Source organism: Cucumis melo, chromosome 8, assembly GCF_025177605.1.
Source record: "Cucumis melo cultivar AY chromosome 8, USDA_Cmelo_AY_1.0, whole genome shotgun sequence".
NCBI lineage: Eukaryota > Viridiplantae > Streptophyta > Magnoliopsida > Cucurbitales > Cucurbitaceae > Cucumis > Cucumis melo.
Genome location: NC_066864.1, coordinates 32,262,187 through 32,333,247, shown reverse-complemented (window position 1 = coordinate 32,333,247; position 71,061 = coordinate 32,262,187). Strand labels below are relative to the sequence as shown.

Below are 71,061 nucleotides of genomic sequence, written 5' to 3'. Positions count from 1 at the left end.
ATTGCTACCCAACAAGACCTAGAAAATAAGTTTTCACACAAGGATATTTTAGTAACAATTACGAAAAATGAGGGATTAAACATTTTACTTCCAAAAACAAAATACGTGGTACAATATCATTGAGCCAAGTTCAGATTGACAAACAAAAAAAAGTAAAAAAGAAATTCAGTTTTAACAACTTGAATAAAAAGTCAAGTCATTTCAACAAAGGTGTTCATCGAAAATAGAAATTTGGTAAGGAAGGGATGTAAATTTCAAAAACAGAAAACTAAAATGAGATTACATATTTTAAGTTTCCAACATCTTTTTGCTTCATTATTAGTTTTAGAAAGCAAAGATTATAAACACTGTTTAGCTTCCATTCAAATGTTGAATAGGTAAAGAAGCAAACCATAGCAAAAAGAGAAAAGAAAAGAAAAAAAAAAGGGACAAACACAATTTTAAGAAACGAAAAAGTAAGGGTTATCATGGTAACTAAACAAGTTTTGAAATATTAGTTTCCAAATATCTTTATTCCTTTTTTTTTTTTTTTTTTTTTTTTTTTGCAATTGTAAAGAAAATTAAGTAAAGGTGAAGTTGGGCCCTAGTTTTCAACTTTCAAGCATTCAGTTCAACACCATGCAGAACCATTAGAATCGAGTCTTAAAGTTACGTTGCACTAAGATTAAAAGTGAGGGTGGGGAGAAACTAATATCTATTTGGTCTGCCCAGTTGACTAAAAAAATCAAACCTATTCTCAGCCCAAATACTACTTTTTTCTTTTTTTAGTTATTAAAACTGACTTGGTTTTTACAACATTAGTAAAAAATAAATAAATAAGAAAATAATAAATTTAAGATAAAAATAAGGTTTACCAAGTATGAATATTTTTTATCCAAATGCCAAAAAGAGCAAGTTTTTTAATATTTTTTTAGTTTTCAAAATCTTAAAATATTAAAAAAAAAAAAAGTAAACAGAAAAGAAAAAAAAAACGATTTTCAAGTGAAGGGAGTGTTGGCCAAAAACCAAATTGTTAACGGATGGGCGTAAAAGTAACCCCAAATACAAATGAAAGAAGACAAATTTGAGAGTGTTTACCTCGGGGAACTCTGCCGCTTCGGAACATGCTGCGGCTGCTGATGATTTGTCGAATCAGAATTAGTACTCTCGGGTTCATCACAACCCTGAAACCAATTGTCAGTAATCACAAAAAGATATTAAAAGATGCATTTTGCGGAACAAAATATAATATAATTTTTGATATAACCAATTAAGTTTTAAGCTTCTATTCTCTTCAATTTTTATTCAACACAAGTCCTCCACAAGATTGACTTGAAAGCTAACAATGAATAGAAGTAAAAAGTTCAGTGCAGCTATATTTCATTAAATAGCGAAAAATACAAAGTAAAATCTTTAAATACTTCTCTTAAAACTTGTGGACAGAAGAAAAAAGAGACCAAAAATCAAATCAACTACATGGGAGGTACTTGGATAAGGGGTAGAAACTGGGGATTGACCACCGAGCTCTTACCTTTTTAAAATGTTTTCAGAGAGGCCTGCACATAAGAGGCAGCATTGGGAAAACACGAAGCAGCTAACTTTGCCTTGAGTGTTTCGGTTTTTGTCGGTGCAATGAGATGAAGTAGAAGGGGGGAAGGTTGTGAGCAGTAATCCCCATCTGGAAATTACTTTCCTTCATACCCTTTATCCAAGCATCACCTATGTTTTTGAACCACAAAAATCAAATCATCTATCTGATGGATTACTAGTAATTCGCACCTCGGGGCTGTTTTCTTTATGCCAAACATCTTCTTCCTTCGGCAACTCGTTAACCGCTGGAGTAGCTGTGTCCCATAGGAATCCATTTTCAACTCCAATAGAAAGCTTGTCGAGATCTGCATCCATGGGTCCCATAAGAGGCTTGATATGTGCAGCATACTTATCTGCACTCGATAAGGATAGAGAATTTATATACATATACACAGGCAAGAGTTTCCATTCAATAGCCATGGAGCAATATTGTTCATAAACTCTAAACCGCCATCTGAAGAGTTTCCGTGGAAAATGAATTTAGAGAATAGAAGATATTAAACAACATGCTTAAGAAATAACGTCAAGGTCTAGTGTAAAATCAAAAGGAAAAAGATAGAATGAAATAGAAAAGAGGATGCAGTTTTACCTGCCAAATTGTGAAGCGCATTCTCAGCAGCTTGTTGTTGAGCGTCTTTTCTTGTCTTACCCAATCCAACACCAATCTTCTCACCAGTAAACAAAACCTGAACCGAACATGCAAAAAATAAATGAAATCTGCCACATTCTAACACAGTTAGAATGTTCCATGATGCTTCTTAATTCCAACGAACAAAAAGACAAGGATTATTTTCAGTTTTTTTATCAGCTTTCTACATCAAGGCCAATGAAACATTGAAAAGGAAGAATATGGAACAACGTGAGGAATCAATCTTAGACTAAAAGCTCTTTAAAATATTTACTCTTCTGTTTGCTCAACAGAAAAGGCAGCAAAAACCAACTTAAATATGAAAAATCTATTCCATTTTAGTTCATGTACAGTTGAAAATTTTCGATAAAGAGCATATTTTTCACTGACCTCAACTGAAAATTGCAAATCCTTGCTAGTACTGACAACAGTTTTAAACTCAACCTGCACAATGAGGCAAAGTGAGAAACACGTGGTGAGAATTAAAATCATAGTAAAAAACTAGCACCGTACCTTTGAACTACATCTACGACCAATTTCTTGTAGAACTCCAATGTATAAAGAGGGCGGAGGTATAGAAACGATCCCTGCTTCAGTTTGATGTTCTTTGCTATTGTTAGATGCATGATTTTGAGATATAGCAGCAACTCCTGTCAAAGCTTCAGACAGGTAAAAAAGTAGATTTAAGTTCGGGGGAAACAATCCTCACTCTTCATCACAAGCCCATAAAAAGAGAACTTGTAAAAGAAAAACCTTGTGAATTGTTGCTAAAAAGGTTCTGATTAGAACGATGTTTATCAGATTTTGAAGCATCGGATTCTGGAATAAGTCCTGAAGATCGACGATTTTGATGTCCTTGACTGGAGTCCTCATCCACTAATGAAGTTCCTAGCACCTGTAGTCCAGATGCTGATATTTGTGGGGGCATTCTGGAGAGAATAGGGGGATCACCAAAGGTCTGAGTCCTGAGATCTATACTGGGTTTCATGGCAAGGAGTCCTCTCTTCATGTCATGATCAGAAGAGATGTCTCGTCTGACAGGAGCCCCAAGCAAACCAGGCTCTAATACAATACAATACGAAGAAACAAATGAGTACTATTCTCTTGTAAGAAGCAAATAATGTTAAACCGTCACAAAATGAATTATACAACTAAAAGTAAAAAGTAAACTAATGGGAAAAGTAACAGAATGACAAAATGGAAGTTGGTTTCTCATTTTAAAAGAAAGGGTAGGAGAAATAACAACATAAGAGGCCATACTTTGAGAAGGCAGTAAAGTTCTTGAAGATTTTGGTCCAGTGATATTCAAATTTAGAGGAGTCGGTAATTGAGAAGTATCTGCTCTTGCATCCGTTTGGCTTGTAGTAGGATTATTGGCCATATCTATTACGTGCTTATCATCCTGAATGTTAAGAATTTTCCGTAAAGCCCTTTATTACTCGTTACTCCGATAACATATAACATTAACAGCAGGTATGAAAAACTCACCGGTTGATTCAGTCTCCTTTCCACTTCAACACCATTCATTCCTTCACCAATTGGAGCATTCACAGTCTCATTGGGTACAAAACCAGCTTCCTATCAATAATTAATCAGTGAAGCAATTAATAAAAAGTCCACCGACAATCATTTAACGGTAAGGCGAATATTTTTCATCTCAAATACCTACCTCTGACATCATATAGCTGCTCACATCAGGAGCAGGAGGTAGATCAACCACATCGTCTTCATAAGAAATTTCCAGAATCCGTCGCAACAAACTCTCATCAAATTCTCTGTAAGGAAAAATACATATGATTAGCTTTTGAAAACAATAAAGGCAGGTGTTTGTGTACAGGTAAGTCGTCTAAACTTACTTGAAATAACAACCCCTGACATTGCATGCAACATTCCTTGCCACACAGAGGACAGGGACTGCATTTGCTGTCTATTTGAAAGAAACATCACATTATTAAGCACTCAATTAGTCTTGATCTTCATTTCTTTATTTAAAAATAATATTAGAAATGGGGCAACATTTCCATACCTCTGCTTGAGGAGCATAGTAAGGAGTAAATGCTGGAACTACATGAACACGCGGTTGGTCTTTGTCTTCCCAAACCTTCGAACGGTCATCAATAACCATGGCCATCTTTGGATGACATGAACCAGATTGAAAGACATTCAGCAAAGATTTCTTAGAACCTGCCAAATCCCCCAACCTAAGTATCGGTTTCAAGTTCTCAAGAAAGAAATGTAAGAAAAACAACAAGATTACTCTCTTTTTCTACAAATAAAAATGAAAATACATATTTTTCGATTAACATACTATTAAAAGAAAGATCCTACAGGCCCTAAAAAATATTTAAATTTCAAAGCACCTAACAATTTGCAAATTTCAGATCCACAAGGTGGGTTTTTCAGTGTCAGTATCAGCCATCAGGAAACACAAGTGAATCTATGACTCCTATCCTGTAGGTACATGCCAAGGCACAAATCTATAGAATCGATAGCTTCCACTTCAGAATAGGATTATTGGGTTTCTTACCTGATTTGACACAAACAACACGATCAAGAAGCTGCTTTGTTGCAATCAGGTGTGATTCTGGATCAAGAAGCCTCCACATTTCTAATGCATAATCTCTTTCAGCCATGGTACATACATAAACTTCAAATCGCTTGCGACCCCTAGCAGTTAAATAGCTCCTTAAGTCTTCCCATGCAGGACGTAACCTAACAAGAACACTGGTATCGCGAATCTGCATTGAAAATAATGTCTTTAGAATGATAAACGGTTCCCCGGGTCATTCCAATAGGCTAGTAGTTGGTTCATCCTAGTAATTACCTCTATGAATCATATCAAACCAGGTATGTTAGTAGGCACAGCATCATACAATTCAATGCAAAAAAAATATATATATATATGTATTCATGTTATTCCTATTATTTCAGTTTGTTAAGTTTGGTTCTTGGGTTAAGGTTAAAGTATATAAACATTTTGCTAATTCAAAAGAGAACAAAAAGTGAAGACAAACCACAGGCTACAGATGGAGACCCTTATATCTCCTCTAACCGTTTGGAGATTTGAGTTAGATGTGTACTTTATTCAGATTTCTTCAAGATTTATTCATTATAACAAACTTAAAATTTATCAGTTCTAACCTTATCTTATTAAATTGGTAAATCTAAATGAAATGCCCAAAATGAATCCAAGAATAATTATTAGGTCTATTAATAATAAATAAACTTATTGGCACAACAGCAGTAATTAAATAGCATCAGAATTAGAGGCAACCTCTGGATTGATGCGAGTAAGAACAATATTCTTGTCCAGCAATCTAATTATAGGACGAACTACTTTCTCGCAGTTGCCATTTAGTGGAGGAACCTCCTCCAGTTGGACCTTCAAAATCCTTCCATTGTCATTTACTGTATCGTGTTCAATATACTGTTTCAACAGCGACCGATCATCCATATATCGTTTGAGTTCTGCAGACATTCCAGATATACGCAATGGATCTGCCTCTCGCGCAATCCAAATTCGAAGAGCTTCAATTCTATCTTCAAAAGATTTCATAGTGTTCGCCACAATAAGTGTCTCGTCTAGATCAAAAACAATAGCAAGACACCTGAGATTTAGCATTCCTAAACAGGATAGATATAAGCCACAAGGCACCGCAAAACACCAAAAACACGGAAAGTTCTTCTGCTTGCTCGGCATTGCAACAAGGTGAATTTCTTCATCTCCAACCAAGACAATTGCGGTCTGTAATTTCGTATAACATCAGAATCCAAATTACAAACTAAATTCACAATACAGTTTCACTTCCAAACGTCAACTCAACTTAACTCCACTCCAAATTCACAGCGAAACTTTAATTAAATGAATTAACAGTGCTGAAAATCAGTATCCATATGAAACACGCACAAACACGCATACATTTACTCAAAGAAAACATTTGAAAAGAAAAGAAAAGAATCAAGAAAATGAGTGAAACCTTCAATTCGTGGAAACAAGAGTAGTGAAGCTGGATCAAGTGCGGTTGTTCAACAGGCAGGGAAGATTGTAGCTTACACCTGAGAGAAAATGAAGAAATTGTTTGAAGAACTGAAAGAGGAGGACATCTCTCACTAGGCGGCGATATACGGTGGATTCTAATTTCGTTGTTCGGAAACTGAAAATTCTGGTCGGTGGCCGGAATAGCGTCAAGTTCCCCAAGACGGACGTCGCCGTGAAACACGACGGATTTGAACCCTAAACGGCTCATAAGGAACAAAAATTATGGAAAAAACGTGGAAAGAAATCACAAGAAGAAGAGAAAAATGGGGGAAAATGTGAGAAATTAATAGAATAGAGTAGAGTTGAATATGAAGTTTTCTCTCTCTTTCTCTCGTATGTTTTCTCTCTTCTTCCTAATACTCTTCTCGTCAGTTTCTCTCTCTCTCTCTCTCTCTCTGAGAGCCCCACCACCAGTCTCTCTTCCGAACTCTTTCTCTCTCTCTCTATCCCTCTCCCAAATTTCTCTCTTCGTGGCCTCAGGCCTTTGGTTTCAAACAAATGAAATAAACGTAAGGGGTTCGTATTTATAGGCGCCATGGATCCAACTCGTATTTATAGGCTGTTACTAAATTGTTGAAATTACGAAAATGACTACCCTTCCCCCTTCCTCCTCCAACCCGGTCGGTCCCCTATTCTCTTCTTTTCTATTTAGTATTTTATTTCATATTTTATGTCATTTCTTCTTCTTCTTCTTCTTCTTCTTCTTCTTCTTCTTCTTCTTCTTCTTCTTCTTTTTAAAATTAATAAATTTATAAATCCTATAATTTGTTTACTATGTTGTCTAAAAAAACATTCCAATATTACCTTTTTTGAACTTCGGTTAGTATACTGGATAAGAATTATATTATTTTACAACTTAATATTTCAACCTATTTCTGCTTTGAAATAGTTGTTGAAAGGTGTAAGATGGTATTCCAATTTTCTAAATATATATGACTATTTTTTTATCAAACCACAATGTTTAGAGGTACTTTTTGGACTCTTGCTTTTTTAATAATTTATAACTATTACAATGAAGGAGACCAAAATCCCTCACGAAATGCCTTCATTATCATACTTGTGTTAATTTTTCAATTAGATTAGACCCTTTCTGTTGTTAGTCTATGAACTTCTCTATTGGCATCAAAGAGGTATTGAAACATTTTGTTTAATATTGATTTCATTTTTAGTATATTATTTTTAAAATTTATGCACTCGTTACTTATTAAGTTCTCAATTGTATTTTCTATTTCTAAAATAAACATAAGAAATTTTTTATATAAAATTTTAACAAAACTTGACTTAACTGATTTAAAACATTAGCAAGGAGTGAATGACAAAATATAAAAACTTACGGATGAAAGAAAATATTTATAAACTTAATCATTAAAAAACCAACATATAAGAAGTGTTTGAAATGATGAGTTGGTAATAAGTGATTATTATAGCTTGCAAGTTATAATCGGTTATAACATTATATGATTTAGGATGGAGGGTGGATATGAAATAGTAAATAAACATTGTATTTAAATAAGGATATGGATAAGCCTCCCAATTCCCAAAATGAAAAAATATGTCAATTACGATTGAGCTAAGTTTACTTTAACGAACACTATATCATAGTTGAATTATGAAACAAACATTAATTTAAAAACCTAAAAATAAAATTGGTATGACCTAAACTTTAAAAAAGGTCTTTGCCAAAGAAAAACCTCTTAAATATATTCAATTTTCTGCTACATAATTCATATATTTTGAAGTAAAGCAACTTATTGGACACAGTATTTCATGCAAAAGCTATTTGAGAAGAACACAAAATTCATGACCAACCAAAATGTAAATATGAAGTTTAAATTACCCATTTGGCCTCATTCCTTTTACATTTTGATCTTTAGGATTTTAACATTTGAGAGAGTGTTATTGCATTTGGAATCGGGAGGATAAATCATTCTACGTAAATGTAACCATCTTTTCACACGGTAGATTTTTCTAGTACATGGTTATTTGTGTGATTTAGAGTTTTTTAATTTTGATTTTATCATGTCCATACAATATTATTGCTTTTTTTTAGTTTCTCTATTATTTTTCCATTTACTCTGTGGTAAAAATGAGATGATTTTTTTAACACAATTGACATCATATTTATACTATCAATGTCAAAATAATTCAAATCTCCACTTTCATAGAAGTAATATTTTGGTTCCTAAAATTAGTTTGTAACAATTTAATTTCATATATTTTCAAATTCCTAACAATTTTTTTCTAAAATTTAGTTTGTGACAATTTAATCTTTGTATCTTTGTGGTAATTTTAAAATTAGATGTCATTTTTTATTATTTTATGATACAAACGGTAATATATTGAGTCTCTAATTAGTTTTATCTTGTTTATTTTTGCAAAAAGGAAAAAATTATTAACTTTTAACACTAATTTCGACCGAACTAAATTGTTATAATATATATATATATATATATATATATACCAAATCATTTAATTAAAGTTAACTAACTAAATTATGTTGTAAAAGTGAAGAAAGGTAGAGTTATTATAGTTATAAATTATTATAGTTTGATTAGAAAATAGTTTGCGTTTAAGGTATATATTATTTCAATTTGAGTTATTATATTATATGTCTTACATATAGAAAAATTATTTTAATTTAATAAGAAGATAGTAAACATTATAGTAAAAACTATAACAACTGGGGAATATTGTAGCAAATTAAGAGTTTTGAAAGAGCGTTTACTTTAATTAATTGGAGACATTGTAGTCTTAAATAATCTTTGACCCAAACGGCCCTTACGGATATATGATTACTTGACACATAGATGAATAAGTGAACTTCTTTAGACACTAAACACGTGATATTAGGTAGGAATATCTATACCACAATTAATATTTATTTATAATTAAGATCTAAAAGTTATTTTTAACCCAAAAAAAAAAAAAGAATTTTCCCAAACTGCAAATTTTGGATGCCTCGGTTTTGATTTTTCGGTTTTCAATAATTTTAAGATAAAAAAGAACAGTCAATTGAAAGAAACATTATTGACGGTTATATAAATTTATTCCAACTGCGTGACAATCAGTTTTCTTTTTGCTTTTTAATGAAAGTGTGACAATTAGTTTATAATGTATTTGGATGTCATTGTTCAACTAAGAAAATTTTATTTATTGTCTTAGAAATCAAAAACAAAAACATTTTTCTTCTCCCCACTCATTTGTGGTTTAAATATTTATATATATATATATATATTAGAGAGAGAAAAAAAATTTAACCAAAAGATTTGTAAATAATAATGTAAATCTCTCTCCCTCTGTATCGAATTTGTAAATAATTTAACCAAAAGATTGGAAGGATATATGTTGGAAGACGTGTGCCTATGCTATAATACTCTTCCACCTCATCAAAACCCTTAATCAGTTTCCTAAGGATTCGTAGAATAAAAAATCGTATCAATTACGATTAAATTAATCTTATTTTATCATTACAAATGTTATATCTACTACTATTATTTAACAAAAAAAAAATTGATATTATTTTAATAAACATGATCCATAAATGAACATAAATTTTTTAAAATTATAACAATAGAACTAAAAAGAAAATGGTAATGTAAAGCTCATTTCAATTATTTAATTCAATGCTTGTTATAAAAACATTTAGTTGGATTTAGTTACTTTTTTAGGTGGATTGAACTGCTTTTTCAATATTAAATCTATAGATATGTGAAAATGAAAATTTATAATATATCTAAACTTGCAATTTATAGTATTTTTTTTCTATTTCATGAGAATATAATCCAACTTTGACTTGGATATATGTGGCAATGTTATGCTTATTTCATCTTTTTTTTTTCTGATTCACTAATTAATTTTAACCTGATCAAACATAAAACCTTTTAATACGTATGAATTTAAGTTTAATTATTACACAAATTTAAGTTTAACTCATCAATTAATTTGAATGGTTAAAATAAGTTCCTAGTATAAAAAAATGACAACTTTAGAAACAATAATCAAACGCTTAACAATATTTTAAAAAACTATATAAATATAGTGTTTAGATAGACTCTAATCTATTAGTGATGGACTAGTATTTGCATTATAGTCTATCAATAATAGATTTTTATCATTAATAGACTTTAACATATTTCACTATAAATTATAGTATTTTAAAAATGTTGCTTATATGTTAATACTTCAAATTTAATTGTTATATTTGCTATCATCCAATTTTAGTGAGGAACGAGACTAAATGCAATCAATTTTTATAATATGATAGGAAAAATATATTGGTTGATTACAATTGGTCGTTCCTCCACACATGATTGACCCACCCGAAGTTCACACACAAGAGTCTAGTTTCTTTTCTTTTTCATTGTTTATAAATATTTTACATTTCTCTTAATTTTTGAATTTAATTTTTATGTGGTTATAAGTTTCAAATTCGTTTGAATTTAGTTTTTATTTGGTCCTTACATTTCATTATTTGAAATATTTACCTTTGAATGTTTGGTAACCTTGTCTTGGACAATAATTTTGAATCGATTAATTTTAAATAACTATGATGTAAAGTTTGTTGTTTAAGTCTAGAAGTGATATAAGTGTTATGGTCCATTAGTGAAAACTCATATAATAATTATTATTTTAAGTTAATTACTAAACATCGATACAAGATTTTGAAAGTAAATATTTTTTTTTGAAAACTCAAAGTTAAAAGTGTGTATCTTGAAACGTTAAGTGAAAACTAGGTCACTATGGTTAAAACTAGGTTGCCTAATTATTAGGTCACTCTGGTTAAAACTAGGTTGTCTAATTATTAGGTTGAGTCCATCACTGCATAAGTGAGGGTCAAAATCTAAGAGCTTAAGATATTGTTTGGGCTTAAATCGAGTCAACTCAACTTTCAAACATCAAACTTACTTGCTCAATCGACTCATTTGATCAAAATTTGACTAAACCTTCGGTTGAGCTTGAATTGGCCTTCGATCAGTCAATTAAATATATTATTTAAAAACATACATGTAAACGTTTATCAATAAAATTATTGATATATATCATAAAAAGCTTTGTTTATTTATTTTTTTAACAATTTTAATTTACTAGATTTTACTTCAAAAAAATTATATCAACTAAAATCTATTATATGGCAGATTGACGGATTCCTCGCAAGACAGCACCCAAACTTCACCCCCTAATTCTCTGTCCTCAATTCCCAAAATTTCCGGCCAAACTTCATCTTCTTCATTTCAATTAAATACATTTGTAGACAACGGATTCCTCGCAAGACCAATGGCCCATAACGTCGTTCACAAAACATCCACCAACATACCGCAATTAACTGCACTTCATCATGGACATATGCTCAATTGTAAATTGGGAGTACCTAGAAAGCGAATCTCGAACTGATTTTTATGGGGCTCTTCTACAGGATAAAAGATGAACTCGTCTATATGTCATAAACTTGTAGTGATACCATCTAAACAATTAGTACCATCAATCGAATTTCTCCGCCCTTAAAAAATGGCAACATATGTCTAAAAAAGATTTAAAATGTCAATAAAATAATTTTAATAAAAATTCAAATTATTAGAAAACAAAAATACCGCAACAATAAATAACTAAAATTACGATTTAATTAAGAAAAATACCAAATTTTAAAAAACAACAAAAACCCAACATTATTAATAAAATATTATATTTTACTGATATAAATTATTAATAAATAAATAATAAATTACAATTGGATTTTAAAAGAAATCTCACATTTAAGAAAATGCAACAAATTTCAAATCTCAACTATTTATCTTTAAATTTATAAGATAATTTTATTTTTTATCTTCTAAAATTAGAAACTCAATACCATACTTTTCTTTTATAAAAAGAATATATGATTTTACTTACATTTCTAAAACACACAAATACTAGAAATTAAACTTAGTGAGTTGGTTTACCATTCTAATATAATTCAATAAATATTTTGTATTGGTTGAAGTTGAAAAGCAACAAAAAAAAATTAATATGCAAGATAGAAGAAACAATTAGTATATTAACAAAAGTGAAATAAATTAAACCATCTCCTAAATTGATTTGCAATTCTAATAAATAATTAAATAAATACATAAATACTCTGTATTGTTGAAATTGAAAGAAAAATCAATATACAAAATAGAAGGAAAAAATCAGTGTATTAACAAAAGGTCAATATACAAGCTGACAGAAGGAAAAAGTTAGTTATATTTTAAAGAATTTAAGAAAACTTTACCATTCAAAAATGAAAGATGTGAATACAAAATATCTTGTGTTTGCTATCTAATTCACTGCGTTATGTATAATCATTAAATATAGATTGCTAGAATCATTAGATATGCTAGGTAGTTCACTATTAAAAAACGTTTACTTCCAGCAACAACAACCACGAAAACAAGACACAAATAGATTGGAGGATAGAAAAAGTTAACCTTTGAATACATTTTCAAAACTTATTAGAAATACATATTTTGAAATTTTCAATTTTTTCCTATATTTTCAAAATTTAATTAAAAATAGATATTATGTATTAATTGATTATATAATTTTGAAATCTTATTAAAAATAAATGTTATTCATTAGTTAACTACTATTTATTGTTAAATACATAAGATATAGTCTACAAAATAGTTTAAAACAACATTAAAATAATAAAAACAAATAACATAAACAACAATATTTCAAAATCTCATACAAAATACAATATTTCTAAAAAAAATTTAAAGAGAGACCGAAAGCTAATTATAAAAATCTATTAACAATTTCTTAAATATACATTATCAACGTGTAGAAAATAAACCTACAAAAAGATATAGTTTAAAATAATAAAAAGGAAAAGATAAAGATACACATTTTCAAAACTTATTTCACATACTTCTTTCGAAATTCAAAATTGCCCTATATTTTCGGAATCTAAACAAATAACAATATTTCAAATTTGCTCTATATTAATGGAATATCTTAGATATAGACTATGGACATGTAGAAAATATACATATAAAAGATATAGTTCAAAATAACAAAAAGGAAAAGGATAAAAGAAACATATTTACCAAACTTATTAGAAATACATTATTTCCGAAAATCAAATTTGCCATGTATTTTTGAAATCTAATTAAAAAATATATATTATAGACTAACTAATTATGTAATTACGAAATCTGGTTAATTTGTTGAGTTTCATCTATGGTATAATGAGATAACTAACTCATAATCTGAATTTGAGATTTAGTTAGGATTTAACAAAATAATCGGGTTTTTAAAATACACTATTTCCCAAATACGACTACCTTTCCTCTGATCGATCAATTAAAATACATTGAACCTACGAAATATCCTAGAATCAAGGGCAAAGTTAGGATTAACAGATAATCCGTACATTTCCAATTCGCTAAAAATCTTATTTTTGTCGGTTTTTACTATATTGCCAACCGCCACCTCCAAATTTGCCGTTCATATGTATATCTTAAGTTAAAAGTGTGTATTTTGAAGCATTAAGTGAAAATAGGTCACTCTAGTTAAAACTAGGTTGGCCAATTATTGGATTGAGTCCAATGTTACCAATCGTAAAAGTGAAGGTTAAAATCCAAGAGCTTAAGATATTGTTTGGGCTTAAATTGAGTCGACCCAACTTTCAATAATCAAACTCATTTGTTCAACCTTTTTTGAACTTGACTCGTTTGATCAAAATTTGACTAAACCTTTAGTTGAGCTGAAATTAACTTTAAATTAGTCAAATAAATATATTATTTAAAAACATGCATGTATAGTTTTATCAATAAAATTATTGATACATATCGTAAAGGAAGCTTTCCTAAATATAAGAAACTCCTGGAATATTTATAATAAACCCATAAAGTTAGTCATTTTTTAAATATTTCTCTTCCATCTTTTTCTCTTCTGTGCTATTTTTTTATCATCTTACTCATGTACTCTTTCTTTTTCTTCCATTTTTTTTTAAGATTTGGGAAACCAAATTATTTCTCTCTTTTGTTAGGTGCACGTCTTTCTTCTTCTTTCTTTTATTTTTTTCAGCATGCATCCTATTGTCCTTCTTCCTTACTTTTTTTTATGTTGTTTAGATTATGTTGTAGCCAAATCTAAACATATACCAAATTTTGAAAAAAAAATGTTTAGATTCAAAATCTAAATGATCGTGTAGTCAAATCTAAACGATCTAAACGATTTTATAAAAATCTAAACGATCTAAACGTTCTTATAAAAATCTAAACGATCGTGTACCAAATCACGTTACCAAATATATTACTCGCATTGTTGACATGTATTTTACACGGTAGGTCTCTAGATACTTTGTCGCTTTTTTATAATTTTGAAAAGACCCTGTTATAAAGCTTTATGAGTGTTTAATTCTTTTTAAAAATTTTAATTTACTAGGTTTTACTTCAAAAAATTTATGTTAACTAAAATCTATTATATGTCCAAATACATTTTTCAAAAGAATATTATTAAAAAGTTTTCATCATTTTTATGATATAAAATAAAATATACATATTTGTAGTGACCTATAGATAAAAAGAAGTAATCATAAAATTCTATTTCGCATGGTGAACAATAAATGGAAAAACAATCGTGACAACGTCTGCTTGGGCATTAAATATGTTTGCGTGTTATAAATAGGTACACTTTGTATTATTGGATATTGCATTGCAATTTAATTGAATTAGCAAACAAATCTTTCTCATTACCTTAATTAGGTCAAGAAATATGAAGGGCTCCCTCTTTCTTTGTCTAGTTGTTGTGTTTATAAGTTGTTTGAAGAAGGATGTTGTTAGCCAACACCTTACTTTTGATAAGAATTATGTTGTTACGTCTAGCCAAGATCATGTTCTTCGATTAAATGGTGGTACAGAGGTTCAACTCACTCTCGATCAAACTGGAGGTCTCTTTAACTTTTGTTTTAACATGTTTAAATATTTTTTTATAATTTCGTTAAATGTCTTAAAATATCTCTATTATTGTTATCAATATAATTAGCATTGGTATAAATTTGGTCCCAAAACTTTAAGGTTAGAATATAGTTAGTATGGTTAGATAAAATCATATATAAGAAGTTCCAACCGTTTGAAGATTATTTATGAGAATCTTATTAAACCATATTTTCAATATCTAGAATTTTAGCTTCCTACAAATCGTAGAGACTAAATTTAATAATTTCTAAAGCTATGTTTGGTATTTTTTTTCTTTGAGCATTTGAAATTTAAACTTATAAACACTCTTTCCACCTCTAAATTTATTGTTTTTGTATTTATTTTTTACTAATATTTTAAAAAACTAAGTCAAATTATGAAAATTATAAAAATAATTAGTTTTAAAAACTTGTTTTGTTTTTAGATTTGACTAAGAATTCACCATTTATATTTAAAATGCAAACTATCGTACGAAAACAAGAGTAAGATAGACTTAATTTTTAAGGAATTTTTCAAAATTAGAAAAAGAAAAACCATGTACACTCTATTTTATGAATGATTGAATGGTAAATATTTTATCAAATTTTCTATTTCCACGATGTCAAATGATATGTTTTAATTTATATTATAATTGATTGAATATTTCATCAACTCACATGATTCAACAATTATTAAAAATATTAGTTTTAACATTTATTTTGTGAGATCAAAAAAATCTTTTTCTCTACTTCACTTGATATTCTCCCCCTATAAAAATGATTCTATTTATTTATTTTGCATTATGCATTGTAATGATTTAGTTTGGGTGTTTGATTTATTAAAGTAATCTCATTTTTTAAAATAATAAATAAAAAAAATAATTGAATATGAGTAGATAGCAACAATTAATTTAATTAGGGAATGTATAATTAATTAAGTGTGTGTTATATGTTGGTGTGGCATGGCATTAACAAAACAAAGGTGGTGCTTTCCAGTCAATAGTTGAGTATGGTTCGGGATATTTTGAGATGAAAATAAAGCTACCATCCAACCATTCTCCCGGAGTTGTTACAACTTTTTATGTAAGATCAACTTTCATTTTTAATATATGTATATATATATATATAAAGTGATTTATAGAGTTGATAATGTTAATTAATTAAACAGTAATTAACTTGATGGTATGATTGGGGGTGCAGTTGCATTCAAATTCAGGAAGCAATAATGTTCATGATGAGATAGACTTTGAGTTTTTGGGGACAAATGGTCCATCATATGTATTACAAACCAACATTTTTGCTAATGACGTTGGAGGAAGAGAGGAAAGACTTCACTTGTGGTTTGATCCCACCTTAGCTTTTCATGACTATGCAATTCTTTGGAACTCTCATCAAATTGTGTAAGTTTACTAACGACCCTCCCTCTTCCTCACATTTATCCCCATACTTTGAGTTTTGAGTTTTATTTAACACTAACCTCTCATTCTAATAATTACTCTTTTAGTTAGGGGTGTAAGAATAACCCGAACAACCCGATAACCCGGACTACTCAAACCGTATTATATGGGTTGGGTTGGGTTGAGTTGAAAATTTTGATTTTTTTCTGGTTGGTTAAATCTCATGTTGGGGGTTAAAAAATTTGGGTCAACTCAACCCAACCCAAATTAATAATTTATATATATATTTATTTATATTTATATTATAGATATTTTATTATTTATTTAATATTTATGGATAATGTTTGGAATGTTGAACTTTTATGGATGTTTGAAACTTTAAACTTATAGATGTTTGAAATTTTGGATATGAGTGTTTATCCATGTCGTACAACAATTTTAAACCTTACAAACATTAAGAATGAAAAAAAAATAATACAACCCAACAACCTAACCTAACCCAACTCATATTTTAAGGGTTGGGTTGGGAATATAATATGAGTTATTCGGGTTGTCAACCCAACCAACCTGAAAATATGGGTCAGGTTGAAAATGTCTCTCAACTCAACCCGTTTACATCCCTACTTTTAGTAGATCTTAAATTTAGTCCATAATAATGATAATAACTTTTCGGCAAGGAAAATGTTTTCAAAATTTATTGTACAAAGTCCTAATAGTTTTCTTTTTACAAAAAAATCAATAATAATCTAGTCGGGAACACTAAATTTAATATTTATTGAATGTACCTAGAATAAAATTGAACATATTTCAAAGTATAAAAATCAAAAATACTGTTTCACACAAATTTAAGTTTTAACCTTTGTTCTCTAAATTTGAATGAATGATCTTTTGAAAAAATATTATTAATTGATATTTAGTTGTTTCAAACTTAGGAATGCTTACATAGATGTGGTAGTACCATTAGTTATATTATTATTATCTAGGAAACTTGATTATTGGTAGATCATACACATATATCATCAATATCGATTAAGAACATTTTATTACTTTTACTTTATATTTAGTTGTTTCTTATCATTTTCGTCGATACAATAAATCTCAATTCACTTATTGTACTAAAATCAAACTTATATATACAAATTACATATAAAAATATAACAAAAACACTGATACATATTGTCCCCTGAATTATTTCAGGTTCTTTGTAGACCAAATTCCAATAAGGATATTTAAAAATCTAACATCTATTGGGGCAAGATACCCATCACAAGGAATGTTAGTTCAAGGAAGCATATGGAACGGAGAAGGATGGGCATCAAATGGAAAGAAAGTAGATTGGTCACAAGCTCCATTTCAAGCAAATTACAAAAGCTTTGGCATTCTTGGTTGCAAAATTGGGAACCAATGCGACTTACAAACACTTCCATGGAATAAAAAAGATAAGTGGGAATTGAATCCCAAACAACAAAATGCTTTTGAGAATGTGAAGAGAAAATATGTATATGATACTTATTGTTCATCTCCTAGAGGAAGAAAATATAGAGAGTGTCGTGCTTGAACGAGGATTTAATACAATAATTAAAACATTATCTTCCCTTGACTAAATCAGAAATAACTACGATATCAATTTTTTTTTATTTATTTTATGATTTTATCTTTGCGAATTAAGTTTTTTGCTTTTTGGAAAAAAATTATAATTCTAATTTTTCTGAGGGATTATCTTTAATTTATTGAAAAAGAGAGAAAAAAAAGCTACCAACATACATGAACTAATAAAATAATAAACGAGAAAAGGTCAAAAGGTCTTATAGGACAAATTTTGTTTTATAGTTCTATGTTTGATTTATTCGCCTACTTCTTTCAAAATATTGTCCATCCTTGTCGTAATAAAATAAAAATTAAATTACAAAATAGGCCTTCTAAATTTATTATAAGTGATAAAATATTAAAAACATATTTAAAATATTGTAAAATTTTATATTCTATCGATGATAGACATTAACAAATCTTTATAATATTAATATTTTGATTCATTTTAAACGGCATATACAATATAACAAAAAAATAAACATAACTCAAAGTAATTAGTATTTGTTATGGACTTTGTTTAATTCTTCCACCCACTATTTAATTGAATGCCTATGTACCCATTTGACAATATTTTTGGGGACTAATTTAGGAAAAATACAAACCATTTGGAATGACTCAACAACTTGTTTTATGATAAACTAAAAAAATGAAAAAATAATTTTGGAGGTTTCTGTAGCGGAAGACTAACGCCGTCTAACTCTTTTTTCCATTTCTTATAATAACGACCGGAAACGGTCGCCAAGCAGCAGAGAAACATTCGCGCGGAAAGATTGATCGGCTGTTGACCGTCGCCGGAGGAAGAAGCAGAATACTCCGACGCCATGTCAACCTTCGCCGGAACGTCTCCTCCTCCGTTCGAAGATGCCACCATCGGATTCGATCCTCGCCTCGCTTCTCAAAGATTTGAAACCTTTTCAACTTTCCAAGCCGAGTCCGCCGACGACTCCTCACCGATCTTCGGAAATCTGCCCTACGACCTGGGAGACGACCTTCCGCCGACTCCGCCTACTAATTTCTCGGCGGTTGGAGGATTCTCGAGTTTCTCGTCGCAGCAGAACGGGAAGGGTTTTGATGGAGGTTTTGGCGAATCGGACGGCCCGATCCTCTCGTCGCCGACGGCGATGGAACCGGAGGAAGGATTTCCTTTGAGAGAGTGGCGGAGGTGAGAAAACTGTTGAAATTCTTTGGGATTGTCCGATTGTTGGTACAAGTTTTTTTTTAATCTAAATCTGGTAGTTGTTAGCTCTTACTGAGATCATTAAATCCTTGTGTTTATGAACTGAATTAAATTTTTGCTATCATCCGATGGATGAACTATGCGTAATTTTTGTGCATTCAAGAAATTCTATTCCTCTTTTACTTACTGCTTTTGTGTCAAAAGCTTACCTCTCTGGTTGATAATCATTCGGGTCGTTTTTGGTTTTGAAAATTGTTTGGTCTACTTGAAAGAGTTGAATCCACAGTCTGATTCTAAAAATGAAAACAGATATCGAGAAACTATTTTTCTTCGAAACTTAGCTGGATTTTTTAAAATACGTTCATAAATTGAGCGCCTTTGTAGATTTAATTTTTTAAAATCTAAGAATGATATATTTAACTTTTAGTTTTTGGATTCCGAAAATTGTACTTACTTTCCTAGAACTTTTTTTTACGGTAGTTTTCATCTTTTTGAACTAAACACTAGAATTCTTAGTAAAATTTCAAAACTGCAATCGAGTTTTAAAAACAACTTTTTCCAATTTTCAAAATTTTGGTTTGGTTTTTTGAAACATTGCCAAATGTGGATAAAAAACTAAAGAAATCAACAAATTTTGAAGTAGCATTTTTATATTTAATTTTCAAAGACCAAAAATCAAATGATTATCAAACAAATCTTAAGATTTCTTTGAATTAATTTTCTAAAGTTCTTAAAATCTATTTTTTATACTTAAAAGTTTAATCACTTAAAGAGTTAATCCAAACAATCCATATGTTCTTTAATATTACAGTGGTTCTGTTCTAATAAGTTACCACTGAATCTAAATACTTGAGTTAATGGGTTAGGTTAAATTAGTTACCGCTAAATCTAAATGCTTAAGTTGATGGGTTAGGATAAATTTAATTATATAATACTTTAACGTGTATCCTAGCTGTGAATGGCAGATTGAATGCAATTCGATTGGAAGAAAAGGAGAAGAAAGAAAAAGAGCTGTTGGAAGAGATAATTGATGAGGCTGATCAGTATAAAATTGAATTCTACAGAAGGCGAAAGCTTGCTCTTGATCATAGCAAAGCTACTAATAGGGATAAGGAGAAGGTGAGAATGTCTAAACTCATTCAATTTCTTCCATTATAAACTGAAAACTTCACTTTATCTTCTTTAAACATAGAATGAAGAGACATAAACTAACGTGGTTCTGTGGAATGTTGAGTGATTTGGCTTCTGAATCTGTATTAATGGTTGTTGAAGTGAATGTTGAAATGAAGTATGCTGCCTTCTTTAGATTCTAAGCTTTCTTGTGGTTGAGATTGCAATTTTAGGGCAAATGCAAAAAGTACTCCCGAGCTATGCCTTCTAATAATCTTTCAAAAGTTGCAATATTATTCTTAACCTTTTATAAATGCTTTGAAGCTATCTTTTATAAATGTTTCAAAACTGTCTTTCGAGTTGAAAACTTTTAGATTTTGTTTCTGTTGAGGTTGAAAACTGAAATAGGTGTGTTGGTGACTTGGAAAGATGTGGGGTATTGATCATCGTTCCAAGTTCCAATTTTCAATCAATAGTCTAAAGATTTCTATTCCAAATGAAAGGACAAGGATAATGTTTAAACTTTCAAAAGAATATGGACATTTTTGTAAACGAAAGACAGTTTTTCAATATTTCTTTCATAATCTAGCCTAGATCTTTAACTCTACGATATGTTCTCAACACTCCCTCATGCGCACACAATTGGATGTTGATTTGATTGATGAGGCCCGTCATTTGACTCTCAATATCAAATGGGATAAATAATTAGACATTTGAACTCAAGATTTGCTTTTCTGGTATCGTAGTTAAATCAGTACTAGGTCCAAAGAGTCTAAGAAAATGAGGATATTAACATTGAGGTTTTACCATATCAAATGTATTTATGTGGCCATTTGAGCCCAATATTTGTTAGAATCCGTCTTATTGGAAAACAAGTAGGCTCATTAAAGCAAAAGGTAAAACCATTGGATTCTAACCTTTTCTTATTTGTAATTATTTTTCTCTCTTGTTCATAAAATCTTACCACAATTTGATCTTAAAATGACAGCAATATCTAGCAAACCAAGAGAAGTTCCATGCTGAAGCTGATAAGAACTATTGGAAGGCAATTGCAGAACTAATCCCCAATGAGGTACCAACCATTGAACAAAGGGGAAAGAAAGACAAGGAAAAGAAGCCTGCTATTATTGTCATTCAAGGTCCGAAGCCCGGGAAGCCAACCGATCTCTCGAGAATGCGTCAAATACATTTGAAACTCAAACACAATACCCCTCTTCACATGAAGCCTAAACCCCCACCAGCAGAACCTAAATCCGAATCGAAAAAGGATTCTTCTGCTGCTGGGGCAACTCTCGCTGCAGGTTCGGGTTTGGCAGCTTCAAGAACTGCTGCTGTTGCTACTTCTGAGGGTACAACTGTTGGCTGAAATTGGCTGGTATATATATTTTATACTCACTGTTTTGGATGTTTAGGGAAAAAAAAAACTAGCAATGAGTCATGGATTTTGATGTTTAATAATAGTAAGTTATAGTAAATATTAAATAAATCACTTGAGAAATCGAGCAATATACGTAGGTAAAGCCATAAAAAAGATACAAAAATCCTAACGAGGGCTTTGGTTCTGGTGGATATTTTATGGTTTTGACTGCTTAAGTTTTTGTTGTTTTGTGAATATTTATGATGTTTTTGTGATATACAACCCAATGGGGTAGTTTTTAGTGCATTTGTAAATATCGTAGAAGTTGGAAGTTGGAAGATTTATGAGATAGAGACAAGTCATTTTGATGTGTCTTTGTTTTGGCTTAAAATTTTTTAATATTAGAAATCATGTTCATTTACTAACATTTCTTGTTCTTTTTTGACCTTAACCAAAATTGCAAACAACAGAAAAGAAACTTAAGTTTTTTTTTTTTAAATTTAGATCTTATTAATATTGAACTAAATTTTGTTTTAGAAAAGGGAAAAACTTTAACAAAGAAAATGTACCTGAATGTTTCATATTTGACATGTATTTTACAAGTAATTGAGGAATGAAGTAAATATCCGATTATTTCTTCTTTTATATATTTATAAAAAAAAAAAAAAAAAAAGTAAGTGTCTAGTAAGCCACAACTTTAGTTGGAAACTTTTGTTTAAGTAACAATTTAGTTCATAAACTTTAATTCAAAATAATTTAGTCTATATATTTCAAATTTCTAAGAATTCAATTCTCGTCATGAAAATAATTAAAGTGTAATTTTTATTAGATAAAAATTCAATATGGCTGTCTATTAGTTTTTTAAGACTTTCATATACATATTTAGTAACCATTATGCTAATAGTAAAATAAAAACATAGTTTTAATGACTAACTAAAAAGTCATACGTTCAATTTATGGTAATCGTATCTAGGAATTAATTTTTTATGAGTTTTCTTGTTGGAAGGTAGTGTCTATATATATAGATTTGCTATATTTGTAATTTTTCTAAAATATTGCTAAATATGTTAATATTTTGAATCTAATTACTCTAGTTCTAAATCATTATCATTACAGACTAAAAGTAGATTGAATGTCTTTAACAGAAGTAAAATTATGTAACATAAAATGTTAATTTGGTTGGCCATTTGAAGTCATTACCATGGAGATTCCTACAACACAGCAACAATATCATTGCCATATGAAGGATCTCTTCAAATTCCTCAACTAGAATACAATTTCTTCTCTTAGATCACATAGAAGATCCATACAATTACTATAACACTAATTATACATAACTACAAACTCTCCTTAGAATGGATTCATGAGTTATACTGCAAAAAATTAGCAGTTGGAAGAACCTGGTAATGTTTTGCAATGGAGCTTCCTATGATGAGACCATCTCTGTGGAAAGCTCGTTATCTTCGATCTCGCTGTCATCCAGGTGAATCGAACTACTCCATGCACTTGGTGCAGAACTTCCATTGCTGCTTGTAGCAAGGGGAGAGTCAGAAAATCCAGTCGTTCCAGCTTTTGTGGACCTTGAACTGCCATTGTTCATGGAGGAAGTGTGAGTTTTTGTTATCACTGAGCGAACTTTACCCGAAATGCTTCGTGTTATATCCTGTATAAGAAGAAGAATTCACATCAAATTACAGATTGCAGCTTTGAAACGAGTTGCATAATTGAGTACTGGGATGCTACATTGAACTAATGGATAGATAGGAGAAAACTGGTTGCCTATGATTAAGCTTGAGAAACATCGGATGGCTACATTTGGATGGAAATTAAGTGGGGAAATATTATGTTTAACCATATCAAAGAAATGAAAAGGAGAAGGGGATGCATACCATATGCCTCAAAGCCATATCTAATGATTTGTTTGAAAGTGTCCTTCCAAAGCCAGGGATGTCAACAGAGGACTTACTGGAAGGATCACCAATGCTTGGGCGGTAGTCGCCTTGCTTCGGAGGGGCGAGCTTTCTCATGTTCACTACCCTTTCAACCATCTTTGTTCCCATGACCACGGGGCTAACCTCATTATCATCAGCGGAACGTATTCTTGGCTTGAATGGAAATACTTTGCCACTGTTATATGCACTGCTTCCATTTGAGGCAAGTTGCTTCGAAGGAGAGCTTGGTTTCTGCCTAGTTTTCCCATTAGACATAGTCCTACCGGATGAAGATTTAGAACTACTGGCCACAATTGGCCTCCCCTTGGTCGTTGAAACCGGCCTTTCGGGCATTGAACTTGCAGCTTCATCAAGCGGGAAATTTGGCGCCTCGGAGGGTTTTGAAGGTCTGGTTTTAATGGATGGAAAGGTGCTCCTTGAAGGTCTTGGATTACTAGAACTTCTAGCATTAGATTTTGACGTCGAAGATGACCGACCATTGGGACGTGATGCGATAGATGAACATGTTGGCTTTGATGGACAGCGATTAGGAGTTGCTGATCTTGATGTTTGCTTCGTAGTTGACACGGATTTTTCAGTTGGTGTTGATGACTGAGCAGTAGTTTTTGCAGGCGTTGAAGATCTCACGGGAGGGGCTGAAGCTTTGGTGTTGACTCGTGAAGTTGGTGTGGCTGATCTTGAAGGCTTTGTAGTTTTAGATAATGTTGGGCGTGAAGTTGGTGTCGCAGATCTTGAAGCAGTAGCTGAAGAAGCCTTTGACGATGGCTTTTTATTGGTAGCACATGCAGAATTTAGTTGTCCAGATTGCAAATTCGGATGCTTGGACGCAATGTTACTCACAGAGTTGCACTCTTCCTGGATGTTTACTAGCTGCAACCCAAAAAGGAGTAAAGGATATGTGAAATGTAAATTGGAAAATTGAGTTGCAAATTTAACAGTCTTGATCCTACAAGACATCCCCAAAGAAAAGTATTGTGAAATCTGATTTTCCTATCACCATATGCCTGGATAAGTATTCATTTTCGAGTAATTCATTCGGTTTGTCCAATTTCTTGAGAGCTCTTACCCTAGGCTTCAGAGCAGTGGAACGAGAAATCATCATATCATTCTTATTGGTTGCATTTTTCTGTGATTCCGTCTCCATTGATGGAAAGAGTGGGGTGCCAGGTGGTGTGAGGAGCCTGAGAAATAGTAGAGATTAATTACAATGAATAGTTAATTTCAAAGCAAAGGAACGTTCTAAAAGTATTATAATTCAAATAAGGGATTAACACAAAATTTGTAATAATTGTGTCCGTATCAACAATAATAGCCAAACATTGGCCCCATCTACAACGAGATCATTGAAGAGATCTATTTATCTAATTCATTGCAAGAGAGTTAGGGCAGGGTAGGTGGGGTTCTCGAATCACGAAATCAATATAGTTATAAAGAAGAAAGTTATTGTTTCCTTGCACATGAAAAAGTACACTTGGGGCATTACCCATTTAAAATTATCTAACCTAAAGTTAAAAAGGAGTTGATGATAATTTTGTTGGAATTAGCAAAGAAATTCAAATATCACTTTATTTTAAACGTTCAAGGTTTTTTTTTCCTAAAAACGAAGCAGTTGAAAAAATCGATTATCCCATGAAAAACTTTAAATAAAGCTAAAGGGAAGTACACAATATATGTGAAAAAAAGGCAAAGGTAAACGAGCTCTGTTTTATTCTCCATAAAAAAAAAGAAGAAAGGGAAATGATAACGTTGAGGAACAAAATGACTTTCATGTGTCGTCTTTTGGACTTTTCAAATATTTCATTCCGCTTTAATGGGTTAAATAAAAGGGAATCTCGCAGACAAAGACGACGTATTAGAACCACATGTAGAAGAAGAAAACAAGAACCAGGCGCATTATTTAGGTTCTTGTAGGACCAGAAAACTCAAGTGAGGTACTGTTTACATCCCTAATGCTACATGAATTCTTGAAATTATTTGAAAAAAAGCATTTGTTAATGAACAACATGCTACCCTACTGTACCAATCAATGCTACTCTTAGATTGGAAACAAACTTCATATACAACATATCGAACATGAAATCCACTTCATCACTGAGACATGAAATTGGAGCAAACGTAATTTACTTACCAGTCGTAATCAGATTTTTCATTTTCTGAATCCATAAAATCCTCCGTTTTGATCTTCCGCGGTGGAACAGGTGATACAACATTCTTGGAGACAGGTGAACATCCACCATTATTATTAGCTTCTGCAGTTTACGAATCAGAAAATGCCAAAAATCGTATCAAAATCTCCTAAAAAGCTGATTGAAAAAAAAAAAAAACTGTGAAAAAATTTCTAGAACTGCAGGAAGGAAAAACGACTGACCGGAAACGGAAAACGAAACGGTTTCTAAATTAGGATCCCCCGAGCAGCTCCGATGCAGTAGATTGTCATTATCCATCTCTTTCTCAACCGTTCGCATATCGAGCAACATAACGACCTCTCCCTCCGAGTCGTTAGTGAACATTGCAGATATTCTAACCAATAACAGTACGATTCAGTCGATGCTTTCTCCGAAACTCAAGTCCGAATCTGAGTATTTGATCAAAAACAGCCAATAAAAACCGGTCAAAACTAAAAATCACACAGAAACTTGGCTCCCCTTTTTTACATTGAGGAGACCAACAGATCTGACTATAAATGAAGAGGTCAAACAAAAGAGAGGTAGTTACAACCAGAGACTAATTACTTCACATTAGACACAGGGAGGGAAGAAGAGTGTTTACCATTGGTCGTCGCGGGCGATGCTCGGATTGAGAGTGGATGGGGAAAATGGGAATGGAATGATGAGATTTTGCTGAGAAGTGGTTTGGGGAATCTTCTTCTCTATGCTTGGGAATGGCTGAGTATTTGAAGTATCTCACAAACTCAGCACTCCGCGGCTTCGTCCCCATGTGGCCGTTCAGATTATTTAAAAACAATATTCATATATTTTTGTTTAGAAAAGAATTTAAAAAATATAATTATTAAATGGAAATAAATAAATGAGCTAATTTTGAATTAGTTGGGTACGCGTACTTCGAGCCGTATTAACAATTCCCTACTTTTACTTCCTAAATTAATCAATCTTGAGCTTTATATTTTTATTGTATATATGGGTTTTTTAAATAATAATAATAATTAAAAAAAAAATATACAAACTATTCTATACCAAACGACAAAAAGTCATTAACTTCATTTTTCCTAATATATAAGATTTCAACTAGAGGAGCCTAAATGAGTATACCATTTTACATAATAGATTTTCTTACTGAAAAATTTCATAAAAGTACTGAATGGACAATAAAATTTCACAAATGTATAATCCAATTTCTATTTTTATTAAAAATACGAAATAATAAATAAATAAATAAATAAAGAATTTGTAGGGGTGTTAAAAGGCGTGAAGTATGGTAATTGATTAATTCTATTATGCTAAGTGATTTATAATAAATATGGTGAGTGGTTAATTATATTATGGTAATATGATAATCAAAATTACTTTTTTCTTTGTGATTTTTTTGAAAAAATTTTCCTTATCGATCTCTCTCACTTTTCAATCTCTTTCTCTGTCCAATCTTTCTTTCTTTTAGCATTGTTTTTCATATATTCCATGTAATTATAGTATATATTTAATGTTCTCTGTATATGTAATGTTGAGGAAAACTAAATATATTTGCGACGTAGGAACTTTGATGAAAGAATTAAAGATCCAAAAAAATTACATGAAAAAGTAGTTGAACGAGGAGGATATGTTAAATTGGTTTATAAATAATATATATGAAATAATATATTGTATATTTTATGAATGAAAGATTGTGTTTTCAATTTGTTAAATTGGTTTATGTATTTTATTTCAAATATTCATATTATATATAATAAATAGTAAGTTATGTTTGAAATAATAGTGATTATCTATGAAAGTTAGTAAATTAAATATAATGGATTGAGGAACTTTGATTAGTACAGTTATGAAAATTTAATGGAAAAATATTGAAATAAAATAATGGAACTAAAAAATGGAATATGAATATTTCAAATAAAAGTATGAAACAACATACTAAAAAGTCTAATAATAAGAAGGAAAAACTAGTTCAACAAAGAAAATTTGCATCTCTTTCGGTTATGTTCAACACGTCCACAACGGTCACATTTAACGCGTCTATTGAACTCCATTTTAGAAGAAATTCTAATCTTCTTTGGTGGGAGAGGATGACAATTTCAATTTTTGTATTATTGAATATATGCAGTAGTATATTTGTAACAAATCACAGAACCTAAACGTATTATGCTATAGTATATATGTAAGAAATCAAATAAAATACTAATTGGATCGAAAAAAAAATAAAGAAAACGATACGAAACATGAAGGAAAAATATGAATAGGATGTATATGTCTAAAATTCAACTACAATTTATGTATTATTAAATATATGCAGTAGTACATATGTAACAAATCACATAATATAAATATAAATAAGATGTATATATTTGATAAATCACATAATAAAAGTATATTAAACAGTGATATATAAATGTATATATTGTTCACGGAAACTTTACTAAACAAAAATATGAATAAGATGACCAGAACATATCGTAATCAATCAAAATATTAAAAACACGAAAAAAAATATGTGTATGTATTATTGAATATATACAGTAGTATATATATGTAACAAAATATAGAATATAAATGTATTATTCAGTAGTATACCATAGTATATACAAATAGTGAGACATTTAATTAAAAACTGATGCTGAATATGACGAACATGACCAAAATATGCTGTAAACGGTGAAGAACGAAATAGATTAAGGAAGACAAAAAAAATCGGAAACAAAATTGAGGAAGACAACTAACCGAAATTGAGGAAGACAACTAGTCGGAAGATTAAGGAGAACGAAAGGACGAAATAAACTGAGAAATTGATGGACGAAATCGGAAACATTGAAGAGCAAAATCGGAAATGGAAATGGTGAAGGACGTTACAATCGGAATCGAGCTTTGCTTGAAGGCTCTAGAATTGATTGAAGAAACTATCGGAATTGATTGAAGAAACTATCGGAATTGATTAAAGAAACTACCAAAATTGATTAAAAATTCGTTGCTGGCGCCGGATTAAAATGGATGATGTTTTACGTGGTGATGAAAATAATATTGGTGATGAAATTATATAGTTATTAATTAATAAAAAATTTCCATATTAGAAGAGATTTTATTTGATAATATTTTCAAATCTACCCTAATTAATGATAACTTAATTTTGAAAATAATTAAATTTTTATATTAATTATTAGCCTAGGTAAGGAAATAATAAATTACCTAATAAATTCAATATAATGTAAATAAGAAAATATTTTGTATTCAATTTCGAAAATTATATATAATTAATAATTATGATAAGATTATAATTGTTCTAAAAATATATGAAATTTTAATCAAGAAAATAAATTTAATTTTAGGACACCCTAGTGAAACTAGATATTTTCTCTCAATTTTTCTAATGCGTAAATAGTTGATCCATTTTATCATTTTTGATATTTTCTCTTTCACACACATATATATACACACACTTTTTAATATATTTTCCATACATTTTATTTTGTCAAATTTTGGTTAAACAATAGTGATAATTTTCATGCTACCAAATATAAGATATGAATGCATTTTCAAAATTCACATGCAAAATGATATTATTTTTCTTTTTAAAAATAAAATAAATTTCTAATATTGAAAATACATTATAGATTCATTGAAATTACATTGATAAAAAAATTCAAAGTAAGGAAAAATATCCATTTATACTTTTAATCAGTTAAAGAATTGTATGTATTAGAATTATGATTAATAATTGTGTCACTTTTTTTTAGTGTAACTAGACAAAAGGCACAATAGAGCTTAACACAGAGACAATTAAGAAAGCAAATCAGAATAATTCGCCATACAAATTATGGTTTTCAAGTGAGATTTTGGAACACTAGAGATTAACAAAAAGGAAGCCTTGAATTGAATAACCGTTATGCAAGTCGTGAAAAGTGTCAACAAAAATTTAAACCTCACTAGAAAATCTTGATTTTCTTGTCAAGAGGTTCCATAATCAGAAAATCGATTCTAGCCCAAAGAGTAGTTATTCCAGCTTTGAGGGTCTTGGTTACGCCCTCAAACATGCAATAACTTCAGCAAACTCAATAGAACCAGTCAAAAGAAAGTGGTTCTCCATAGCAAGCATAACATCATTGTTTGGAATTACGAACAAAAGCTCTAATATCCATGCATCCATTAAGGACTGTCGCATCAAAGTATTCAATTTTAAGGAACCATGGGGACAAGTGTCCTCAGGGGTCAAAGAGAGAACCAAAACGTGGCGAAAGGATAGACACCACTCTACTAAAACATGACAAACAATCCATAGATTCCACCATTTGCACAACCCACTAGATAGGATCAAATGAGGTAGAGTTGCAACCTCCAAAAACAAGGAGATTACGCCTACTTCAAATAGTGAAAGCAATAAGTGAGAAAATCCTGATATCCCATTGATTCAAAACTTTACGAGCCCATAAAAAAAGAGATGCAACATCATAGTAGCTCCTATAAAAAAGACAAAGACTAAAAGGTCATGAAGACCAAATATGTATCGATTTATCAATTTAAAATATGCACTTTTTGTAATTGTATTAGTATACATGCATCTTTCATGCAAGGTAAAAATCATATGAGCCTTATAATCTAAACAAAAACTCTTAGATTGTTATATATAAACCATTTATATGCTTTATAAAGATTACCTTTGATTTATTCATGTATCAATACTAGAATTGATGTTCGAATGATTTTCAAAGGAAGTTCTAACCCATAATTTAAATAAGTTTATTTACGAATGTATAAAATTTAATTGAAAAAATTACAAGTCTCACATGGTGTTTTTTCAAAAAAAGAAAGAAAGAAAGAAATGTAATAGAAGATATAAATCAATACTCCAACAAGAATATAGAAATTCATAATTTAAACTGATAGAGCTATTTGTAGAGGACTAATGATTGAAAATTCAATTTCTAAAGTTCTGCTTGATGATATTTTTCTTCTTAGTTTTAGGTTTTATGTTTTATTTTTAGGAAACTTATTGATATTTTTATAAGTAATTTTAGACCAAGACACGTGATATTGACATCTAACAAGAAACACAAACAACAAAGTTAGGAAGACAATATGATTTAGGCTAAAACTGGTTACTTATTTTCAAATTTGTCTTGTAAAAAGGAAGTTGACTAGCCCCCACTAGCGTGCTCAATCTTGGCTAAACTCTGACCTGAGACCTCATAAGATGCCTAATTATTGGAACATGCATCATTCATTTGTTAACCCAAGGGACCATCTTAAGCCTAAAATATTGTCACAAGAAGGTGTTCGACCTCAACCTTGACCTTGGTTGATACTAACCCACACAAAATACCAAATGAGGCATGTCCCTCACATATGCTCTAGTCTAAAGAAAAATCTCAATGCAACTTCAAAACCTAAGAGGAAGGGTCTAGGTCAACTACACATATAAATACGTCATGATAGCTCAAGGGGAAGCAAGTCTTATTTGATCTTTAACTCTCCACTTGCTACACAGTTACACTTTCTAACCTAAGTATCGAAGCCTGTATGACAAGTTATCACATTGGTTTACAAATCTCTATATCTTGCAGATCACATAATCCCTAAATTATAATTTTTTGTTGTTGTCTTATGTAGCCAAAAGTGTATTTTTCCTTACCCATATTTTGGCATCAACGGTTGATGCCATATGTGAGGAAGAAAAAAAATTATGTGTAGAGTTTTTCGTCAAATTTTTCAAGGTTGAGCAGAAGAATGATATGAGTACTAGTCAAGGCAAAGATGAATTTGATCAAGATGGTCACAAGATAAAGTGTCTTCTCGACCTCCACTACATGAAGGTTTTCTTAACACTACAAGAAATCAGATTTTCCCCGACGTCAAAAAAGACGTCGGCGTAAAAGACGTCGGGAATAAGAGGTTCTCCCGACGCATAAAGTAAGACGTCGGGAGAAAAAGCTATTCTAGACGCATAAAGTAAGACGTCAGGAATAAGTGGTTTTTCCGACGCACAATTCATGCATCGGGTACAAGACGTCGGGAAATAAGGGGTATGCCCGACGCCGTAAGTAGTGCGTCGGGAAAAGCCTCACGAGGGAAATAAGGGAGATTTCCAAAGCCTAGGTTTTCCCGACGCCGTAAGTGTGCGTCGGGAAAGGCAAGTAGTGCTTCGGGAAAGGCTAGGTTTTCCCAACGTCGTATGTAGTGCGTTAGGAAAGGTTTAGGTTTTCCCGACGCCGTAAGTAGTGCGTCGAGAGATTCCCTGAATATTTATTTCATTTTTGTTTTACACAGAACTGAAAACGAAAGGAAAAGGGTTCGGAGAAGAGAGAAACATTCGTCGCCGTTCGTAGCTCACCGCCGTCCATTCCATCGTCGTTGCCGTTTGTCATCACAACCGCAACTTCAGCTTCAGCCTTCCTTCGTCCGTAGCTCACCGCCAACCTTCTCTTTGTTGTCTTTCAAGTTCTTCTCTCGACATTCTCACTTTTTCAGGATCCCGTTTGTCACCCTGTAGCTAAGTCAGTCAATGACTTTCAAAACAAATATATCTTAAATGAATATTTTTTTTTATTGAAACAACTTTCATTGAATGAATATGTGTGCGTCTGTGCATCATAGGGTTGGCCTAATATTGGACAAACAAGAAAAATCTCAAGTTTAACGAACCTTTTCAAGTGTCTTTTCTTGAGCTTTCAGTATAGTGTCGGCAAAACGGTTCCTTAACAAACCTACATGGTAAAGCCTGTCGGGGGAGGCTTTCCCGACGCAGTACATGGCGTCGGGAAAGCAGAAGAGGATTTCCCGACGCCGTGGATTGCGTCGGGAAAGATGGCGTCGGGAGAGGCTTTCCCGACGCGTGACCAACACAGCGTCGGGAAAGCCTATCCCGACTCACTTCCCCCGACGTTTGTCCCGACGCCGAGGACTACGTCGGGAGATCCTTTTCCGACGTCTTTTTCACTTCCCCCGACGTTTTTCGGCATCGGAAAAATCTCGATTTCTTGTAGTGTAAGGAGAGGATCGAAGCTTTGGAAAAAGGAGTGGAAGAATTAGACCATGTAACCCAAAACCAAATAATCAAAGCTTTTGGAGGTGCAAATTGAAGCAAAAGATAAGGAATAAGGTGAAACAAATTACAAAGTTGAAACATAACATATTTATTTGATCGAGGTCGACCTTTGAATTTTTAGGGAAGAGGAGACCAAATCTAAAGGGGTTCCCAATTTTGTAAAAGAGATAAAGAATGATCAATTCCCCAACCAAGAGGAAGAGGTTCGAGGCTACCCAAGGAACCTAGTTGATAGAAGAATTAGAGTTCATTTTCTCTCCATTAAAGGATAAAGGGGTAAAGAAATGAGTTGAAGATACTATAGCTTTCCTGGAAATAACCATTGATATCAACTTTTTATCGATATTTTTATGAATATTTATGTAAAATTGAAACCTTAACATTTCGATGGTCAACGACATTGTAAATTTTGTTCTCCTCATTTGTTGAGTTAAAGTGTCATTTTAGTCTTTATACTTGAGTTTATTCAACTTAGTCACTATATTTTTAATTGTCCAAGTTTAGTCCATACACTTTCATTATATCTTAAATATTTTTTTAGTACTTTTATACCTTAAATTTAGTCTCTTAAAGATAATTTTTATCAAATTTAGTTAAATAAAAAACAATAATTTTTTAACAATAAAATGCACTATGTGAATATAATTCAAAATTTTATGGTAAAAATGGTAATATGTAGCAATTTTTTTTTAAAAAAAGAGATAATAAACTAGTTGTAAATAGCCCAACACATTTGCAATTATCTTTCAAGTACATTTTCTTCAATTTTCTCAAAATTTCTAAATTAATTGTGTCACAAAATCCCCCATAAAATGGTCGATTCCTTTTGACCAAGCTCAACTTTTTGTGGAAGTTAATCCAATTAGCATTTCAAAATCTATGTTTGACTCAAAATATAGTAAAAAGGTTAATCAAATTTACCACAATCTTGGAGTAGTTTAGATTTATATCATAGTAGATATAAGTTAATTGATTATGAGGTAATATTATCAACTAAAATGTTACTATTTCTTTATACAATTTATTGAAGATGATAAGTTATATTTGTAGTGATATGTAGATTTCGTAAATATAAATTTGCATATTTTAATTACTTATATATGTATATATATATATTATATTTACACCATATTTTGTCCTTATATTTTTTTTATTGATACCTACTTTTTGTTTTGTTATAATGAATTTAGTCAGAGTGTTACACAACGAAATTGTTTAGTTAATTTTTAATCTAAATCATAAATATGAAACATTAAACGTTAAGGTGAATAATTTATTGAAATGAAAAATGATAAATCACTACATACCATGTATTATTATGTGTGTGAGTGATTTAAAGTATAAATATAAAAGAATATGATGGTACATTTAGGGTTGAATAGAAAAGGGTGCCGTATTTCTAATTTTAGAGGTTAAAACTTAAGATTTTTTAATTGAAAAAATGGAAAATATTATTATTTGGAGAGAGAAAGAAATAAATGAAAAGAAGAGGACATTGAAAGATGAAAGAAGAAATTCAAAAGGAATTCAAACTTGGGAGGGGGGATTCAAAAGGAAGGATGCTCAGATTTAAACGTGGGCTGTTGGATTCCTCGGGATGAAGCAAATAGGGTGATCGGACGGTGGATATTTTGTTGATACAGATATATATATATATTTGTAATTAATAGGCCTCGTGAATCGTGTGATTGATTCAAATTGGGTGTTTGCGTCTTTCATTCTCCATTCAGCACTTGATGGACCCCACTCCTGAATTATGGAAGTTTTAAGTTGCAATGATTGGCCAACCCCAACTCCATACTCCAAACTCACAACTCCAACTCCTCCTTTTTCTTCTACATTTCCTTCTTAAATATATTTGGGAAAATTGTCTCCTGTTTAAAACCCATTCAATTGTTACATAATCATACTCTAATTATTTTGTTCTTAATCACAGGTGGAGAAGAAAAATATGGTCAAAAATATAACTTTTAACAAAATATTTACAGATTCATATGTATAATAAATTTTGTCTTTTTAGTGATTTTTTTCTTATTGAATTCAACTTATAGTATATGTTAATTGAGAATTAACTTAAAATAAAGATCAGAATAATTCTATCAAGTTGAACACATGGTTGCATAACCTTTTCATGAAGGGCCATAAGTTCAAATATCTATCTCACTTGTAGATCTATTGTATGTGTATTGTATATATATTTTTACACTTTAATGTGTATTTTACATGTTAAAATATTTTTGAAATCCTAAATATTTCACCTTTTGGCTATCATTTTTTATTGTTTTCTTTTTAAGTTTAAAGTTCAACAATCATATGGTAGAGAATCCAATCCGGTCAAATGTTTTTGTAGTGATCCTTTTCACTTCTCGTTTTGATTGTTTTTTCACATGACTGTAATTCTCAAATTTTTAATTATAGAAATTAAATGTTCAAAATTACACAAGTGTTTTAAATTTTATTTACTGGATTTAAGAGTTCAATTTTTACCGTTGAAAGTTTGAGAGTGAAATTACAACTATCATTATACTTAGAAGATTATACTTGAAGAATGGTTCTTACAATTTGTCCAAAATTTTATTAATTCACACTCAGAGACTATGGTCAGGATTTCACTTCAAATTTTCAAAAAGGTCAGTATTTATGATGAAATAAAAAAAAAATAGAACAACAAAATATCTCTATAGACAATATTGAAATGAAAACAGTGATAGTCCCAAAATTTGAATAGAGGGATGAGATGATTACAACTGCAAATTAAAAATGAAGAGACAAAATCTGTAAAGTTGAATAAGAAAGGAACTAATCCATTTGGTAACTCCAACATCCTAAAAACTGGTTCTGTTACTTTCAATTTAAAAGTCAAAATAAACTGGAAAAAGAACTAAAAAATGATTGTTGTTGTGCTACCAGCCAAAAACTGCAGGGGCAGTGTACCAAAAAGCTTAAGAAAGAGCTAAATGGCAAAAAGATAAAACAAAGAAAATTAGGCTGAGAGAAGAATTTACAGAAGGTAATGATTTTATTTACTTTCGAACTCAGACAGCAGATCAGGCATCGTCGCCATCGCTCCCTACAAGCTGCGGATCATGACTTGCTAAGTAGCCAGTTCCATCAGGACCCAACACCTTGAACCTGTAAAGATTTTTCCAAACACCAAAAAGAAATCAAGAGCCGTGTTTGGATTGATATAATGGTGAAATCTTCAAATAGTTTACGGAAATATTGATGGATCATAATGTCCACTTGTTGTAATGCCTTGAATTTGTATCCGTATTCATCATACTTCTATTTTTACGATTTTTGACCCCGTGGTTTACAGTGAGCTATTTAAACTCTCTAGCTTGAGGACACTTTAGGCTATGTAATCTGATATTTTCTCTAAAACAACTTGTTCTCTCCAATGTCTGAGGATGTAGCTAACACAGCCAGTAAACCATGTTAATCTTTGTTAGTTCTGTATTGTTTAAATTTTTTTATACCTTTAACCATTGATTTCTTAACGGTACTAAAATTGATATTTGACCAAGTTCACTTTTTACTTATGTTTATATCCAGCTTATGATCAAACTTATAGTGGAGAGACATTAAGAACGCAATCAATGTACTTGGTTCAAAGATTTTTTTATGCAAAAAATCATAGTTCAACAGGTTTAAGCATATAGAGATTAAGAATCAAAGGTGTGAATCTTCTCATATGTTGTTTTAACTAATTAAAGAAAAAAAAAACAAAGCGTAGTGGCCTCACATTTCAAGGATGTATTTTCCTTCCTTATACTTTTGGGATTTGTCATACGCAACCTCCTGTGGAATAGATAGAGAGGTATCAGGAAATGTTTTGACAATCAAGAGTCAAAAAGAATGCAAGAAATAAAATTACATCTTACATATTTCCAGCCAATAATTGAACCACAACCAACACAAAATATGTCAACAACGGTGTGCAATCCTGTGATCATCATCCGCTCTTCTTGTTCTCCAACTGAGACATTGACACTGCCGTGCATTATGGAAATGAAAATGTTAGCTGAAGGTTTACTGATTATGAGTGGTATGACAATATCATGTAAGAAACAATTTAAGGCCACCTATGAAATAGAGGCTGTAGGAATCACAATTTAATTTCTACGTGAGCACCATCCACAAGAGTTCGGAAACAAAATATCATGGCTGAAGCACAGACAGTTAGAAACCAACACCATTTTTCTCGTTCTGCAGATCGAGTTTTTACAGTAGACAATGAAGTACTACTTGTTAATTAGCTTATAGCATGCAGGGTAGCAGTTAGTTAACTTTTGTAATAGAATACTACAAAGAAAGACCAGTACACCATTCCCTACAGGGGAGGAATCAATGAGAACAGGACAAGGCAAGCATGAATCTGTTAGATAATATAATATATGCATAAAATAATTATATGATCAAAAGGCATCAATGTTCTTGCTCTAGTTCTAGCACCCAATTTGTACCCTAAATGCCAAAAAATCCAAAATTTTCATTGAGAAAGAAAAATGAAAAAAATACAAAAAGTACAAGAATAAAGCTCCAAACAAAATATTCCAACTAAAACAAGTAACAGCTCCAATCAAGTAAAATAAGACCTAAATTGAAAGGATAATTACAGAAAACCTAAAACAATGAGGGCTTAAGAGTAAACTCACACGAAGCATTAAACTAAAAATTTTGTAATGAACACCAAAGTATAAACTCACACGTCATTAAATAAGTAAGCCCTTCCATGCCTGCAATAGAAAGTCTGAAACAAAAGCAAAGCAGAATTTTGTTAGTATATCATGTGTTTTTTGATTACTTGATGCAGATTTGAAAGAAAAAAAAAAGGCGGCAAGCCTGTAATGTAAATGTAGAAGTTCTCAAAAACAAATTTTCTTGCAGAGTTATCAAGTCTAAGGAGTTCTTTAATTGTGAGACCCACAGAGTAAAGAGTTAACAAGAATTGATGTTTTTTAGTTGTAAGGCTCATGAACTCCAACAACCAATATTTCAAAAACAAAAATTCCAAAGACCAAACAAAGAGTGGAGTTGTCCTACTCCTTGAGGAAAATCTGTCCTAAAAGATAAGATCGGGAAGTCTTGAGTAGAAATGCATATAAACAAGCTTTTTTCAAAAGAGGGTACAATTTAGTGCTTGACATAGAGGTAGCAATGCTGAAAGCCTGAAATCAGCATACCATCATATACAGTAAAAACAAGTTCTACAAGCGCCTCAGCAGCCATATAGAGATACTATTGTATGTGAAAGTAGAAAAGTACACAAACAACCAAACATATTCAATATCCAGAAGGCTCAAATTCTTATCACCATGTAACTAAAAATACTCAAAATCTACCAGAAACTATATGGGTTGGTGGAGCCTTCAGGAAAAGGGAATATTGTACTTAGGGCAATCCTACAAATACTTAAATGAGCATGCATTAGAATCTCCACCAGCACTAACCATACGTCTGATATTTCTGATAAGTACGATAAAATCAAGGACCATATGCACAAAAACTCCAGTCGTTTAAATCTACCAAGCAAATATGTGATGGAGGTAAGTCTCTCAATGAATGCACAATAAATTTAACAGAGAAATTGAGCAACCCAGGTACAAAGTTCAGCACTACAAGGAAAAGACTAAGACAGGATTAAGCATTAAAACAAAGAACAATTTTATCACAAGTCCTAGTTTGTAAATGTGAACTAAAAGTTTTAAGTGTTGAGGACTCTACATTGAAACAACATGAGCTACGTCCTCCCACCCATCCTTTATCAGATGAAACTTTACAATACTGTAATGTGGTATGAGAGCTCTAGAAAGATGAGGACACCTCATAATCTATACAAGATACATGTCTTACTCCTCTTCTTAGCGTCAATAGTTCTGGGATGTAACTTTATGTTTATCTAATATGGTACTAGAGCTCATAAAGCCCAAATGAGAATTAATCCAAGAAATAAGATTTGACTTGGTGAACCTAGAGGGACACCATCTTGAGAAGACACGTTGAGAATCCCACGTTGGAAAGATGTGTAAAGCTCAATAGATAATGGCTACTCTTTCAATTGTCAATTGGCTTTGAGATCAAAATTTATCTAATTAAGGAGCATTCATTCAAAAGCAAGGAATCAAAATTCTCAAAACGTATATGTGGTCCCAAAGCATTAAGTTCCTTTTTGCTAAATCAAACTTTAAGAGCATTGAAGTTCTTTTCCCAAAGACACCGATTACCTTTACCTTACAGAAAATAAAAACCCGAAACAAATATTTACTCACTGATTAGCCTCCATCAAACACAAGTCAAGAAGACAATCAACAAAACGCAACAACAAAAAAAAAAAAACTTGTTGCTACTCAAATGTGCATGTAGAATAGAGGAATAAGATTAGATACCCTTGAAATTATGTCTTTAGAAAGGGCGAGATGAGTTTTACAGTGTTTGCAACTATAGAAATTCCCTTCCAGAGCAATAAAAAATAGCCTCCCCATCTCTTCTCCTTGCAACAATATCTCTACCAATCCTCGATTTCCTTCCCTACAGAACTAAGCATAAAAATCAGCTTCCGTTCGAAGAAAAATTACGAGAAATCTATCTAGGTGAAGAATAACAACAACAACAATGCAAAGATCGGCGTGATCGAACCTCACAATGCGAATTCAGGGAAGGCTGAAACTGAGGAAATAGAGGAAGCGGAATGAGAATCGAATGATCGTCGCCGTCGGTCGGAGATGAAATTAAACAATAAATCCAAAAGAAAATACATAGAATTCGAATCGATGCTTGGTATTAATAGATTCGAAATCGCGTGCGGAACTGAAATTGAGATTGAAATCTCAGTTTTCTTTTTTAAAAATAAAATAATTTGAAAAACAATTCTCCAACACATTTGCATACTTCATGGGGTGTGGAAGTAATTAAACTTCTAGCCTTAGGCATAGGGTGGTTCATGGAATTTCTCCTATTTTCTAAATATATACCATGCATATTATATTCTATCATATGCTAAAAATTAATTCAAACCTCTTTCTCAAAAACAAAACTTTACAAATAACTTGTGTATATAAAATATCAATTTGGTTCCATACATTTTCGTTCAACTTAAAAAAGCTACTATACAGGTTAAAGTCACGTAGTTAAATTTTAATTGAGAGGGTCTATACCAAGATTTTCAAGTCACATTAGGATAGTTTTCAAGTCAATTGGATTGCATGTCTCGTTCCTTAAATAGATAAAGTTGATCTGATGAGGAGGTCATTTGGGTTTTTGGACTCAAATTATGTCACAGCATGCTTTGTTTATCAAAGCTGATAGATTATTATTAGTGATTGTCTATATCAGTGGTAGATTCTATCAGTGATAAACCATATATGTTGATTAAGTTTTTTTTTTTTTTTAAATGTTATTAATGATGTTGAATTTCAAGTGATTGATGGAAGAAAACAATCTATGGTACAGTTACATTCCAAATCATGTACATGTTATATAAGATGATGAAATTCCATGCTCCCATGCACTTGCTGTTCTTCGTGAGCGTGGGCGCAATAGGAGTACTTACTCTTTTGTTTCCAAGTATTTTTTGTCAAATACTTTGATTTCAGCTTATGCTGGATCAGTTCGTCTAGTTGGGAACCATGCTAATTGGAAGTCTATAGGGGTTGACATTAACATACTGTCTCTAATTTTCAAGCATCGAGCAAGACAATCGTGAAAACAAAGAATATTATCAATTGGCGAGAAGAAAAGTCACCCAAAACGCAGTCATTGTCATCATGTTGGCCACAATATTGTAGAAATTGAAAATTTCCACCATTTTTACAATGATATGACTCTTTTTTTCTTAATAATCTTTGAGCTTGAGCATAGAGAACTTTTATTTTTTGTTAGTAGTCAATACTTTCTATTTGTTTGACTCAAATCTCTTAATAATAATTTACATTTTTTCTCGATATATTTTCAAGTCTATAAAAATGACTTTATTTTAAAGTAGTAATATAGAGTAATTCAATATGAAGTCTATCTCTGATAGTTTCTATTAATGATAGACTTTATTGTAAAGTCGATCGACAATAGTTTTTATTAGTGATAGAAACCAATATATATTAATACCCAATAAAATGCACCTATTAATACTAATTTGCAATGGTTCAATCTATCATTTATGTAAAATACTAATATCTCAATGTAAACACAGGGACAAATAACTTGTAATGATTTGATTGGTAATCCGAGGTTTTTCTCTATTAATATATAAAATCAACTACATGTGAAGGAGTAATGTCAATGTTGAGTCTATCACTGATATGGTCTATAATTGATAAACTTCAACATCCATTAAAGAGCCACAACTATTTAAGAACATAAATGGACATAATTCACAGTGTTCAATCTAATGTACTACAATGTCAATGTGAACTCTATCACAAATATCCACAAAACTAATACACTATAATATCCATCTACTCATTAAGAGATTTGCAAATCAAAACTAGGGGCAAAATCTTTTGTTCTAGGAAATGTCTTTAAACAAATCTAGACAACTATGTGATAAGTTTTCAATAATATGGTCTATAGTTGGTAGAATAAAGTAGTGATTCTACCTTAGAAATAATTAATTGTTTTTCAGCAAAAGAATTGTTACCAACTATGTGATATTTTTTCTTTTTTTCATTTTTCTTTTGCTTGATGAACCTTCATGTTTTTTTTTTTTTGGAAAGGTATTTTAATAAATGCAAGGGAGGGGATTTGAACCCGAGACATTTCGTCCACAGGTACATACAGGTGTCAGTTGAGCTAAGCTCATGTTGGCAAAAAAACCTTCATGTTTTGAGGCTTTTTTTTTTTTTCCTTTTTCTTTTGGTTCGCTTTCCATAATGTCTTTTTTCTTATCCATATGTTAAAATTACAATAAACACATTAAACCAACGAACTAAATACTAACAATCTATTAGTGATACAAACATATCACTGATAAACCCTAACCCTAAGTAATAACACACAAGCCTAAAATAGAGCACGAAGAAGAACATATTACTAATAAAAACATATCATAGAAAAGGAAGAAATAAATTTCAATGGGGTTACAACCAAATGAGAAACAAAAATAACACATCAACCCAATGAACTAAACTCTAATAGTCTATCAGTGATTTAAACATATCACTGATAGACCCTAGTAATAGCACACAAACAAACCTAAAACAAAGCATGATGAAGAACACCATTTTCAACAAAAAAAAAAAAAAAAAAAAGAAATCGATTTCAATGGCAAATGAGAAACAAAAATTATCCATCAACCCAAAAAACTAAAAGCTAAAGTCTATCAATGATAAAAATAACTAACATTTATTATCGCGAAAGCAAAGGAGACCTGATGGTACGATCTTCACCACATGGACAAGATCAACCTTTGAAAAAAGAACCTCAAATGCAGTAAACAATGAAATTGAGAAATCGAAAACGAGGTAGATGAATCCAGTGAAACACTAACACATTGAAGTGGGGAAGACAAAGATTTGAACAAATTATTTTGAGTTTGTAAGGGCATTTTTGTCTTTTAATCAGTGTTGTAGTCAAATTTTACCTTTCTATATTTTAATTTTTTTTTGCTATATTCTTAATTATTCCGGGCTAAAAACCTATATTTGCAAGCAAACATTATAATAAAGTAAACTAGAATGTTTACAACATATAACAAAATTTTGGATTATATCAATAATGAACACCGGTAGACTTTTATTATTGAGTATCAATATGACTAGAATTCAAAATTTTACTATATGTTGTAAATATTTTGTCAAATTTACTAATTTTAACCATTATTTATTTATTTAAGTACGCATGTATTTAGAGTTTCTATCTTAGAATTGGAAAGAAAAAGATAAGTTAAAAATGAAAAAAAATGTAAAAATATAATATTGTCAAAAATAGTAAATTTGACAAAATATTTATACATATAGCAGAATTTTAAATTCTATCAATAATAGACATTAATTGATATTCATATGTTTCTATCAGTCGTATTGATAGATGATGATAGAATGTTATCAGTTTCTCTAAAACCTATATAGTAAGTTAATATTATTTTATTTTTATAAATATTTTACGAATTTATTTAAATATCAAAGATTTTCCCTCACGAGAGAAACCTCAACCACAAGCTTGAGAAACAAAAACGAGTGAAACGGCGACGTTTAGACCCCACCACTCCAGTACGACGGGATAAGGCGGAGATAAGGGCAGAACTCGCAGAAGCCATCAGATGGATTCGTCCCACAATCCAACGGACAAAAAGCCACAACAATCAGATTATGTGGCAATCGCCGATCAGAGTTCCTCTTTCTCAACCACATAATAACCCAACCAAAATCCCCAATTTCCCATCTCACATTCTTCAATCCCTCCCTCAAACTTCTCGTAATGGCCACCGCCGCCGCAACCTCCTCCTTCATCGGAACACGCCTCGCCGAAATAGTGCCGAGTTCTGGCAGAGTCCAAGCCCGGTTCGGATTTGGAAAGAAAAAGAGTCCGCCGAAGAAATCGCCGTCGTCTAAGGGAATTTCCGACCGGCCGCTGTGGTTTCCAGGAGCCAAGGCGCCGGAATGGCTGGACGGAAGCTTGGTAGGGGACTATGGATTTGATCCGTTTGGGTTGGGGAAACCGGCTGAGTATTTGCAGTATGATTTGGACTCGTTGGATCAAAATTTGGCGAAGAATGTGGCTGGAGATATAATTGGGACGAGATTTGAGAGCGCGGAAGTGAAATCGACGCCGTTTCAGCCATACACGGAGGTATTTGGATTGCAGAGATTCCGTGAATGTGAGCTTATTCATGGACGGTGGGCAATGCTGGCTACACTCGGTGCTCTCTCTGTTGAATGGCTCACCGGGGTTACTTGGCAAGACGCCGGAAAAGTGAGTATATTTTCGTTTCAGTTAAGAAATGTTAAATTACAATTGGTCACCGACTTCCTTTTATTTATTTATTAATTTATATACTGAAGGTCTTTCATTATATTTAGTTGTGGGTGTTCATTTGATTTAAAGAAATAATTTGATATTCTTTTTGTTGATTATGAACTAATTTGTTACAAATTTCTTAATACAACGATGACATCGTTACCTATTAAAAGTTCAAGTTCAAATGTAAAGATGTATTAAATAGGTTCCAAAGTTGATAAGATCTATATCATAATAAACAAAACTTTAAGGATTAATGATTTGATCATGTACTGAATTATTAATTCAGGTAGAATTAGTGGAAGGTTCATCCTACCTAGGCCAACCACTTCCCTTCTCCCTCACTACACTAATCTGGATCGAAGTTCTAGTGATCGGTTACATTGAGTTCCAAAGAAACGCGGAGCTGGACCCAGAGAAAAGGTTGTACCCAGGAGGCAAGTTTTTCGACCCTTTGGGTTTGGCTGAGGACCCAGAAAAGAAAGCAGTGTTACAATTGGCTGAGATCAAGCATGCACGCCTAGCCATGGTTGCGTTCCTTGGGTTTGCGGTTCAAGCTGCTGTCACCGGCAAAGGTCCACTCAACAACTGGGCTACCCATCTCAGTGACCCTCTCCACACTACTATTATTGACAACTTCTCTTCTTAAGCGCCCCTTAATTCTCCACTACTCCTCTTCATTATTGTCTCTTTCTAGTTTGTATAAAACTTGACTGAGTTATGTGATCCTGAGCTGTAAGTAGTACTTTGCTTCGCGATTCGTATGTTAAATTATATTATATATCGTGTTACGACACAAATCAAAAACTGTTATTATTTATTTCATTTCCAAACTTTGTCTATTGGTTTTGAATCATTATTGAGGTGATTTTTTATTGCCTAAAATTTTGTGGTTTCAATTGGTGAAGATGAATCGGAAAGTAAAGTTATCGTACAATTAAAGGGTGATGGAATCTCCAAGTTTTAATGCCGACAAAGGATGAATATTTTGATGATAAATAGCTTCAATTTCTGTGTTGTATTTGAAATATTCGTAAAGTAAATAATGACGAGACATTTTTAAATATAACAAAATAAATTTAAATATTTATAAAAATATAGTAACATTTTGTTATATTTTTATAAATATTTTTAATGATTTAGTTATTTATAATAATTTTCTTAATTTTGCTTTTATTTTATTCATCGGTTAGTAATTAAAGTACGATAATATTTAAACTCATCGGACAAATATATTGTCTAAAAGTGTAGATTTGAACTTTTGTTAGTACTAAAATAGATAATATTTAAACTTATCGGACAAATATATTGTCTAAAAGTGTAGATTTGAACTTTTGTTAGTACTAAAATAGATCAGATTTTTTAAACATGTGTAGTTAATTAAATATGATTAATTTTTAAAACCATTTTTGTCTTCATCAATGAAGTTTTTTTTTTAAAAAACAAGTGTTAAAGAGCAAGATTGTGAGCAGCTTTGGTCTCCACCCTGAGAAATCTTACAAACATTACAAATATAAACTGACTCGACGAGGCTAAGAACCTTCCACGCAAAAACATGTACACACAAATCATTGTCCAAACATTTCATTAATTTAACCACCACCATAAATAATGAAGTTGACATTTATTTTATTTTCAATGGCATGAAAGTGGCCTCAAGTCACATTCAAATTGAAAATGACTATGAGGTGTTTATGAAATGTGTTATTATAATATGTGTTTATTGTAGTCTGTAGGTTATTATTATAGTATGTGTTTGAGGTGCGATTAATATAGTCTGGGTTATTATAATTTGCGTTTGAGATGCAAATTATTATAGTTTGAGTTATTATAATATGTGTTTGAGGTGCATATTGTTATAGTATACGTTGTTATTATTTGTATTTGGGGTGCAGATTATTATAATTGGAAGAATATCAAAAGTTTTTTTTCATTATTCTTGCAATACACATTTATTTTCCATAATTATTTTATTCAATCTCGTTAATTATGTAGTTCATTTAATAAATTTAACTATAATCTCCATAATATAATTTCTCATTTGTTTAGGGAATCGTGTTTGAAATTATGTTACAAATACATCCCTACAAATCGTCTGACAAATTTCAAAAGAGATTAATCCCACGAAATTTAATTCCTCCGCAATATGTTTTTAGTGAAATATAAATATATAAAGTTTCATGACATTTGTAATTAAAACTTAAATCAATATAAACCAAGATTCTTGTAGTAGTATACAATGTTTTTTTCTTTTTTAGGACATTATTGCATCGATTATTGTCTCCATCCATCTAACTTTATTTATATTATATTCTTATTTTTCTCTCTTTCTTTTTTATAGGGCCATTTTCAAATATATCAAAATGAAAATAAATATTTACAAAATATAATCAAATTTCGGATCAATATGAATATGAAAGTTTGCAACAATTATACAATTTTTTTTTATTCTCTTGGTTCTATTAACTCATATTTCTATTTTTATACCTATATTTTGAAATTTTCTTCAACTTTCTACCAAAAGAGAAGTTCAATAGGATTAGAGACTTGCAAATCTCTTGAGTAAGCATTCCGAATGTGTAAGCCAACTTCTTTCTGCTTCAGTATCATATCAACTTCTCTTCCTAGATCACATATCTTCTTATTCAACAAAAATTGTCTCAGTTTCACCTTTAGATACAAAGCAATGAGTGTGATGATTGTAGCATGTGTGGGCCTTAAGTCCATCCATCGAGCAAATGGGTCAACCCATATAGAACAATGAAGGCAATAAATTCAAAAACTTAGATGGCAATGCCTTTAACATTGCATCCAAAACCCAAGTTTCTTCAATCCATTAACGCCCAAAATACGAGATTCAAGCTCCAACAATTTGCCAATAACAAAATCGATGAGAAAAAACCATCAGAGAAACATGCAGCGGAAGACTAGGATCATGCTTTACCCTATATGCATCTAAACGATTTAGAAATTAACATGTTGTAACTAAACGACAGACCTAAACAAAGAATATAGAAGGTAAACGATGAGCTTACCTTTGTAGTTCTAAACTTCTTCGTTCTAAAACTTCTTCTCTGCCTGAAGATCACAAGCAAAGGACAACTACTATGTTGACCTACTAATCTCAAGACTAAGAATCGAGTTGTGGGACTCGTTTTTATGAAGGATATCTTAGAGAGATGGAAGGAGGAAGGTGTATCGTTTAGAGGTTTTTCATGAGATTTTCATCATCCTTTTCTCATTTTGTAAATGGAAGTTTATATATAAAATTACATGCAATTTTCTTTTATGTAATCTCAACACCTAATTAATCCATTAACCCTTAATGGAATTAGTGGCTTATTAATTCATTACAAACTGCCACATTTCCCACTAACATTTAATAATAAATATATTAGTCAAAGGACGATTTGGCCATTTTAAGTCAAAGTCAAACTTTGACTTTTCTTAGTCAAAAGTCAACTTTTTGACTCTTTGCTATTTTATCCGTCTTGACTAATTTCGACCTCCCGAGTATGAATCCGCATTCATTTTTCTAAAATTCAAATCATATTTGAATATAAATCTGGTCAAAGTTTTGTCTTTCAAAGTGAAAAACCAACATGTTGACTTTTACAACTTTGACCATTTCAAAACTAAGCTTCTAAATATGAATCCATATTCATATTTTTATTATTTATATTGTTTATTTAAATCATATTTAAACATAAAGCTTGAAGTTTATATTTACCGACTTATATCATATACTCTAGTCGATTTCTCTCACTTTTACCTAATTCGAACAATTCTAGTTATTCCAACATATTGTTTTTAGTTGAATCCATATGAGCTAGTAGGGGAACCTAATGAACCTATAGATCATGGACTCCAACGATTCGAGATTAACTGACTTAACTATTTTAGACCAAGCTTAATCAACATTTGTTAACTAAAGAGTCATTCCACTAACGACTCTTAGTTGCACTCCCCTCGCTATAGATATATTTCTGTCCACCTGATATAACCATGATGAGTAAGTTGATCATTCACAGGTTGTTCGTAATCTTGGCTGGGTCAAAATACCGTTTTACCCCCAAGATTACTTCTTGCTCCTTAAGAAGACTCACTGATCCACTATTGAACAATTAGTTTAAGGTCTAACCTATAAACCTGAATCCTTCTCAGACCAATGAGAAGGTGGGGCCCCTTGTTCAAGACTTGGATTCAGTTCTTAAGAAAACAACCTATCTACTATCCCAGAAGTGAAGGGATGAAAACCCTTTACAGCGGAAGAATTACAGAAACTCAATTTTAATTGGAACCTTAAAATTACCAATACATTGGCAAAAATTACAGAAACAATTTTGATGGTTAAACATGATTTGAAGAAAGATACAGAGAAGAAAACTTACGCTCGTTGACGACTTTGAACTACCAATCACCAATTTGGGCACCACCACTTGGAAACCTTCCTATTCTCTGATTGAGATGGTTTGTGGAAACCAAAATTAGAAGAAGGGAATTTTTCTCTACGGAGATAATTTTTTTTAGAGAGAATGGAGAGTCTCCTTCTTCGCTGAACTCACCCCTTTGATTGTTATGCAAAGTATTCTCACTTGTTCAGACAGAAGAAGTGGGAAGTTGGAGATAATAAATGGGAACGTGGGAAAACTACCCACGTTCCCTATTAACTTAATAATAATTATTAAATTAATATATATTAAACTAATTAATTAATTTAATTAAATTATTAATTAATTTAATAATTAATTAAATCATATTTAATTAATATTTTCATTTAAATTATATTTAAATGAATATCTCTCGCATAACTTATAGTTTTAATTTAATTAAATCAAATTTAATTAAATCAAATTAAACTAAACTATTAATTAATTCTCCAATTAATTAATTTCTAAATTAAATATCTTATATTTAATTTAATCCATAATTTGAATCATATTCAAATATAAATTTCTCTCATAACCTATAGTTTTAATATGTATCATATACAAATTAAATTTTGACTTATAGTTTTAATATGAATTTAATTCAAATTAAAATAATATTTAAACTTATTCAAATATTTTATTCTCTCGTAATTTAATTTTGAATCATATCCAAAATTAAATTTATATAATAAAGTCTAATTAAAATATAAACTTTATATTATATTTTTGCCAATATACATTATATTGTATATTTGAAAATTATAATATATTTCAAAATTGTATATTAAAATATAATATAAAGTTTATATTTTAATGTATCAATATATATTATATTAATTCCCAAAGTAAATTTGAAAATTTCAAATTACAACCAATATAAATAAATCTCATTACTCTTTATGAGTTAGGAAGGGGACCTAATGGACCTACAAATCAGAACCTACTACGATATAAGATTAATTAACTAAACTCATTAACTACATTAATTAATATTCGTTAACTGTATGTACACTCCACTAAAGACTCACAGCTGAACTCTTCTCACTGTAGATATATTTCTGTGTCCACGGATATAGATCAATACCAGTAAGTTAGTCATTCACAAGTGTTCGTAACACCAGCTGGGTCAAATTACCGTTTTACCCCTGGGTTACCTCTAGTCCTTAAATACCAGTGCTCCTCTAATGAACGGTTTATGGTTCAACCACTAAACAGAAACCCCTTTCGTGCCATAGAGAGGGTAGGACCCTTTGTTCAAGTCCCAGAGACACCATTTAAGGGAACACTTATTTACTTACCCTAAAGGTAGGAAGGAGTGAATTCCATCTTGTGTGATTATGTTCCCAGCTCCCCACCCGGTCTTGTCTCCAAAATGATAAGAATATTGAGTCGGCAATTTGGTCACTCTCACTCGTATAAATCAAAGGACAATTCCTCGCAAACAGGAGTTCATAATACACTCATGATTAAGTCACCTAGGTCATCCTAATGAAATAGAAATCCAACTAGTTAACGGAGTTGCATCTAGTGATTACTATTTCGTGGTCCAATCTTATGCAAACTCATTGCATAGGATACCCTCACTCGCATGTCGTATACATGAACACATTGGATCAATGTATTTGTATCAAATACAAAGTGAGCCTTATCCATAGTGTGAACAGGATAAGGTACCAAACCTTAACCCTATACTATAGACTCTTTAAGCTGATCTTGAACATTGATCCCCGTAGATCTTGAACATTGATCCCCGTATGTCTTTACATACTGTTCAAGACTCATCAAACAACTTAGGATGTTAGTTTATTGGATTTAGGTTATTAAGACAAAACTAATAATATAATCAATAACACGTATTGAAATTATAATAATAAAACACTTTATTAATGACAGTCAATTGATTATATTTACTATCTACGAGTTTTAGGACATAAAACCCAACAAGAAGTGGGTAGGAGTGAATTCCGTCTTGCACCCTATGTTCCTAGCTATCCACTCGGTCTTATCCCTGAAATGGGAGGCTTATTGGACCAGCGATGATGAGCTGCCCTCACCTATGCAGATCTAAGGATACTACCGAATGAACATAAGTTCATAGTTAGCTCAGGATTAAGATCAAGTTACCTAGGTTATTATAATTAAAATAGTCAGTTTATAGTTTACGGCGTTATAACTAAAAGTGACTATTTTGTGGTTCCAGTCTTGTGCAAACCATTTACATAGGACGCCCCCACTCCCATGTCTCTACATGAACGATTGAGGATTACATCGTTTGTACTAAATACGGAGCAGGTCACGTCCATAGTGTTTTTCCAGAATAAGGCGCCCAACCTTATTCATACACTATAGACTGTTTGGGCTATTAACTCGAACTTAATCCATGTTTATGTCTCTACATAAAGTTCAAGTGTATTGACAAACTTAGTAAAATAGCCTCGGGACCTTAATTTATTTGTTTTAAGATTATAACATTCAATAATAAATTTTATTGAATCAAATAACAAAGTACGAGTTTTAGGACATAAATTCCAACAAGAATCTTACTTGGCATCAATGATAAAATAATACATGCATCTCTAATTCCCAATTCATGGAAACAAAATAGAAAGCACAGAGTAGCCACATCAACCAAGTGGAAACATTTTACAATCCACATTCCAAAAAAAGAAAAATAACAATCCGCTTCAAACTAAAAACAAAAAATTGATCTCCACCCCAATTTAAACTTTTCATCAAAGTTCCACCAACGAAAATAAGGGAAAAGAGAAAAATCAACAGCATTATCAAGAAATTGAAAACCACACCGACCAATGCGCTATCATTAGAGAAGTAAAAAGAAAAGTTAGAATTGATGGAAAAAATATTAGAGGCATGCTGCAGCGGAAGGTATAGAATCAAGCTTTACTCTATATGCATCTAAACGATTTAGAAGTTAACAAGCTCATGCTATGCGATGGTCTTAAGCGAGAAGCCAAAAAGGTAAACCAAGAACTTACCTTTTATAGTTCTGGACCAAGAACGGAGTTGTGGGACTCGGTTTGGTGAAGTAAAATTTAGAGAGAGATGGAGAGCGATGTATCGTTTAGGTGTTTTTTTTTCTGAAAAACCTCATTGTTTTCTCATTCTGTAATGAGAAGTTTTATATGAAATTTACATGCAAAATGCATGTAAATTATTTCATATATTATCAACACCTAATTAATTTCATTAACTCTTTAGTGAAATTAGTGGCCTTTAATTCACAATCGGCTGCCACATCGCCCACTAACATTTAGTAATTAAGTAATTAATCAAAGGGGCATTTTGGTCATTTGACCAATTAAGTCAAAGTCAAACTTTGACTTTACTTAGTCAAAAGTCAACTTTTTGACTTTTTACTAATTTTTCCGTCTTGACTAATTCTAACCACGAGTATGAATTCAAATTCATTTTTCTAAAATTCAAATCATATTTGAAGATAAACCCGGTCAAAGTTCAAAGTTAAAATCAACATGTTGACTTTACAACTTTGACCATTTCAAAACTTTTCAAGCTTTTAAATATGAATCTATATTCATATTTATTGAAATCTTATTTAAATCATGTTTAAACAAAAAGCTTAAAGTTTATTTCTACCGACCTATATCTTATATATTTGTTGGTTTCTCTCTTTTTTCTTAATTCGAACAAGTCGAGTTACTTCAACATACTTGTTCTTAGTTGAATCCATATGAGCTAGTAGGGGAACCTAATGAACCTATAGATCATGGGCTCCAACGATTCTAGATTAACTAGCTAAACTCTTTTAGACCAAGCTTAATCAACATTCGTTAACTAAAGAGTCATTCCACTAAAAACTCTTAGTTGCACTCCCCTCACTATAGATATATTTCTGTCCACCTGATATAACCATGATGGGTAAGTCGATCTTCATAGGTTGTTCGTAATCTTGGCTGGGTCAAAATACCGTTTTACCCCCGATATTACATCTTGCTCCTTAAGACCCACTGATCCATTATTGAACAATTAGTTTAAGGTCCAATCTTTAAACTAGAATCCTTCTCGGACCAATGAGAAGGTGGGTCGTCTTGTTCAAGACTTGGATTCAGTCCTTAAGGGAACAACCCGTCTACTATCCCAGAAGTGGGTAGGAGTGAATTCCATCTTGCATCCTATGTCCCTAGCTATCCACTTGGTCTTACCCCTGAAATGGGAGATTTATTGGGCCAGCGATGATGAGCTGCTCTCACCTATGCAGATCTAAGGATACTACCGAATGAACAGAAGTTCATAGTTAGCTCAGGATTAAGATCAAGTTACCTAGGTCATCATAATTGAAATAGTCAGTTTATAGTTTACGGTATTATAACTAAAAGTGATTACTTCGTGGTTCTAGTCTTATTTAAACCATTTACGTAGAACGCCCCCACTCCCATGTATCTACATGAACAATTCAGGATTACATCGTTTGTACTAACTACGGAGCGGGCCGCATCCATAGGGTTTATTCTGAATAAGGCGCCCAACCTTATTCATACACTATAGACTATTTGGGCTATTAACTTGAACTTAATCCATGTTTATGTCTCACATAAAGTTCAAGTTTATTTGACAAACTCAGTAAAATAGTCTTAGGACCTTAATTTATTGGTTTTAAGATTATAGCATTCAATAATAAATTTTATTGAATCAAATAACAAAGTAAAAGTTTTATGACACAAATTCCAACAAGAAAACAAAATAGAGAAAGAATATAGCAAACATGAGAAAGAAAACCAACCAGTCGCCAATACATCAGATTCCATTCACATCCATAGAGAAGATGAACGACAAAAAAAAAAAAGACGAGAAGACGAACAACGAAAAAAAGAAGAAAGTTGGAGAAGAAGAGAAGACGCACGACGAAAAAAAAGAGAGGAGAAAGCGGGAGAAGAAGAGAAAACAACACAAATAAAAAAGAGAAGAGAAAGTTTGAGAAGAAGAGACACTAGAAGAAATATGACCTATAATGTCGGTTGAAAAAAATGAACACGGATCTTTAATGTCGGTTTTTAAAATACGGATCTTTAATGTCGGTTTTAAACCGACATCAAAGATGAAGCTTTAATGTCGGTTTAAAACCAACATTAAAGACTCCATCTTTTACAAACCGACATTAAAGGTACATTCTAAACCTATATCCAAACACCCCACAAACTATCCCATCAAACCTAACTCCCAATAACCCCTACCTATAAATGCCTTCTTTAGGGTTTTTTTCAAGCTCATACACTCTCAAACTCCTCATTATCATTTTCATTGTAGCTTCTTCAATGACACTAATCATGGCTGAATGAGGAGGAGATCGCGGCGGCTTTGGCAGAGGCTTCGGTGACAGAGGTCGTAGTAGCGATCGTGGCTGTGGACGCCGTCGTGTTGGCTGTCGTGGCGAAGAGGGGAAGCGGGTTCCAGTCACCAAGCTATTCATAGCCGTGGAGGAGTGGGTTCTAGTCATGCTGGCCGCCGTGACGAAGAGGAGACTGTGGCCGCGACTGTTATTCCGGTGACCTAATATTCTGGTGAGCAAACAAACAAGAACAATGGATGTACATTATCTTACTAAAATATTTTTGGAATTTCAGATGCAAGCTATCTGCCAATATTGTTTGCAGGCAGAATACCACTGTAGACAAGGTCTGCATCCGTGTTAACATTACAGGGTTCTAATTTGCTTTACTTAATCTGTTTTTTCATCCTGAATATTGATTTTTGGTTTCCCAATTCTGGGCAATGCAGCCTGAAGAAGCAACAGCTATAGAGATGAATGAGCCGGTTTCTTTGACGTTTGCTTTAAGGTATATGAATTCCTTCACTAAGGCAACGCCCCTTTCAAACACGGTCACCATCAGCTTGTCCTCTGACCTACCTGTTGTTGTCGAATACAAAATAGCAGAGATGGGATATGTAAGGTTTTACTTGGCTCCCAAAATAGAAGAAGATGAGGATGAGACAAAGCCTCAAGCCTAAATATATTTAGTCATTTGTTCTATAAAATCCGTTTAGAATATTTCCTAACTTTATTTTTTCTTTTTTTTTTTTCTTTTTTTTTTTTCTTTTTATTCTGTAGTATAGCAGTTGTGAGTTGTAGTTTAGGAGTTTTTATAGTCCAATATGTACTCTGTTTCCAAGCTTAAAATTTTCATTCTTTCCCCCTCTTATCTTATCATCATTTGATTTATTTCGGCCTGATGGCGTTTACATGTTCTAATCATTGAAAGCTCGTGTCCCACAATAAATAGTTACATGTTCTAATCATTGAAAGCTCGTGTCCCACAATAAATAGTTGTGATTTATATTATTTTATTTTGTGTTCTTGCTAAACTAAATGATTCATACTCTTTATAATGAAGATCTCATTTGATAGTACCTCATCCTCTGATTGCTTACTTTTCTTTACTCCTCTGTTTTTTTTTCTTTTATTGAACATTATGCTCTAAACTTATCATTTTATGCATTGAAAACATGCCTCTAGGAATCCTTTTGGGAGGCAAAGTCCGAACTTGCTGCTTATGAGAATTTAGTATTTGGAAAAATTAGAGGTTTGTACCTCATTTATCATTGCGATGGAAAATTGATTTTACCTTCCTTCGTTCTTTTCTTTTCTTTTTTTTAACCATCGAATATTTAAATAACTGAAAACTATTTTGAATTTTTTCTGCAGATGGTATTCTTGTTGCTGCATCACATCCACTTATCAGTTGTGGAGTTGCAACTGGCATGGGTTTCTTAGTCTTTAAAAGTATGATATCATTTATTGATGGGTTTTAATTTGATGATAAGATTTTTTAACGTATAGTTATAAATTAATAGATTCGTTTACTTCAAATGCATTTTTGTCTAATAATTTTTCTATATTTCATATCTTCCAATATTGAGCTCTCTCCGTATTTCTTGCATAAGGTCATTTTCATTCTTTGAAGTGTGAAGTAAACTTTCAATCACTGAAGTTTTCAATTCTTTGTAGTATTCTCTGAAGTGTTTGTTAAATTTGATATAAAATAAGTAGGTATAGTTCCCTTTGTGTTTATGGTATAGTTCCCTTTTTCTGCATCAAGAGGTTTAGGTTCCACTGGTATGAATTGCCTCATCTTCGTGCATTCATAGTATTGTATCTTCTTGGGTTACCTTTGCTTTGTAGTTCATGAATTGGGTTTCAACACTTATAATTTGAAGAACGGGGCACTGTAGAATTGATGAAAAAGGAAGGAGAAATGCTCTGCTGCTATGTGAAAAGAAATGGGTAACATTCACTAGGAAGTAGGATTAATTGCTAGAGCTGCGGAAGTAGGTTCGTAGTGCTGAAAATACTAAAATATGTTAACATGTTAATTGAGCTTTTGTTAGATGATCTTGCTGAGTAAAAAAGGTAATCAATTTATTTTTTATTGTTATTATTATTATTTATAGTACCCTTAACTGAGATTCCTATAGATGCTTGGCAGAAACTAAAACTGGGTTTGGTTTGAGTTGATTTGTTCGGAAGTCAGTCTTGATTACTTTGCATTTATATATATTTTTTTAGACATAATGGCAACGAAAAGAGAATGTAAAAAAAAAAACATAATTCCGGAATATAATCTTGTTCATCCTTGTTTGCTTTCAAGTTGCATTGAGTTTTACAAGCTTATTTAGGTTCCCCTATTTAGTACCAAATGTATATTAATTCGAAATAGTGTGACAGAAGGGGAAATAGTTCTAGTGATGATGAATGACACATTTTCACTACAAATGAGTACTTGAAGGCCTTTTAATTTTCTTCTTCTTCTTCTTTATGTAATCAATTTTTGTTGGCATAAATGGTGCTCAAGACCTCACTTCCTCGGCAAATGCATATTGTAACAAGGTTCACAGGTCTCAGTGGCTCAGGTTTGTCACTAAACCTTTTGTCTTTTGCTTTTACATCTTAATGGTTTTTGACTTATTATGATTAAATCTATAGTTTAGTGCTTTTACACCTATAGTTTAGATTGTCCTCAAATGAAACCTACAGTTTGGATTATAGACCAAACTCAACAATGGAACATTTGACTTTGGCTGGTTGTATTATAGACCTACAGTTTTTGCAACATATGCTGATGGTTAGTTAAATAGTGAAGAACTTGTGGACATAACTGGTTGTATTATAAATGACATTGTGTTTTGAACTTGATTGGGAGACCCTTTGAACTTTCTGTGTGTATTATATGTGGTGTAAATGAAAGTCAATGATTTTGGCTATTAATTCCTCCCTTTTCAGGGGACACTTTCTTTCTCCTATAAGTCCCCACAGGCTATAGAACTGCTTATTACTATGCTTGACATGTTTGTTTGCAATAATGGAGATGATATCAGATTAAATGGTTTATTTTGATATTGCTTGTAGAATGATTGAAGTCATCAGATTGAAAGCTAAGCGATTGTTTAGATAGCCAGGCGATCGTTGAAGGTTGAAGACTGAGAAGACGTTTAGGATTTCTTATTTGTATTAGGATCTTGTTTCATGTACTATTGTAGAATGTGTATATAAACACAATATTAAGTTTTCATTTTGTGTATTTGTAAAAGATAAATATTGTAGTTTCTAAAATAATATTCATTTGTTGGAGCGAGAAAAAAATATTTATCAATATGGATTCAATGTTGGTTTATAAAAAATGGACAATAATACAACAATTAAATAAATATAAATTTCTAAAAATGGACAAAAACAAGCCTTTGATGTCGGTTTTAAACTGACATTATTGGCCTCTTTAATGTCGGTTTTAAAACGACATCATAGCCCAATCGACATTAAAGGGCTTCAATAACACTATCAAAGATGTCGGTTTAAAACCGACATTAAAGCCAAACCGACATTAAAGGGCTTCAATAACACTATCAAAGATGTCGGTTGAAAACCGACATTAAAGGCCTTTAATGTCGTTTTTAAACCGACATTAAAAACCGACATTAAAGAGGCCTTTAATGTCGTTTTTAAACCGACATTAAAGTCCAACCGACATTAAAGGCCTTTAATAACGCTCGCAAAGATGTCGGTTGTCAAGTGACATTAAAGCCCTTTAATGTCGGTTTTAAACCGACATTAAAGGTCAAATTTCTTGTAGTGAGAAGACGAAAAAAAAGAGAGGAGAAAGTTAGAGAAGAAGAAAAAACGGACGGTGAAAAAAAAAGAAGAAGAAATTGGAGTGGTGAATTGTGGAAAATGGGGAGTAATGAACAGGAAAATGATGGAGTGATGAATAGGAGAAGATTAGAATAACCCTAATTCTTGGTTTTTCTTAAGCAGCGAGAAACGTGGACTCCACTCCAACCATTGGGTCAAACATGCCCTAAATAATATATTTTGGCGTAATATTTTTAAATTTTAAAATCTTAAAATTAAATGTTTCTCTAGAACAACACCGAAATATTTTAAGAATAACTTTAAATAGAGAGAATTATTCATAGAGATTTCTGATAAAAAAAATCATTTAAATTAATAAACAAACATTTTACTTAGGATAAATTGCAAAAACAACCTTTAAAGTACATTCGTAATTGTAATCAACTGTTTAAATATATAGTATTAAAATTGGATCCTTAAACTTATAATACTCACATGAATTAGACTCTCAAAGGTAAAAATTGAAACATTAATTGTATATGTTTGAAAGCTCCATTTTTACATCGAAATGTTTGAAGGTATACTTGCAACTATTACTGTACTTTTATGTTAGTTTTACATTTTCACCGTAAATTATGTTTTGGACAATATCATTTTATTATTTTTTTCTTTATTTTTAATTCAAATTTTCATGATGTAATGACAATTTTAATTCAACTCCCTTTTGCCTTGCACCACTGGTGCCCTCTGTTGGAACCACTGAAACTCTCGATTGCTCAATTGTCTGGGACCCAACTCCCTGATCTCTCTGAACTGTCATGTTCAACTGCGGACAATCTTTCTTGAAATGTCCTGGCTGTCCGCACCGGTAACATACACCGGCACCTACCAAACACTGACCCCGATGGTTCCTGCCACAACTCGTGCATGGTATTCGCCTGACGGTACTAGCAATGGACTCCTGACCTGGTTGCGATCTTACTGTTGATCTAATGGGTTGACTAGGTATTCTCTGGCTCTGTCTCTGAAAAACACTACCATAACTCACGTTCCTCGATGCTTGGCCTCCAGAGCGATTCTTAAAATCTTGACGGCTTGAAATATTTATCCCAGGCGTGAACCTCCGCTGCTCACGGCCTCTAAATCCACTAGCTGTTGAAGTCCCACGACTAAGCTCCACTGCCGATTTCTCTTCTGTTATACTCTGCTCCACACGAAGGGCAGTCTCCACTAACTGAGAGAAATTCGTCCACTTAGCAATGGCTGTAACTGGGGTACGTATTTCAAAACGCAACCCTCTTTCAAACCTTCGGCACCTGTCACTCTCAGAGGCTATAATAACGTCAGCATACCGTGAAAGCTCGGTATACTTCCTCTCATACTCAGCCACTGAAAATGATCCTTGTTTCAACCCCAGAAATTCATCCCTCTTGGCTTCGCAGTATGAGCTGGGATAATACTTATCTTCGAATATGCCTCTAAAAGTCTGCCAGTCTAAAGCACGTGCATCACTGCGTCTTGCTAATATAGATTTCCACCATCCTTCAGCCTCTTTTTGCAACAAAAATGTGGCCAATCTAACCTTTCGCTCCTCAGGACAATTCATCACATCAAAACACTTTTCAAGCATATTCAACCAGTTCTCTGCATCAGCTGGATCTGTGGAACCTTCAAACACTGTAGCCCCTAACTTCTTCAGCCGTTCAATTCCGTATGCCTTTTCTGGATCACTAGGCTCTGCTCTATCTGGCCTTCCTATTTCCTGTGTTGTTCTCGCAAACTGCTCGTTTCCTGCACCACCTCGAACTCCTAGGGTACTAGATTCCCCTACAGATGGACCTTGGGTAGGACCTTGCATCCCGTCCTGATTCTGCCGGCGTCGTCTACCAGTACGTGGTGGCATGACTCCTATAATATGTCAACACATTAGACATACTATAAATACTTAACTCAAATGCATGATACTAAATGTCTACTCACGTATTAATAATAATTGGACTCACTTCTACCCTTACCTAGACCATACTCCACTAGTTCCCTTTAAGCTAACTTGACGTTCAATTATTTACTTTCCAGTTTCTTCTTAGAGCTAACCGCTCTACCTTAATTCCCATGGAGCAAACTGAGATTGTAAGAAGACAGTCAGAAGACAGTAATTTACAGAAGAAGTTTGAGAAATCCAAGAAAGGCTTAGAGGTGGAGTTTAAGCTGAGAACAGATGGAGCCATTGTTAAACAAGGAAGATTATGTGTTCCGAATATCAGTGAGCTTAAGAATGCTATTCTAGAAGAAGCTCACAGTTCAGCTTACGCTATGCATCCAGGTAGCACCAAGATGTACAGAACTTTAAAGAAGACTTATTGGTGGTCTGGAATGAAGCAAGAGATAGCTGAATATGTTGATAGATGTTTGATTTTTCAACAGGTTAAACCAGTAAGACAGAGGCCAGGAGGATTTCTTAATCCTTTGCCAGTGCCAGAATGGAAATGGGAGCATATTACTATGGATTTTCTATTTGGATTACCTCGTACATCCAGTGGACATGATGGTATATGGGTAATAGTAGACAAACTCACCAAGACGACACAATTTATACCGATTAAAATGACATCTACGTTAGACCATCTAGCGAGATTATATGTTGATAAGATTGTGAGTCAGTATGGAGTACCAGTGTCCATAGTTTCAGATAGGGATCCGAGGTTTACTTCTAAATTTTGGCCTAGTTTACAGAAAGCAATGGGAACAGGGCTAAAGTTTAGTACATCATTTCATCCCCAAACAGATGGTCAGTTCGAGAGGACCATCCAAACTTTAGAGGACATGTTGAGAGCATGTGTCCTACAACTTAAAGGAAGTTGGGATACCCACTTGCCACTTATGGAGTTTGCTTATAATAATAACTATCAGTCTAGTATCGGTATGGCACCATATGAAGCCTTATACGGGAGACCATGCAGAACTCCTGTGTGCTGGAATGAAGTGGGAGAGCGGAAGTTAGTAGGTCCTGAGTTGGTTCAGATTACGACAAACAATATTAAGTTGATCAGAGAAAATTTGAGGAAAGCCCAAGATCGACAGAAAAGTTATGCGGATAAACGACGAAGAAACCTAGAATTCCAAGTTGGAGATCAAGTTTTCTTGAAATTATCTCCATGGCGAGGTGTTATTCGTTTCGGAAGAAAAGGTAAGTTAAGTCCTAGATATATTGGGCCATATCAGATAACGGAACGAGTGGGACCAGCAGCGTATAGACTTGAGTTGCCAATAGAACTTGCACGAATACATGATGTTTTCCATGTATCCATGTTAAGAAAATATATACCAGATCCATCGCATGTGTTGCAAGATCAACCAGTTGAATTAAAAGAAGATTTGAGTTATGTTGAAGAACCAGTTCAGATTCTCGACAGAAAGGAACAAGTTTTGAGAAACAAAACGATTCCACTCATAAAAGTTTTGTGGAGACATCATGGAGCGGAGGAGGCAACTTGGGAACCAGAATATCAGATGAAGAAGAGCTATCCGATACTTTTCAGTTAAGGACATTCTAAATTTCGAGGACGAAATTTTCTAAAGGGAAGGTAAGTTGTAAACCCGATATTTTCTTGGTTTAATTTCTTTAAATGTGGAAAAAAAAAAGAAAAAAAAATGGAAATTAAGTGTAAATATAAATATATATATTTATATATTAAATAGTTTTATTAAATTAATTGAAGAAAATAAAGAAAAGAAAGGACAAAAAGAAGAAAAGGAGAAGAAAAGTTCATTTTCTCTTTTCTTCTTCTTCTTCTCTTCCCTTCACCGCCAAGTTTGAAGACATCCAAGTTCTCTTTATTTTTTTTTTTTCTTTTTCCTTCTTCAATTTGCAGAGAACTTCTAAGAGAGAGTTTGGAAGAAGAAGAGAAATTTTACTAGAATTTTTAGGTTGAAGAAGAGGAGGAGAACTCAAGCAAAGTGTATCAATGGCTGAATTTTAGTTCATTCTGCACATCACTGGTTTTTAATTCGGTTTGAACTCTTCAAAAGGAATTAAGAGGTGAGATTTACATTTACTGAAAGTTAACTCATTTTTAAACAAACTTTATGAAGAACGTTGGAGCAAATTCGGATTTTCATTTGGTGCTTTTTGATGAAGAAAACAGGGCAGTTGGTTTTCACTCGAAATCAGGAGGTCTCTGGTTTTTCTTGTATTTCAGAGTGTATCGGTGGAGTTAGAATTTCTATTTGGTATGGTTGGAAAGAGTATTCAGTTTACTACAACTTTCATGAAGAAATTGTAAACCAAAAACGACTAAACATTGGTTAAATTGTAGGAACAAGTTAAAGAGGTCGTGTGCGCGCGATTCTGGAAGTGGTTCTGTTTTGAGGGTTATATGTGTTTATGCACGGGGAATCAGATTTATATGTCTTCAGGTAAGTTTTAGAGGATCGCAAAATGAAGAGTTTGATATAAAGAACACTCATTTTGGTTAAGTATTGAGAAAGTTATAGTTCTTTGAAGTTTATGTTAGAAATCTGGAAATTTTAGAGAATTGTTGAAATAGGATTTTATTTCTTAAGCTTTGTTTTCGTGAGCGTCATCTTTGGTGCGACATGTTATGTATATCTTTAGGAAACCAGAATGTTTAAGGTTTTAATACTCGGTTGGGTTGTTGGCAGGCCGAGAAGAATTAAACCGAGCTTATAGACCAAGGATCTAGCCCAAGACTGTGAGTGACAAAACCAACTTTGAAATATTTTCCATAACTGTTATTATGATTGAATGCGATAAATGTTTATTTACGAAGCCACGAAAGGTATTTGAATTTCATGACTATTTTCAAGTATACATTTGGAGACTAGATTTCTTAAAGAAATTTATACTAGCACGTAGATATTAAATGTTTGGAAAGTATTTAAACCACAATATTTTAAGCAAAGAATGAATTAGTATGAAGTTTTGTTTTAAGAACTACAATTTTCCACGAAAGAGCTGAGTAAAGTTCGAGCTTTGTGTAAAATTTATAAGCAGGCATGTTTTAATATTTTATGATGATTTATGAAATTTTCATTAACTACATGACTGAGATCTTGAGCCTGAGGCTAGAGATTACCGTGTGCACACTGGTTAGATTTCGTTGTTGACGTTGAGTGTACTCCGTAACAACGATGCTGTCGTGAGTGCTGGGCGGGCCCCACTACGACAAAGACGATGGGAGTGCTGGGCGGGCCCCACTACATCGTAGTGCTTGTAAACGTTGTTGTACTAGGTGTACCCTACACAACGTAGATTCGTCATGTTAGTTAAAATGCTTTGATATACTTGATATGCCTTGCTAGATTTCAATGATGAACATGCTGAGTATTTAAGGAAGCTATTCTTACTATTACACATTTACATTTACGACTTGTATAAACAGATTTATATGTGTAAAGTTTTCACGTGCTCTTATCTTTAAATTCATAGTTTTAAACTGAGTCACTCACTGAGCTTCATAGCTCACCCTTTCCAAAATGTTTTACCCATTTTCCAGGTAGAGATCGACTTCCCGGTGCCTGATAGACTGCCTTAGTCTGCGGAAGCTTCATTATCGATTGCCAGTACGTGTTTTGAGTTGGGCATAAAGTCTGTTGTGTTGTGATGTATTCACACCCTTGTATGTTATAGACACTCCACAGTTTGTATAAGCTTTAGGAGTTGTAGTTGTGTAAATTTTGTTGGGTATATTTTGATTAAGGTGTCTTTAGGTTTACTCGTGAAATCGGTAAATTTTGAGGTACACTTCATGTATGTGTTTGACTAGCTGTGTTTGACTAGCGTAGGATCCGCTGTGTTTTGTGGCATGTACAATAGTTTATATACTAGATTGGCAAGTTCATCACATGAAAGTTTTAAGCAGAGTCGACAGATACAGGTACAGAAAAGCGTTGTTTGTCGGCTTCACGCCATCTTTCGGTCTAAGGTAGCAGGTAGTCCGGGAGGGGGTGTGACATTTGTCAATATTGAATCTATAGGCTTGTGAAAATATTGAACTAAATGCACATATTTTTCTAATGGTAAATACAAGCTAAAGCTATTTTCTAACAATTATTCTTGGATGATATTTGTTACGAGTAGATTTTGATTTAATAGTGTAATAAAATTTATAGCAAAAGGGAAGATAAAAAATAACAACCTAGAACTTAATTGAGCATGAAAGCATAAGGTTGGCCCAATGCTCAAATTGACCTACTTCAAAGGTCAACGTTTTCTATATCGGTGATAAAGTCTATCATTGATAGGTCTTGTTATATTACCTACTACTTAAATAAATAAATATTAAAACACAAAAACTTCCTGTGAAACTTCTTGAGTTTTGATGTTGTATTCGTAATTCTCCCTCGGCTCAACTAGTTAAAATAGTTCTCATACAACATGAAACTTTTCTCCGATCATAAAACTAATTTTGAAGTATTTGTTTGATAGAATCAAATGTTGCAACATGCAAATCTCTAGATTCTTTTAGAAATTGCATTTAAGCTTTCTGAAATGTTTGTTATCATCATTAGATATCTTTTCCTTCTACAATATGCTCGAACCCACTTTTCGAAACCAATCTTACTAAGATAGTCTCGTATACATAGACTCCATCCATCTCATATTAGTCTCAAAATCAACAAATGTATATGCTTTTTTGCATCTTAAAAAGAGCGTATCAATTATAGGGTCCTTATATGATAGCTTCAAACTTTTTAGGTGTTGCAAGCAAACACAATATTCAACATTTGGAAAAACATCATGAACACTTTTCAGAATACTTAAATGTCGATGAGATATTACAACTAAACCTTCTCGATCTCTAAACTTTTCTTTATATTCTAAAAAAAAACCATCTTCATGATACATCATTTTTCAGAATCTAAGGTCAATGAGAAAATTTGATTATTACCATCAATTGTTGAGGTTGTCAAAAGAGTTCCACCATATTTAGATTTAAAAAATGTGCCGTCATCTGATATGTTGAGCCTACAATATTTCCATATCCTTCAGTGCATGCTCCAATAGCCATAAAACAGTACTTAAAATTGTCTCTTAGTTTCATAAGTCGTGAATGTACCTGAAATAAATATATACATATACACACATATACATATCAAAGACAAATCACTAATCAATGATGAAAATGGTTGTCCATGAGCAGTTTGGATAACGTTCATGGAGTAATCGTGATTAGCAATATACTTCCTTGTTCGCCATAATTCCTCGCCCTTATGTAGTAAAATGACTTTGATAGTAGTTCCTTGCTAGCAAACATATCCTTTTATTTCAAATCAAATAGAGAAGACAGACTACTAACATGAATATCCGTAAGAATTTGAAAATCATCGATAATTGAAGAAGTTAGCAGAGAAAGCAAATTATCTATCCCGCTATTAACACCCCCAAATGACCATTTTAAATCCATTTTAGAAACATGTGCAATAACATGCAAAACTTGTGGACGTCTTGTAATTTACCTTTTAGCTAAACTTAGAGACCAAACAACTCTTTATCTTCATGAATTTCAACCACAATTTGAATATCACTGATACCATAATCCAATAAGATTGACAATTGTATTGCATAAGAAGATGCATCCAATCGAATTTCCCTTAATATCAAGCTCACTAAATTTTCAAAACACATCGTTATATCAACCAATACGCTCGTAGTCTTGTAATTCAAGTAATTATTTGTATCATCTCATTGTCCACTATAAAATACTACTATTGGAATCTTGATCATAATTCCAAATTACTACAAAAATAAAAAAAAAAAAACAGTTATCATTCTAGTATCATGCTAACGCATTGATAGAAGACAAAACAAAAACTTTGGGATTATATGATGAATCACATTGCGACTAGAAACCGATTATTGTAAATATGTATATAAAATATGAAAGAAGAACAATCAAGAAACCAGATTTGGCCTTCAATTTTACTCTCAATTGATCGTGAAAATTGGACTGGATGAATCCGCCGCTAAAAGCAAGGTTTCATGAACGAAATCATTTTGGTTGGATGGTAAAATCTTGAACTCTTTTGTTTAAAAATACCACAATTTTTCGAGTCTGTCAGTTTAATCCAACACTCGATTGGTTGTTGGATTAGGCATGTTGTCCAGTAATATCAAAAAAGAAAAATTAATATAGTAAAAATATAAGAAATATAACATTACATTTTGCTTACACCAAAGCATATCACAACGTAAACAGAGTTGATGTTACCACACAAGAAAAAAGAACAATGACATATAATAATGTTTTCAACACTATTTACACCAGCGATCATTCAAAATAGTCATCCAATAAATGGTCTTCATATCCCACAACCTAAAGATGACAACCCTCAGAACTCAATAACTCAATCATTGTATTAAATTTTGGTAAGGGTTTTTGTAACTTAATCTAACAAATTGACAAAACTTAATTAGGTTCCCACCTGAATATGTTTGTTGTAGAAAAATCAAATCCGTATTCATAATGGTTGGTCTTGGAAATATAAAATATCCATAACATAGGAATTGTCTGATTACTATCCTGTACTTCTGAAAAACAATTTAATTTATGTAGTCATTGAATTTTGAGACGGAAGATCTTTTTTTTCTTTATACAAAGAAAAAAAGAGGTTAGGAATCGAAAAACGAATGGAATTGAAGAATAACTCTCTTTTGTGAGTGAAACCAAAAGATTACCACCAACATTTAATTGCAACTTGAATGGTTATACCAATTGGATAAGAAGAAATTAAGAATATTCAAATGATCAATATACAATCCTCCACCATCACTCACAAGCATAAACCTTTTTTTCTTCTTTTTTCTAATATTCATAAAATGCTAGCTTACACGCATCTCAGCTAATCTATTGGGACAACCCACCTGACCTACAACATTTGAGCGTCAAGGAAACTTGTAGAAAATTAATTCCTATATTTTATTCTCCTAAGCATGTACTTTACCTTTTCTACTCAGAGATTTCCGCATCAAAGAGTTACTACCTATTTTGATAGTACAAATAGTGAGTGGCCAAAAAAAGGTTGCCAATACAATACAAGGAAACAAAACAGGCCATCACAAAACCAAATTATGTTCTACTATAATGTTGGAACTTAGCACGAGAGGACTAACCATGATGATATGTTGTGTAGTCGTTCATTTTATCTATGACAGTCCTCATTTCTTTCTCTATGAGAATGTGATGAAGAATCTCTACCACCCTGAGAGGACCAATAATCTCTCTTCTCATCTGGATTTTCCCTCCTATGTGATTCTGAGCGATGTCTTACTGATATATCTCTTTCCCTTCTTTTATCATCTTCCCTCAGCTTTGGCGGATACTCTCCGTCGCCATGCCTTTTTGATGATCTGTCTTCTTCCCTTGTATTGTAGTCTCTTCTCGAATGCTGTGGGAGTTCATTGTCTTGGTTCCTTCTATACCTATTTTCTTCCTTCCTATAGCGATCATCTTCAGATTTCATCTCATCATCATCGTCATGTTTTCTTGATCTTTTCTCGTCTTTCCTGTTATCATCGTGGTTCCTTCTAGATCTCTTCTCTTCCCTTTTATAATGATCATCTCCTGACTTCGGATCAGGATTGCCATCAAGATCATATCTTCTCGATCTCTTCTCATCTTTCTCGCCATGATCCTCTCTTGACTTGAGCTCTGATTCTTTACTATCATCACAACCTTTCAGTCTATTTTCCTGCCTCAGACTCCCACTAGTTTCCCTTGGATGTCTTCCTAAGTTATCACTATTTTTCCTTCCTTTTGCACGTAATTCTTTGTTGTCATTTTTTCTACCGTCAAACTTGTCATGCCCCCATTTTGAACTTGCATCTTCTGCCACCCCCCAGCCTGTGTCTGCAGCTCTCTAAAACACGAACAATCTCCATGCATCAAATTTCTTAAAGTAAAGCTAAAACTCTAATCGAAGCATGCTGAAGAAAAAATAGTCTTCAAACTTCTTTTATTCAATTCAGACATAACTAGCTAGTAACATCAAAGGTAAAAGCTAAACACGAAGATATTTCCCCTACAAAAAACAACAAACTTCCTTAGCTATACATCAAACCATCCCTTCTTCCCATTATTAACAAACTGTCAGGGATCAAAACCCCTTTCTATCCTTTCTAGAGAAAATTTACATAACAGAAGGTCTCACACATACCTGCTCATCATGGGAGAATTTGCATCCAGCTCCGCGAGTACATTCACCCCTTTGAAAGGCACGACAAACACCCCGAGCTTCCCTCTTTTTTTGTTGTTCTTCTTCATCTTCCTCTTCCTTCTTTTTATATTTAGACGCATGATCAACCCTAACAATTCGACCTAGAATCTGTGCACCATTCAAATTATCTGAAAGCGACAAACAACATTACTTAGAGATCTGCATTCAGTCCCATATAACAAACAATGAACGGTTTAGAGAGAGGAGAAGGAGACAACCTACAGCAAGATTTGTACTTCTCTGGTCTTCATATGCAACAAAGGCATAGCCTTTTGATTTTCCCGTACCCTTGTCTCTGATAAGATTGACATCTACAATCTCTCCGTACCTGTACGTTCAAATATATTTCAATATTCAAAAAACGCAAATGACCCACAAGTGAACATGTAACCTTAAAAGTGCATTTACAGACAACTAAACGGTGAAAAGGCAGGGAAGAAGAAAAGGATTCTTTTATTAATTGAAATAAATGTGATTACACACGCACACATAAACCAAGATATCAAAGAGCTCTTCTAGCATCATGCATAGAACCTACCCTGCTAGTTGCCAAGAGGCCTTCCCCACACCAAGGCTAGCTCCAGCGAGAAAACAAAGGTTTTGAGTACCTTAGGCCCTGTTTTGTAACCATTTAGTTTTTAGTTTTCAAAAACCAAGCCTATATGCTCTCATTTTCTTACCATGATTTGCATACTTTTTAAGTGAAAGAATTGAATTCTTAATCACATCTAAAAACACAAAGGGGAGAGATGAAATTGTGATGGATGTCTACGCTTAATTTTCAAAAACTAAAAACAATAAACCAAATATTACCAATCGGAGCCGAGTTTTCCACCTGAGATATAAACCTAGGACCTAAAGAGGTATCTTCAAACATCCCAACCCTTCTCATATGGTTGCCCCTCCGAGGTCACAATGAAGATGAATTGTAAAATAGGAAAAGCTGACACTACAAGAAACAACAAAATCTACTGGAGTAACAACTATGAGCTCAATTAGTCTATTTGCACAACTTGAAACATCAACTCCACCTCTTAAGTTACCAATTCTAAGTAACTAGGATTGTCGACTAAAAACGATTTACAACAACCTACAAACAAATTCTTCTACTTACACAGAACCCCATAAATTTTCGTCACTACCAGCAGAGTCCAATTTAGAAGCTACTGGAACAACAAGACCACGACCAAGGGAGAAATAATTCATTTCAATGTCAAACACACAAATCTAGCACAACATCTCAATCTAAACTTATCCAACTACACAATCTATCAAGTAAATACGAAAAAGAGCTGCAAGAGAGCAAAATAAAAATAACGAGGGGGGAGAAAATAGATAGAATTGTGGACTTACTGGGCGAAGACGGCAAGGAGATCACCCTCAGTGAGATCATAAGGAATGCCTCCGACGAAAACGTAGGCGGAATCTTTGTATTTGGCATGCCATGAAGCTTCCTCAGAAATCCCAAGCGCTGCCTCTTGAGAATTGATTTTCTGGATGCGTTTGACGAGGGTTAAAGGATTCATAGCTAAGTTGGAAATCAAAATCGAAACCGAAATACCTGTTCCCCTGGGGCAAAATTGATACAAAGATTAAGGTCACATCAATTGTCTTCAAAAGGAAAGACGACATAACAATTTTCAAAACACTTCATTACGACAACACAAGCTATTTTATGGTTCAAGGACTCGAGTTCCTCACTTCCAAGATTGGGATTGAAATATTCCCCGAAAGTCTTGATTGAGGCTAAAGTTCCACCTTTGGACCTTTAAACTCCCAATTTAAACTCTTAATCCAATGTGTATCTAGATTTGAGTCAAACTTAAAGGATCCCTCATTTAAATACACCCTTAAACCCAATATTAATAAATTAAGAGATTTAGATCTACTGACACCCTCAACGTTGAACTAACAAGTCAATAACTTAAGAACTTACCCAAACTTGTCTAAAACAACCTTAAATGTATTGATCTATGCTTCCAAGTTCTCCAAATCTTCAATCTCTCGTACAAAACAACATGGGTAACATAAATTTCATGTCAACACTAGATGGGTATTCAAAGACTCCAAGAAAACTTACTAGAGTTTCCCAAAATCCTACCAAAGACTTACAAATAACCACAACTTCAATGGACAACACTCTAATGGCTTTCTAAACTCGAGTCTAGCATCCAAAATTATGGGTAAATTGATTTTGCTCCAAACACTTAATAGGTATCACCAATTTGAAGCCAAAATTCAACAATCGTTCAAAAATTCCATGGAAAATCAACTATGAATGAAATCTTATCAAACACTTAACAAAGTAGTCTTAACTAATGGACGGCACCCTAACGACCTTCTAGCTACCAATATCATGGGCTATTCAATATTAGCACTAGAATTAAATGGGTATTCAATACGCACTTCATAAAGCTTAGAATTTTATCCAGGTTGTGCTAAAAAAACCAATTCCGAGCTTCCTAAAGGCAGGACAGCGGCTAAAATCTCCCAAGACTCCAAATTTAACGACGAAATGTAATGGGTCTTGCAAAATCAACGCCAAAACTTAACGGGTATTCGAAAATCTTCAACAAACCCAACTAAAATACGCTAAAATAAGCAAATCCTTACCCAAAACTCCAAGATCCAACAACCGGCGAGAACGAGAGTCGCTAACGGTATTATGATAAAAAGGAGCGACTCAAATCAAATGCAGGAAGCAGGCAGCGCACTTTTGCGGACTGCAACGGCGTGACGAAGCCCGCGTTCAACATCTGGCTGGAGCGGCGGTGAAGATGGGTCGGACAACGGCAGCGTTCGCGGGGTGGACGTCGGAGGAGGGTCGTCGGAGTCGGTGAGTTGCGTCGTTTCCGGCGTGCTTCGCGGCTGACGTGCGGAGAGGGTAGGAGTTTGCCGGCGCGCGCGCGATGGCTGGCGTTGAGAAAATTCGAGAGAGGGGAGGGGGATGTCGACTTGCTCACGAAGAAGAGAAAATATCTTTTTCTTAAAAAAGTTATTATTAATAAAAGATCTTACTAAAAGACAATTATGCCCTTCACTTCATAGTTAAGTTACCTTTTGCTTTTATTTTCTTTCTTTTAAAATTTTAACAAAATTCAAGTCCTCATCCCAACTAAGTTAGTTCTTATTTTTCTCATATTAAAAATAATTCAAGAAGTATTCCAACTCCTTCTCATAATTTAGAAGATATTAAAATATATAAAAAAATAAAGGAGAACAAAATAAGATCTTACACACGGGTTCGCCCGTGACCGAAAATAGCAACTGTTGAAATCAAGGAATAAGAACAAAAAGGGCTGGCGTAAGTTGTGAGTGGCCACTGAAAAAGAGAGAAATAAGAGAAATAAATATGATTCAAAATTAAATTATAAGAAAATAAAATATTTGAATGAGTTCGAATAT

The 71,061-nt window shown here is 32.5% G+C and overlaps 7 protein-coding genes across 13 annotated transcripts in view; 3 read left to right on the top strand and 4 right to left on the bottom strand.

Annotated features, from left to right (window-relative positions):
• LOC103491217 (RNA polymerase II C-terminal domain phosphatase-like 2) overlaps window positions 1-6,727 on the bottom strand; it is an 8,061-nt gene extending 1,334 nt beyond the window's left edge. Inside the window, exons 1-14 of one of the 5 annotated variants that reach the window (XM_051089322.1) lie at window positions 6,175-6,727; window positions 5,472-5,942; window positions 4,725-4,935; window positions 4,224-4,381; window positions 4,054-4,124; window positions 3,867-3,972; window positions 3,686-3,775; window positions 3,458-3,599; window positions 2,951-3,259; window positions 2,711-2,847; window positions 2,588-2,641; window positions 2,159-2,255; window positions 1,759-1,922; window positions 1,078-1,163 (exon numbers count right to left, since the gene is read on the bottom strand). In XM_051089322.1, the coding sequence (XP_050945279.1) occupies window positions 1,078-1,163; window positions 1,759-1,922; window positions 2,159-2,255; window positions 2,588-2,641; window positions 2,711-2,847; window positions 2,951-3,259; window positions 3,458-3,599; window positions 3,686-3,775; window positions 3,867-3,972; window positions 4,054-4,124; window positions 4,224-4,381; window positions 4,725-4,935; window positions 5,472-5,942; window positions 6,175-6,444 (2,366 nt within the window). In that variant the 5' untranslated portion in view covers window positions 6,445-6,727. Of the gene's footprint in view, window positions 1-1,071; window positions 1,164-1,510; window positions 1,923-2,158; window positions 2,256-2,587; window positions 2,642-2,710; window positions 2,857-2,950; window positions 3,260-3,457; window positions 3,600-3,685; window positions 3,776-3,866; window positions 3,973-4,053; window positions 4,125-4,223; window positions 4,382-4,724; window positions 4,936-5,471; window positions 5,943-6,174 lie in introns of those variants that run through there. The other 4 variants (XM_008451076.3, XM_051089323.1, XR_007823300.1 and 1 more) reach the window with 4 other exon arrangements.
• An 11,991-nt stretch (window positions 6,728-18,718) lies between these two features.
• LOC103491206 (clathrin light chain 2-like) lies at window positions 18,719-22,158 on the top strand. Its single transcript, XM_008451065.3, has 3 exons — window positions 18,719-19,302; window positions 20,283-20,436; window positions 21,416-22,158. The coding sequence occupies exons 1-3, from the start codon at window positions 18,962-18,964 to the stop codon at window positions 21,791-21,793; spliced, it is 873 nt and encodes a 290-aa protein (XP_008449287.1). The 5' UTR covers window positions 18,719-18,961; the 3' UTR covers window positions 21,794-22,158.
• Window positions 22,159-22,921: 763 nt separating this feature from the next.
• LOC103491195 (cell wall protein DAN4-like) lies at window positions 22,922-26,666 on the bottom strand. Its single transcript, XM_008451052.3, has 6 exons — window positions 26,506-26,666; window positions 26,105-26,311; window positions 25,865-25,985; window positions 24,803-24,917; window positions 23,674-24,606; window positions 22,922-23,447 (listed from the first exon to the last, which is right to left on the bottom strand). Exons 2-6 carry the CDS (start codon window positions 26,244-26,246, stop codon window positions 23,211-23,213), a joined length of 1,548 nt encoding a protein of 515 aa, XP_008449274.1. The 5' UTR covers window positions 26,247-26,311; window positions 26,506-26,666; the 3' UTR covers window positions 22,922-23,210.
• Window positions 26,667-35,698: 9,032 nt separating this feature from the next.
• On the bottom strand, window positions 35,699-39,889 carry LOC103491186 (protein yippee-like). Of its 2 annotated transcripts, none has more exons than XM_051089321.1 (6): window positions 39,577-39,889; window positions 39,327-39,476; window positions 37,647-37,690; window positions 36,822-36,930; window positions 36,683-36,738; window positions 35,699-36,069 (listed from the first exon to the last, which is right to left on the bottom strand). In XM_051089321.1, exons 2-6 carry the CDS (start codon window positions 39,420-39,422, stop codon window positions 35,985-35,987), a joined length of 390 nt encoding a protein of 129 aa, XP_050945278.1. In that variant the 5' UTR covers window positions 39,423-39,476; window positions 39,577-39,889; the 3' UTR covers window positions 35,699-35,984. The 2 variants fall into 2 exon arrangements, with proteins under 2 accessions (XP_050945278.1, XP_016900459.2); XM_017044970.2 differs by having other exon boundaries at window positions 39,327-39,468; window positions 39,577-39,877.
• Window positions 39,890-43,024: 3,135 nt separating this feature from the next.
• Window positions 43,025-44,723, top strand: LOC103491174 (chlorophyll a-b binding protein CP29.1, chloroplastic-like). Of its 2 annotated transcripts, none has more exons than XM_008451019.3 (2): window positions 43,025-43,845; window positions 44,180-44,723. In XM_008451019.3, exons 1-2 carry the CDS (start codon window positions 43,351-43,353, stop codon window positions 44,537-44,539), a joined length of 855 nt encoding a protein of 284 aa, XP_008449241.1. In that variant the 5' UTR covers window positions 43,025-43,350; the 3' UTR covers window positions 44,540-44,723. The 2 variants fall into 2 exon arrangements, with proteins under 2 accessions (XP_008449241.1, XP_050945277.1); XM_051089320.1 differs by having other exon boundaries at window positions 43,187-43,849; window positions 44,184-44,723.
• Window positions 44,724-53,627: 8,904 nt separating this feature from the next.
• Window positions 53,628-54,484, top strand: LOC127150745 (proliferating cell nuclear antigen-like). Its single transcript, XM_051089319.1, has 3 exons — window positions 53,628-53,841; window positions 53,921-53,972; window positions 54,075-54,484. The coding sequence occupies exons 1-3, from the start codon at window positions 53,792-53,794 to the stop codon at window positions 54,303-54,305; spliced, it is 333 nt and encodes a 110-aa protein (XP_050945276.1). The 5' UTR covers window positions 53,628-53,791; the 3' UTR covers window positions 54,306-54,484.
• Window positions 54,485-66,126: 11,642 nt separating this feature from the next.
• LOC103491164 (zinc finger CCCH domain-containing protein 25-like) lies at window positions 66,127-70,679 on the bottom strand. Its single transcript, XM_008450999.3, has 5 exons — window positions 70,270-70,679; window positions 69,010-69,225; window positions 67,875-67,984; window positions 67,597-67,784; window positions 66,127-67,299 (listed from the first exon to the last, which is right to left on the bottom strand). The coding sequence occupies exons 2-5, from the start codon at window positions 69,180-69,182 to the stop codon at window positions 66,583-66,585; spliced, it is 1,188 nt and encodes a 395-aa protein (XP_008449221.1). The 5' UTR covers window positions 69,183-69,225; window positions 70,270-70,679; the 3' UTR covers window positions 66,127-66,582.
• Between the last annotated feature and the right edge of the window lie 382 nt (window positions 70,680-71,061).

Excerpts from the sequence above, each read along its gene's own strand:
- LOC103491174 (XM_008451019.3), top strand. The coding sequence starts at position 43,351 with ATGGCCACCGCCGCCGCAACCTCCTCCTTCATCGGAACACGCCTCGCC. Across the intron at positions 43,846-44,179 it reads CTTGGCAAGACGCCGGAAAA|GTAGAATTAGTGGAAGGTTC; the intron begins GTGAGTATATTT and ends TTATTAATTCAG.
- LOC127150745 (XM_051089319.1), top strand. The coding sequence starts at position 53,792 with ATGCTGGCCGCCGTGACGAAGAGGAGACTGTGGCCGCGACTGTTATTC. Across the intron at positions 53,842-53,920 it reads TGGCCGCGACTGTTATTCCG|ATGCAAGCTATCTGCCAATA; the intron begins GTGACCTAATAT and ends TTGGAATTTCAG. Across the intron at positions 53,973-54,074 it reads AGAATACCACTGTAGACAAG|CCTGAAGAAGCAACAGCTAT; the intron begins GTCTGCATCCGT and ends TGGGCAATGCAG.
- LOC103491164 (XM_008450999.3), bottom strand. The coding sequence starts at position 69,182 with ATGAATCCTTTAACCCTCGTCAAACGCATCCAGAAAATCAATTCTCAA. Across the intron at positions 67,985-69,009 it reads CTCCTTGCCGTCTTCGCCCA|GTACGGAGAGATTGTAGATG; the intron begins GTAAGTCCACAA and ends TTGAACGTACAG. Across the intron at positions 67,300-67,596 it reads AATTCTCCCATGATGAGCAG|AGAGCTGCAGACACAGGCTG; the intron begins GTATGTGTGAGA and ends TTCGTGTTTTAG.
- LOC103491206 (XM_008451065.3), top strand. The coding sequence starts at position 18,962 with ATGTCAACCTTCGCCGGAACGTCTCCTCCTCCGTTCGAAGATGCCACC. Across the intron at positions 19,303-20,282 it reads CCTTTGAGAGAGTGGCGGAG|ATTGAATGCAATTCGATTGG; the intron begins GTGAGAAAACTG and ends TGTGAATGGCAG. Across the intron at positions 20,437-21,415 it reads CTAATAGGGATAAGGAGAAG|CAATATCTAGCAAACCAAGA; the intron begins GTGAGAATGTCT and ends TTAAAATGACAG.
- LOC103491195 (XM_008451052.3), bottom strand. The coding sequence starts at position 26,246 with ATGTTCACTAACGACTCGGAGGGAGAGGTCGTTATGTTGCTCGATATG. Across the intron at positions 25,986-26,104 it reads CGTTTCGTTTTCCGTTTCCG|AAGCTAATAATAATGGTGGA; the intron begins GTCAGTCGTTTT and ends CGTAAACTGCAG. Across the intron at positions 24,607-24,802 it reads CCACTGCTCTGAAGCCTAGG|CTAGTAAACATCCAGGAAGA; the intron begins GTAAGAGCTCTC and ends TTTGGGTTGCAG.
- LOC103491186 (XM_051089321.1), bottom strand. The coding sequence starts at position 39,422 with ATGGGGAGGCTATTTTTTATTGCTCTGGAAGGGAATTTCTATAGTTGC. Across the intron at positions 37,691-39,326 it reads CTAAAGACATAATTTCAAGG|ACTTTCTATTGCAGGCATGG; the intron begins GTATCTAATCTT and ends CTTTTGTTTCAG. Across the intron at positions 36,931-37,646 it reads GCTTACTTATTTAATGACGT|TGTCAATGTCTCAGTTGGAG; the intron begins GTGAGTTTATAC and ends AATGCACGGCAG.